The 72,089-nt window shown below is 32.5% G+C and overlaps 1 protein-coding gene across 1 annotated transcript; it reads left to right on the plus strand.

Moving 5' to 3' along the window:
* The first annotated feature begins 3,051 nt into the window (after positions 1-3,051).
* Positions 3,052-34,558, plus strand: LOC108907988 (phosphoribosylformylglycinamidine synthase). Its single transcript, XM_018711880.2, has 9 exons — positions 3,052-3,890; positions 7,138-7,391; positions 10,408-10,791; positions 13,267-13,665; positions 13,723-13,976; positions 18,196-18,473; positions 22,796-23,276; positions 29,625-30,069; positions 33,675-34,558. The coding sequence occupies exons 1-9, from the start codon at positions 3,052-3,054 to the stop codon at positions 34,313-34,315; spliced, it is 3,975 nt and encodes a 1,324-aa protein (XP_018567396.1). The 3' UTR covers positions 34,316-34,558.
* Positions 34,559-72,089: the final 37,531 nt, after the last annotated feature.

Below are 72,089 nucleotides of genomic sequence, written 5' to 3' on the forward strand. Positions count from 1 at the left end.
ATTTAGATTAAGAATGTTGTCCATAGATACCTAAATATTTATAAAAGCATTAAATTATTATAGATACACACCGTGTCCACCTAGTGCGCGTAAATCCAAAGATATAATTTAATTTTTTTTTCTACAGAGGTGCCTACTTTCCCGAGCTGCATAAAATGAAAATATATTTGCACATACAGGGTATTTAGTTTTTCCTGGACATGTACCAACTTAATTTTTTTAAATGGAAATCTATATATTTTTTATGGCATTATCGAATTCTACGTGGAAAATTAAGGAGACTTTTTGTTATGATCCGTATTAAAATATTGATAGTTTTCGAGATAATCGACTTTTAATTTTTTCTTATGTTTCGTCACTTCTAGTAGTTGACATAATTATGATTGTATGACAGCCAGAAATTATTTTTTTTTCAGGAACTGTAGAGTGAAGATGGCTATTTCAAAAAACGTATCAAAAGTTGATCTGCAATATACAGGGGGCAAAAAAAAATCGTGCCAAACCTGATAATTTAAAATTTGAAAAATCTCGACTTTTTCAAATAGAACATCCTATGTTTTATGATTTCATTAGATGCCTTTCTGTAGACCCTGCAATTTTTTAATAGATTTCCCTATACCTAAGTTGCGTAGTTTTTACAAAAAAAAAAAAACATTTTTATGTAAAATTCCGGATTTGCGTCCGTTTCTTTGTCGGGAAAAATATTGTAAAGGTATTTATTTTTATTAAATTTATTAGTTGTCTAGCTACACTATTTAAAATAAAAATTAATAACTGAAAACAAACTTGACAAATAAAATATTGAAGAAGTTTCATCCGTATCATATTGAAAATCAAGCACTGTTACCGTAGTTTGGAAAGTTATTAGTGAAATTGGAGATTAAAAAATTTTTATGAAGAGAATTTTGAAAAAAGGATACTCATAGTCGCAAGCTAACTTAAAATAAATACTCGTACAATATTTTTCCCGACAAAGGAACGGACGCAAATCCGGTATTTTACATAAAAATGTTTTTTTTTTGCAAAAACTACGCAACTTAGGCATACGGAAAGCTATTAAAAAATTGTACGGTCTACAGAAAGGCATCTAATGAAATCATAAAACACAGGGTGTTCTATTTGAAAAAGTCGAGATTTTTCAAATTTTAAATTATCAAATTTGGCACGATTTTTTTTTACCCCTGTATATCGTAGGTCAACTTTTGATACGTTTTTTGAAAGAGCCATCTTCACTCTACAGTTCCTGAAAAAAAATAATTTCTAGCTGTCATACAATCATAATTATGTCAATTAACTATCAATATTTTAATACGGATCGTAACACAAAGTCCCGTTAATTTTTCACGTAGAATTCGATAATGCCATAAAAAATATAGGTTTCCATTTAAAAAAATTAAGTTGGTACCTGCCCAGGAAAAACTGAACACCCTGTATATGCAAATATATTTCCATTTTGTGCAGCTCATGAAAGTGGACAACTCTGGTAAAAAAAAAATAAGTTATATCTTTTATTAACCTAGATATTGGACTTACGCGCACTAGGTGGACACGGTGTATAGTACACTTTTATGTGGATATACTGTTATTGTTAATAAATAAATTTATCGTCTTACTTAGAAGAAAATAAACCGATTTAGATCGTTATCTTATTTTTCTTCAATAAAAAGTTAAGATTAAAAAAAGTATATTTAATTTTTGTAAGATAACTTCATCACTTTTATACTTTTATTTATTGCGATGAAATTTGGTTTGGTTTTTCGGGTAGTCAAGAAGTTAGTTAGAAACATTACATGCCTCTTCGTCTTCAAACCTACCGCTGGTAAGGTTCCCGACAGGAAGATAAGCACTACTTCTGAGTAACCTGGTTCAAGTTTTATGTATTTAGGTAAAACTTTTGTAGGTACGTGAAATTATAAAACATGTTCCGACAGCGAAAATGAAAATGTTGGTCTCGAAACAGCAGATGCTAAGGTCGGTTATGTATACAAAATCAAAAAGGAAGGCTTAATCTTGAAGCTACATAAGTTTCTTTTGGAAACTGATGTAATCGTGGACCAGCAGTCCCGCCAATAACTCAAGTGGCACTACCTGGACCATCTGTAGCGATGTAGAAAGTTCAAATGTATTTTAAGAGAGCTGAAATTAGTAATATTGTACAACTTATCCTGTCCTGATGACATACTTTATGCATGATGTCATATTCGACTATTTATCTATTCGAATAGTTAAATTATTCGAATATTAAAATAGTTAAATTAAGCGAATAATTCGAATGTTCGAATAGTTAAATTATTCGAATAACTCGAATAGTCAAATTATTCGAATAGTTACATTTACACTTATTTGAATTTATAGACAGTAGTAATTCGAATATTCGAATTATTCGAATATGATTTCCTGCACTAGTATGAAGTAAGAAAGAGTAGCAACTCTTTCCTAATCTTCAGATTTTTAAAAATTTTTTTATGACTTTCAGTCCCCTTGGTGCTGGATTTTTAGCGTTACAATATACGTAGAACCAGTGACTATGAAAAGAATTCTTTTTATAGTCACTGGTAGTTCCTAACTACCTACATAAAAATCAAAGTTTACTCTGTCAGTATTAGCAGTATTAGCACACCTTAATATCGTGACGCTTGGTCGAATTCAAATGTGCATTTGCTTGCTTGGTGAATGTAACATGGAACGGGGCATGATCGCCGAACGGAGACTACCTACGATTGTGACAATACCATAAAACACTAGCTTAGAGCTTAGAAAAATATAGAATGGAATGTAAATATACCGGAAAGTTGAATATGAAATCAACCATGAAATGAAAAGAGAGAACGGAACGAACTGAGATTGAGTGGGAGAAGATCGACAAAAAATAGAAAGAAAGCAACAAATTTACAAATTAAAATTAAATGTGAAATGGTAACTCGATGAAGATAACCTTATTGCAAGCATGAACTTTACTATCTCGTTATAGTTAATCTCATACATTTTTGAGTTATAAATTTAAACATTTGTTTTAGTCCTAGCTATTAAGTTGTAGTGTATGTATAAACAATGAGCACGGACAGCAGTATTGTGAGGTTATATAGATCTCCAGGATGCACAACTGCAAAGAAATTTGAAATTCTTAGTAAACTACAACTAAATACTTCATATTTGATAGACGTGAAGACAGAAATATGCTTTCATATAGAAATCACGAAGCCTTTAATTCAAAAAGAAAAAGAAATTTTGAAATGGGTGCTACAAGATCCACTTCATCCTGAAAATCTGTCCGAGAAGGCAACTCTACAACAAGCAAAGGATAGTATATTAATTGAAGTGGGGCCACGATTTAATTTTTCCACTTCAAATTCTACCAATGCTGTGTCCATTTGCAAAAGTCTGGGTTTAACGCAAGTTGTAAGATTAGAAGTATCGAGAAGATATTTGCTAGTTTTTCAAGATGTTAGCAAAGTTACTAAACAAATAGAAGATAATCTAGTTTCTCTATTACATGATCGTATGACTGAATGTAGATACACGTCACAAAATATCCCCAAAAAAAGCTTTAATGAAAAACTGGTGAAAAAAGAAGACTTGCGTGATATTGACGTTTTAGGCAGAGGTGTCGATGCACTGAAAGAAATCGATGAGGAACTAGGATTAGCTTTTGATGAAGCCGATTTAGTATATTATACAAATCTATTTAAAACTGTCTTAAAGCGGAATCCTACAAACGTAGAGTGCTTTGATCTCGCACAGTCAAATAGTGAACATAGTAGGCATTGGTTTTTCAAGGGAAAAATGATTGTTGATGGAGTGGAATATGAAGAATCCTTGATCGATATAATTGTAAATACTCAGAAACACACAAACCCAAATAATGTTATTAAATTTAGTGATAATAGCAGGTAAGATGTTTTATTCCTACTTATTTTTAAGTCTTATGATTTTTAAGTTACCTAATTTAATAACCTCTTCACAGACGTGGAGATAATAATTAATAATTGAAATTAAAAAAATCGGACTTTATGTTTCAATCATTACTAGGTACCTACCTAATATTCTACTTAAATTGTTCTTAATCATAAAATAATTATATAAGAAGAAAGTTGTAGCCTTGTTGATATAAGGCTTAGGAAATTTTTATTTTACGATGTTTTAATCTTCACAAAATTGTCTTTGACATTCAACACATTCAAGATCATTCTATTTGTTCTATGTTATTGATAAACATACTATTTATACAGATAACAGTTTAATTTTTATCTGTTTGAAATAATATTATTTTCTTGTAGGTATAGAAAAACAAAGAATCTTACTGCTCGTTTCTCTCATTTTTACATTTATACTTATGTTATTTATTTTTAAAACTGTTTAAAATATGATAAGAAATCGATTTATCGTATTTAATTAATCGTCTGTCTGCTAGATTAAAATAATACATGTAATAAAATTTATTGCATTTTTGGAATATTCTTACATTTCATATTTTCAATTAATTATACAGGGTGTCCCAATATTCTACAGGCTCTGCGGTGAAAATAAAATGACCTAGCTAAATTTACCTCTAGCTTTACCTCTATCCAAAATTGCTCCATTTAGCCAGTAGAAGAAATTTTTACAGAAAGAAAAAATGTCCCTTATTTATCTCACTAATACAAGGGAATCTCGACAGGAACTGATGTTATTAGTGAAAAATGATATATTTGGTTAGGGGTTGGATAATTGTTTCTGTTTCGAAAAGTTAATTACCTCGGTTCCTATTCCAAAAGGGCAATCCAAAAAGTGACATTTAAACACAACTGCTAGCTTAAAATAATAAAATAAATCTATTATTTTTTGCCAATTTTGACTAGGTACTTCTAGCAGGTAAACATAGTAACTTTGGTGGAAATGAAGTTTAGCTATTTAAATTGACTTATTTTGACTTTAAGAAACCTTAGTAGATCTGTAATAATTTTTGATTTAAAACTTTTTTGTTTAATAAACCTCTACCAACCCCCAAATTCCTTTAGACTTTTCCTCTAAATTTTTTGAGATTGTCTAAAACAGATTTTACATTTAATAAATTGACCTAGAAATTAGAAATAGTGAAGAGTTCACAGTATTTGTTGCACTTCTTTTAATCGTTACTATAAAATAAATTAGCCAACTTATTAATCAATTTTAACTTTTAGAATAAAAATCAATAATCACAATAACAGCAAACCACCAACCATAATAGACTTATAATTTACGTCAGAATAACAACCGCAATAATCTATTTAATATGTAAAATAGAAATTGTGTATCAAAATTGGCTAATAAATTTTTTTGTAATGAAACTTGAAAATTTTCCTAATTTGTGTATCGTCAGTGTATGGAGATAAAAAACAAAAACAACTTCATCAATTTCTTGATCAACTTGATGTTAAATCGAGTATTATACTTAAAGGACCCCGCACAAATCTTATGGAAATTGGGTCCCGGTCAAATTCGCTGAATTTTTGATATGTGATAGAGTTCATCATACTGGTCAATTGTCTCAATGGCCACAAAGCTCAAAAATGGATAGATTGGCCGGTACAGAGTTTAAAGCTCCGAATATCCTCCACGGATTTATGTATATGTGCACTGTGTATAGACTTGAAATAGCCTATTTCATTTTTTTTATTATCTAGGTTTATATTTTTGAGGTTGCTGAATTCAGATCTGTTGTTAGATTTTCAAAATTGACAGTTGGCAGCTGTCAACTAGCTGTCAATTTGCTATAATAAAGCCAGAAACTTGTTTTTTTATGATTTATTTTTTTTTTTTTTTAGTTCGATAAGTTCAAAGACGATATCAAATCAATAACAATGACTATCGGCAGCTGTCATTTAGCTGTCAACAATTCTTCAAAGTCCGGTAATAAAGTCAAAAAATTATTTTTTGTTTATAACTTCAAGTTTTTTAGATAAGTGAATATAAATATGATATAAAATTATGTAGTCATCAGCTTACAGCTGTCAACAAGCTGTCAACTAACTGTCAAAATGCAATAATAGAGCAAGTAACTTATTTTTTGTGCTTAACTTTGTGGATAAGAAATCAAACATGATATAAGTTTATGACATCACTTTTGAACTCAGTGATCTAAGCAACTTAAAGCTTTTTAAAAAAAGTAACTTTTTGACTTTATTATTGCATTTTGACAGTTAGTTGACAGCTTGTTGACAGCTGTAAGCTGATGACTACATAATTTTATATCATATTTATATTCACTTATCTAAAAAACTTGAAGTTATAAACAAAAAATAATTTTTTGACTTTATTACCGGACTTTGAAGAATTGTTGACAGCTAAATGACAGCTGCCGATAGTCATTGTTATTGATTTGATATCGTCTTTGAACTTATCGAACTAAAAAAAAAGAAAGATAAAACATAAAAAAACAAGTTTTTGGCTTTATTATAGCACATTGACAGCTATTTGACAGCTGCCAACTGTCAATTTTGAAAATCTAACAACAGATCTGAATTCAGCAACCTCAAAAATATAAACCTAGATAATAAAAAAAATGAAATAGGCTATTTCAAAAGTCTATACACACTGCGCATATACATAAATCCGTGGAGGATATTCGGAGCTTTAAAGCTCTGTACCGGCCAAACTATCCATTTTTGAGCTTTGTGGCCATTGAGACAATTGACCAGTATGATGAACTCTATCACATATCAAAAATTCAGCGAATTTGACCGGGACCCAATTTCCATAAGATTTGTGCGGGGTCCTTTAGTACTTATAGGAAATATAAAATTAACTAAAATCATTTGCTCTTTATTAGTTTCCTCGTTTAAGCTATACATTGCTAGTTCTTTGGTAAATTGACTGATTTGGATTGCCCAGTAATAAAGTTAGAATAATTTTTTAAAAATATGTTTTATCAAAGTATACCTATTTAAAATAATTATTTTTGAATCTGCATATAAAAACTATTAACTATTAAAAGAATGTACTATGTTCCAAAATTTGCATTATACAAACCTCAATTCTAAGCCCCTAACAAACTTCCATTAAATTTCTTTTTCCAATATCTATGTTCTTTTAATGTTTGGTTGTCCATCTGCCTTGCCTAAATTACCTACACTGTTGACCTCATCATACAGTGAAAAAAATTATTCTTTTTTTTTGTAGTGCCATTAAAGGTTATATTCATCGCAGTCTACGTCCAATCACGTCAGGCTCTGTTAGTGAACTTAAACAGGTACCCACTGAATCTCATCTGATTTTTACAGCTGAGACCCATAACTTCCCCACCGGTGTAGCTCCATTTAGTGGGGCTACTACCGGGACCGGTGGACGCATAAGGGATGTACAGAGTGTTGGAAGGGGTGGATATTGTATTGCAGGTACTGCGGGATATTCTGTAGGAAATCTGCACATTCCAGGTATTTTTTTCAATAATGTAATAATAATCCACCTTGATTTTAGTAATGCTGTAAAATTCCTTAACAATATTTTATGAAAACTATTGAATTTGGAAAATATCTTCTTAGCATATATTAAAACCTTATACCTATGTATTAAAAATACTTTTTTGAAGTGAAATCAGTTATTAGAAATGTCAGATATTCAGAAATATTTCAAATATACATTTCCCAATTCCCAGTGATATAAAGACAGTTGATTAAAAATATGTATAAAATATATGATGTACTAATACTCCTAATTTTCTATATTTCGTAATATTAATTATCGTCATGATAAAGTCATTTTGCAATACTCTGTAAATTCTTCTTCGAAAATAGCAGTTTCATCACTTGCAAAGTGATAAGAGCAAATAACATCTATTAGAGTTTGCTGGGGGTATCTTTGTGTAGTAATTTTATAAAATCGATTGTGAAACCATTTATTTGTTAATATTTGCTAATTATTATAATATATGACGTTTGATGCTCTGTATGTTTGTTTCTTGTTAAAAAAATTAGTTCAGATTATCAATTAGTATAACTTTAAGATTAATTTGTAGAATATAAAAATAAAATACTGGGGTGATATACTTGGCGACCCAAATAATATTTTGTCACCCATATAGCTTGTTTGGGACACTTTCTTTGCTTATTTAAGTTTAAAATTATATTTTGAATACATTTGTACTATTTTAGCTTAAGTTTATCTTGCTAAGCTAAAATTTTTATTGTTTTTATTCGTATAAATTTTTCTGATTTTTTGTTTAAAGGGGAAACCACATTAGGCTGATTTCAGGCGCTTTTTATGAATTTTTTTGAGTGGGACAAATTGATTGATTGAAACTTTGATATTATTTTATCAATATTTTGAACCACATTTACAAATTCTTTCAAGTCACTTGTGATGAAAAGTTATGGGCTATTGTCCACCAAAGGTTGTCGTCCAAGTTGGTTTTTCACGGGAAATGTGGAGCTCGCAATTTTGATCTGAAAGTAAAATGATTGTTTTACTTTAATTTAACATGTTTTCTAAGAATATGAACCTCATTGCAGGTAAAAATTGTGAAAATTGAAGATATGACATGTGTTTGAAAAAAATGTATCGATTTTCACCATCTTTTTTCAATTATTTTCACTTCTTATAAAAAAAAAACACCCTTACGTTATGGTATCATTTCAATTGTGGATTTATATTCTTTTTAACTTCATAAAGAATCGCGCTTTCAATTTTCGTAAGGATCGGTTCATAACTTTTTGAGCTAGAACTGCCGTGAATAAAAAATGTCGTTTTCAAAAAAAGGTATCGATTTTCACCATCTTTTTTCACTTATTTTCACTTTATAAAAAAAACATCCTTAACATTATGGTATCCCAATTGTTGCTTCATGTTCTTTTTAATTTCATAAATAAACACACTTTCAATTTTCGTAACGGTTCATAACTTTTTGAGCTAGAATTCCCATAAATAAAATTGTCGTTTTGAGAAAAACGCGTTTTCCGCGAAGATTTCCGAAAACTAGAAATTTCAGAAAGTTGTCAATAATATAGAGTGCTTTCTGATCAATCAGCGATTCCAGCACCATATAACAGTCCTTTTTGTTCCTCATATGCATCATTCTGAGCTTGCATTTGTTCAATTCTTGCTTAATATGTGACTAGACTACCTGAACAAGCCCTCCGCCCTATCTGCTGAGCGCCGAGCCTCGACCCGATGGGCATTTAGTTTTAGGCTCATAAAATCGGAACGAGTAAGAATTTTGGTTTGAAATTTTGGCAGCGTATTCTTGGATAGTTATACTAACAATTTATGCAATGAAAAGAAACACAATTTTTTTGAGTCTCCTAATGTGGTTTCCCCCCTTAAGTATACAAAGATATAACATATGTCTTGGATTAAAAAAAAAACATATTTAAGTACATATTTAATAAATAAACGCATAATATAAACATGCAAATATATTAAAATTTTTTTTATTAAATATATAAATTAAGATATACTGACATAAAACGTAAAGTTTTTGTCATTTGCTTAAAATTTGATTTCTCTATTTTAATCAGTTTTATCAATAAAATGTCTTTTTTATTAAGTTTAGACCAGTGCTATTGTTATTCTGGTAAAACTGGTGTTATTAAACTGGTAAAGCTGGTATTATTAAACTGGTAAAACTCGAGTTTACTGTTTTGTCTGTTGTAAAACCACATTTTATTCATAAAGCTTTGAAAAAATGTTTTCTTTAATCAAGTTTATTTCAAAGGTAAAATAACGCTTTATTTCTTTATTTAATTGTTATACCCATTGCCGATGTGGTTATATTAAATAAAAAATATGCAAATTATTTTAGCATGAGAACAAAAAGTGGTGAATAATTTTATTGACAAAACCACAATCTGATATTCTACCTGATAGTCTAAATGGATAAATAAAAGTTTGAATTGTTTACTTTCGTGAAATAAATGAACTAAAATAGCATAAGGCTGTTTGAAATATAGGCAAAATAAGCAACAAATAAAAAAAATAATGGTAGAAAATGATTTGGTTTAAAATTATTTTTTTTTTTAACTATTCTATTCACATCAAACACAGTTCCAGCCATTTAATAATAATAATAATAATAATAATAATAATAATAATAATACATTTATTGCAAAAAAGAAGTATAAACAACATTTTTACAAAAGGAAGGTGTATCAACAAAGTTGATTTACAACACCTCCTGTGTCAAAGAGAACAGATTAAAAACAAACAAATACAATAAATAAGCAATAAAAAAAGGACAAGAGTGAATACAAAACACTATTGGATATAGTTAAAACCTACATACATCAAAATTCATATAAATTTTTTCATTCCTTTAAATTAAATAAATTTTTAATAACGAAATATTTTCCTGTCAGTGCATCTTTTTGGTAAATTAAATTACATGTCAAATTTTTTGTTACTTGTTACTATCCAATAGTAATTCTATTTTATTTGGATTAATTAAAATTTTTCCAGGATACGATTTACCGTGGGAAGATAAATCATTTGAATACCCGTTAAACTTTGCGCCCCCTTTAGAGATTCTCGTAGAGGCTAGTAACGGAGCCTCTGATTATGGGAACAAATTCGGCGAACCCCTTATCTCTGGTTTTGTGAGAACTTTTGGACTGATCGATGCGAGCCAAGGAAGACGAGAATGGATAAAACCAATCATGTTTAGCGGAGGCATCGGCAGTATGGAAGCCGAGATGACAGAAAAGCTTAAACCTCAAGTGGGCCATCAAATTATTAAGATCGGTGGTCCAGTGTACAGGATTGGTGTTGGGGGAGGATCTGCTAGTTCTGTAGAGGTTCAAGGTGATAATAAGGTGGAGCTGGACTTCAATGCTGTGCAGAGAGGTAGGTGTAGGTATATTATACATTAGAATCTTGGAGTGGGATAAAACGTTCGAACCTAGTCCAAAATTAGTGAGGAAGAAATAGACAAATCATTATATTGGTGTTTTTATATTGATTTTTTTTTTATTGTCATAGAAAGCAGCAAAGTTTCTTCAAAATCATCATCTTTTTATAATATCCATTTTATCTTTAATTTTAAGGATGTGTTAGCTGGATATATTGACCAATGAATTATAAAATAATACTAAGTTAATCGTAAAATAGTAAATGAAAAGATATTATACACATTTTTTGAAAGGTTTAACAGAAATATCTACAAATATTGAAACTCTTAATCCAAAATAAACTCCATATCTGAACTATAGTAGGATCATATTCGATGCAAAGTAATAAATCATTGCCTGTCAAGAGATCCAGTGCCATACGCTTTTAAGGGTTTTAGAAATTGAATAATTTCTTTATACATTATGAAGGGGCAAAGGGATCCATTCACGTCTGGCACCCTTGTTCCTACAAAAATTCCTTTATTCGCATAAACTATTTATTTTAAATGTAATTTATTATAAATCTAATTTGTTTTTTAAATTCCACATCTGTACTACATTTTAATTCTGTACGCGCCACTGTTTACTTGTTTTTTGGAGGCAGTCTCTGTTTTATGACCAAGCTCGCCATGTTAGTATTTGTTGTATAATCGACCACTTCGTACACTCGATGCACCTGGGCGACTACAGCTACTACCTGAACACAGTGCGCATGCAGCGGTATTTCAGATTTTACATTCAATTTCATTTTAAATTTGAAATAGTTCATCTTACGCCTCCTAAAAATGATGACACAATTTTCCTTTGATAAAAGACCGACAACTATTTACTTTGCATCGAATATGATCCTACTATATTTTAAAATACATTCCCTTGAAAAAGTATCTGGAATTTGTCAATAAAACACAATATATTCAATTAATCATCAAAATTTATTTTGTCTCCTCCAAAATAGCCTACATTTGGAGCAAAACACTTTTTTCAACAAACAGCTCAGTTGTCGAAACACTTTTTAAATGCATATTCTGATATGGGCTTCAACTCTTTCAGCAATTTTTGTTTTCTGGCTTCTGTCGACTCGAAACGTATTCCCGAAGTGGTAATTTGAGTTTGGGAAAAAGGAAAAGTCAGCCGAGGTCATATTTGGCGAATATGGTGGCTACTGGAGGCCATTCCTTGAGCTTTTGGTAAAAAATTAATTCACAATTATCGCTTTGATTGATGATGCAAAATCCAAGAATTATCCTTCCATAAATCTGGTCTTTTGTGGCCGATACTATCAAATGACTCATAACGCCCAGTCTTTGTTGATTGTTTCTCCATCCGGAAGAAATTCTGTGTGGATAACACCACAATAGTCAAAGAAAACGGTCACCATTACTTTGATTTTTGATCGACTTTGACGTGATTTTTTTGATTTTGGTCATTAGAATGGCCAATCCGAAGATTCAGAAACCTGCTTTCAATGCTCTTTCTGAAGAAAATTCAGCTCTTTTGGAACCAGCCGTGCTGCGACACTTTTCATATCCAAAACATCAGCTAAAATGGTGCGAACTAATTCCTGAGATATAGTTAGTTGATATGTCAGCTCTCTCAATTATAATGACGATTTGTAAGCACCATTTCCCTTCACCTTATCGATCTTTTCTTCATTTTAAGACGTTGAAGGACAATCGAAACATGGCAAATCTTCAACCATTTCTTGACCATGATTAAATGTTTTGTACCATTCGTATGCTTGAGTTTACGATAAAACTGAAATACCATATCTGTGTCATGTCTTTCCCAACATTTTTAATAACTCAGCACGAGAAATTCCATTGGTAGCACAAAATTTTAGGAAAACTCTGGTCAGTAACATTATCCATAAGAAAAGTCATGGAACATGCTTTAGGTGATCTAACAAAATTAACAGCTGTAAACAAACTACTTGACAGATCGCGCTCAAACTTCGCGTTAAAGTAGAGTACAGTGTTACCAACTTTCCGTCAAAAAAGAAATTTAAATCTACTTTACCCTAAATTTTTAACTAAATTCTGGATACTTTTTTGATAGAATGTATTATGGTTAATAGAATGTACCGCAGATTATTGGGTTAGCCACTTTCACTCCTTACTACTGTATCTATTTTCAAAATAATCCATTAATTTTGCCCAATTAAAAAAAAATACACTGAATCCTAAATGAACCGACACAGGACAAATGCTAATAAGGTACCTCAAAATAAAGTACAAAATCCATCAATTAAATTTTAATGGTCTCATATTTACATTTTATCAAAAATCAAAGTATCGGGCCTATAGAAATAAAATAAATTCATCTTAGTATTCAGGGAAACACGTACTATTCTAAAAAACTGCCCGGCCGCTTAATGTAACACCCTGTATAAAACGACCTCACCCTATTCGTATTGTGTGTGATTGTCTTTTAGGTGACGCTGAAATGGAGCAAAAACTAAATAGGGTTGTTAGAGCTTGCTTAGAAATGGGCAAGAAGAACCCGATTGTCAGCATTCATGATCAAGGAGCAGGAGGTAATGGCAACGTTTTAAAAGAACTGGTAGAACCTGCCGGGGGTATAATTTACACCAACAAATTTGAATTGGGTGATCCGACCATAAATATTCTTGAACTGTGGGGAGCGGAATATCAAGAGAATAATGCCTTGTTATGTAGAAAGGAAGATCTGGAAATACTGTCGGCTATTTGCAAAAGGGAGAGGTGTCCGATTAATGTTGTCGGTGAGGTGACTGGTACAGGGCGTGTTGTTCTAACGCTGGATGAAACGGCCAAGGTTACTCCTTTTAACTTGGAACTGGAATACGTCTTAGGTTAGTTTGATCGTACGTTTAAGTTATCCCAACAGTTGATATGTTGAGTATTTTTAGGGAAAATGCCACGTAAGATTTTCAAACTCGAAAGGAAGACGCAATTGTACAAAGAACTCAAGTTTCCCAAAGCACTATCTATTTTCCAGAGTCTTGAAAGAGTTCTGAGGTTACCTTCGGTAGGGAGTAAGAGGTATCTCACCAACAAGGTCGACAGGTGTGTTACTGGACTTGTTGCGCAGCAGCAGTGCGTAGGACCTCTGCATACTCCTCTGGCCGACGTGGCTGTTACAGCCATTTCACATTTTGGCTATGTAAGTATTATTAATCCTCAAAGATCATACTTGGGGTGGAACACCTTAAAGGTCACACTAGTGCGAATTGGGATTTTGTCTTTATGTCTTCTTTATTTGTTAACAAAAAAATAATGTAAAATTTTCCGAGAAATTGAATGATGTAATTAGTTTTGAAAAAAAAAATAATTTGTTAATAACGAATGCGATTGAAAAAAAAAACATTTTTCGAAAAATTATTTTTTTAAACATGGTATTTTTTTAATAAATAATGGCTAGAGAAAAGTAAAAACAAGGATTTTGGAGTTCAAAGTATATATTTAAGAAAAAAATACCCCATTGATAAAATGATTGATTTTACTCGTTTTCTGTAAATTGATGTTTATTTTGCAATCTTTTGCATAAAAATATTAATTTAAACAATATTATCCACAAATATTGACAAATACTTGTTACAATTAAATTATTACTGAAAAAAATGTTTGAAAAATTAGCAGTAACTAAATAACCTATTCTAATCTATTCGACACGTAAAATGAGGTGAAAAAAATCGGAAATGCGCATTTCAATTCACTTTATTTGTAGATTAAATGATATAAATTCAGTCACACTTTTGCTCACACTAAAGTCACAGTAGTGCGAATTTGCACCTATCTGACTTTTCAGACTCCAGTTTGGCTGACAATATCAGACTGAGGGAATTATTGTGGTGGGGAACCCTCGGCAGCTACTACCTGAGAAATGCCAGCTGTTCAAAGAAAATGGTGGTGCAAATTCGCACTAGTGTGACCTTTGTGGGTTATTGTAATGCGATGTTGAATAAGTTCTCACTGTTTTTTCGTCAAAGTTATTGATTTCTTTACAAAAATTAAAACCCGCGTCACTGGGATTATTGTCCATTTCTAGCTTCCATCCCACTTTTCCACTTCCACTTTTTTTCCATCTTTTTGGCAACATTTTAATTCCACGTCAGTAAAATGACACATCTCTTGAGGGTATCCAAGAATCGACTCATTTTTTGACATCTTCGTAAGGATGAAAGACCATGTACCATCGATCCGAATAAGTGATAATCGGAAGGGGCAATGTCTGGGTAATATGGTGGGTGGAATAAGCAGACTTCCAATTTAAGCAATTCTAAGTAGGTTTTTACTGGTATTGCAACATGTGGCCGAATGTTGTTATGCTGCAAAATCAGTTTGTCGTGTCTCCGCTCATATAGTGGCTGTTTTTCTTCAAACTCATCAATTGTAGTTGATAGCGATTTCCTGTGATGAACTTATTTTTTTGTGTTTCAAACATTAATCACCTTCAAAGTACTCTTCGTTAATACTAATAATTAATAATACTTAATTGGTTCAAACGTTTTTCCACTGCACGAAACACCTTTTGTTCTCGTTGTTTCCGATGCCTTCATGCCGCCTCCTTCAATTGTCTTTTCACCTCGAAAATGTCTGCAAAATGTTTTCCTCTCGGCTCCCTTATCATCCAGAGGAACAAAACTTCCACTTCCAAGTTGTCTGCAGCTAAAATGTGTTGCACTGAGTTCCACAAAAGAACAGATATTTCAGCAAGTACATCAATAGTACGCCTTCTATCCTTGTACACAAGCGCGCAAATATTTTCCTCTTTATAAGCATTGTAGACAACATATCAACTGCTTCGGATGCACTTTTACTGAGCAGAAAACAAAATTTCAATGTCGCACGCTGATTTCGAATATTTTATAAAAGAGGTCCCAAGAAAACTATTTTGGGGGCTCGCTACAGCCGTCTCAAGCTATGCTACTCAGCAGATTGACCCAGAAAGCACTCATCTAGCGGGAGAAACGCGAACTACAAGAGCGACGCGCGCAACTAATTTCGTCCGGTTATTTTTGGGTAATAAAATTAACACTGGTAATGAATTTAGTTCAAAACGTCATTAAAGAGTAATATGTGATACATCGTTAAACTTGAAAGAAAATAAGGAATCCAATTGTATAAAAATATGATTAGATTGGTGCTCGAATAAATTAAATTGATGGTTGCTAAAAAATTAAATGCTGCACTAAAAATATATCATATTCGAATAGTGGAACAAAAATAGCAAACAAAATGTATATATTTTAATTCCAAGTTAAACGGGCAAATTTGATGTGGATTGTATTTGCAGACTAGGCGGGATCTGTTTTGGTGTAGATGTTTTATATAGGGTGTTCCGAAATTCATGCAACAAAATTTGGTCACAGATTCTTAAGACAAATTTAGGGGACCCGTATTTTTTCTTTTTGCCCCTATTTCGGAGTTACAGCCCCCTGAAATCTGCCCCTAAGAAGTTTTTTTTTTATATCTCAAAACTATGTTGTACGAGAATCAATAAATTTGGTACACAGGTGTTTTATGACATGTGAAATCTCACAATGTAACACTTTTTGGCGAAAAAACCCCTTAAGACATTTTTTCGTGGGCCCCCTTGTCTTTGGAACCAGAAAAATTTGATCGCAAATTTTGATTTTTTTAAAAATTATTAGCTAGAAAGCCATTGAATTTAGAAACTTTTCTGTCTCTTTTGTTTTGTCTTTGTCTTTTTGAGGAAAATGGTGAATCACGATATGCATTCGATTACATTTTCACAGTTGTCTCCAAACATTGCGTTTTATGAAAAAAGTATAAAGAGATAAAAAGTTTCTAAATTTAATGGCTTTCTAGTAGACTAATAATTTTTAAGAAATTTAAATATGCGACCAAATTTTTTTTGGCTCCAAGACAAAGGGGCCCACGAAAAATTGTCTTAAGGGGACGTAGCACCATCAGATTCCACATGGCATAAAACCCCTGTGATTTAGTGATTTTTGTACAACAGGGTTCTGATTGTGAGATATAAAAAAAGATTATTCTTAGGGGTGGACTTCAGGGGACTGTAACTCCGAAAAAGGGGGCCACTTGGTAAAAATACAAAATACGGGTCCCCTAAATTTGTCTTAATAATCTGTGACTAAATTTTGTTGCATAAATTTCGGGACACCCTGTATAGTATCGCTAATTTTTGCTTTAATGGCTCCAAAATGATATAACAAAACATAATTTCACTATGTGCGCGCTTCTAAACTTGTGCTAAACTTATTATTAAACAAATAGTGAAAAAACTGGAAAAATTCCATTTTTTTTCTGTTTTTTCAAAACAGTTCAAAAACTTTTTAATTGTCAGTGTTGCGAAAAACAACTACTCCGAGGGCTATATGCCCCTACCGGCATTGAATTATACTCGCAACACCTAGTGCAACAGCTAGGGTCGTTCGTCAGTTTACCCACCAGGCACAGACCGGTTTCGGACTTATTAGTCCTCATCAGTGTGTCTTCCTCATCAGAGGTGAGACAACCGACGAACGAACCAGCTGTTTTGCGTCATATCATCACGACAAGAAAATACATTGTATGCAGGAGCGCAATTGGCTCTATCTGTCGTGCTGACTCCCAACTGTGCCATTCAAATGGAAATAGTAGGAAGCGACCTGCTATATTGCAAGTACTTGTTGCACGATTGCCACTCGTAGAGGGTGAAGACAATGTTTTAATTGTCAGTGTTGCGAGAAACAACTACTCTGAGGGCTATATGCCCCTACCGCCATTGAATTATACTCGCAACACCTAGTGCAACAGCTAGGGTCATTCGTCAGTTTACCCATCAGGCACAATGCCGGTAGGGGCATATAGCCTTCGGAGTAGTTGTTTCTCGCAACTCTGACAATTAATCCATACATGGGTGTTTTGAAACAGATTCCGCCTGGTCTATTAAGCGAATGTTGTAATGCAAACACTCAAACAAATTATAATAGAGCCACAATTTACCACTGTTATCTTCTATTCTGCTTCAATTGGCGATTAATAACGATTTTTCCATACAAAAGATAATAGGCCTGGTACACAGTGGCACATTTTTGGTCGACGACCGACTTTAAAAGTATTTCGTTGTTGTGCAGTTACAACAAATTTTGATTCAGTTATCTGCGTCAAATTATAAGTGACATGCTTATAAGTGAATTGAAATTATAAGTTATAAGAAAACAAAAATGAGTAAATAATAACGTTATAACAATTTGAGTAATGATTAAACTAATACTAATTGTTTAAGCTAACTATCCTAAACAAGGAATGTGTTTTCTATTTTCTTATTCAAACAAACCCGGGAAATGCCAAAATCGAAATCAGAATATCTCTTAAGAAATCTCTCAAACTAGCAAATATATTGATTTTTTTAGGAAGGTATTGCTTCCTCCATTGGAGAACAACCAATCAAGGGGTTGGTAAACACAGCAGCAGGTGCAAGAATGACAGTGGCTGAAGCTTTAAGCAACTTGGTATTCGCCGGTATATCGGACCTGAAGGATGTGAAGTGCAGTGGAAACTGGATGTGGGCTGCCAAGTTGCCAGGAGAAGGAGCGGCTCTATTTGATGCGTGCAAGGCAATGTGTGAGCTGATGTCTCAACTGGGGATAGCAATCGATGGGGGCAAGGACTCTCTGAGTATGGCAGCAAGGTGAGGTTTACGTACAGTATCAAACCAAATTAGAGTTCCATTAACTTGTCGGTGCATGGACTAAATACTTTATAAGCGGTATGATAATGAAATCAAACTATTCTATATACAAAACTGTTGCATTTATTATTATTAATTGAAATTTGAAGCCATGCTGTAAAATAAATAAAGAATGAACATTTTGCTGCGAAAAAATTTGGGTGACTTATACGGAGGTTGCTTTTTAAATCTTGTCGTTTGGCACAACATCAAAACCTAAACGGTTTATTTTTATATCTCTATATACAGGGTGTTCCTAAATAAGTGTCGCATTGGAAAACTGTAAATTCCTCTTGAAAAAAGAAACATTCTTTTCCTCTTCCATTTTTCTCTCCGGGCTTTCGTTTTCGAGATAAACGGTGTCAAAACTTCGCGGGTCGGCGGATTTATGCCCACTTGATTATTTCTTATTGGGTCACATGAAGAGCATTGTCTATGAAACCCCTGTCAATACGGTCTAAGAATTGACCGCTAGGGTTGAAACCACAGCGGAACAAATTAGAAATACCCATCAAATTATGAACAACATTCATAGAAATATGATCCGAAGTAATGCATGCATTCAAGCCAATGGACGTAATTTTGAACAGTTTTTTTTTTAGTCGCTAAAGTGATAAAAAATTATTTTTAAGAATTTAAGTTAAAATCCTATCTGTTGTTAAATTTATTAAATTAAATTATTACTACCTATTTTTTTAATTACAAAAGATTTTCGAAACGTTAGAAAAATGTTTGTTTTTGTTCATAAAAAGTCATTTTTCTTGAAAATGGTTGACTTTAGAGCAATGAACGAAGAGAACTCTTTTTGTGTAAAATTCATTGGCGCTACTAGTAGTGGTAATGTGTACAGAAGCTCAGTTCTGTAGTTCAAATGGTTCCTAAGATACTGGCAAAAAACTAAAAAAAAAAAAATTTAGATTTTGACACTGTGTGTCTCGAAAACGAAAGCCCGAAGAGAAAAATGGAAGAGGAAAAAAATGTTTCTTTTTTCAAAACGAACTTACAGTTTTCCATTGTGACACTTATTTAGGAACACCCTGTATAGTACGTACATATTCATGATTACGCGTCAGTAACTGCTTAGGCATTGACAAGTAAACAGGACGTAAATGTGCAAGTATGGCATCTCTCACAGTCCCAAATTCGCATGATAATTTATTATAATTTTTGTCGTGAGCTGTCTTGTCAACAGTGCCACGAAAAATGAAACGTTTATTGGGTGATATTGCGCCATCTCTCAGGACTGTTGAACGATGATACAAACAGTTTGAAAAAGACATTAGAATTAGAGTACGATCCGCATCCGAGGCGTTCGAGCGCAGTGACCACACCCGAAAGAATAGTCACTGTTCAAAAACTAGTTTGCGTAGACTGCTGAATCACATAAACAGATTCAGGAAACCCTTAACATTTCTGCATAGACCGTAATTAAAATTTTAAATGAACATCTAGAATAGTACACCACACAACTTCAATGACAAGGAAAGGGAGCGTCGTGTGAAATGCTGCAAAAAGATGCTCACAAAGTTTAAATCCGGACGATCTTCTGAGGTCTCTTCAATATGATGTACCAACAAAATCACAAAGTCACGTATGGGATGGGTGTTTGAAGGTGAAGACTATGTCATATTTGGTTGCAGAATTTTCTGCTCTCGATTTCCAAGGTCAAAAAGGAGGGTCCCTATTTTAAAAAACCAACTGATCTTGACCATGACCTCAAGGTCAAGTTTACCATTGACCGTTTATCCCAAAAATACTTTCCCGCTGAGATTTTTGGGGTTTTCCATAGTTTTGATTAACCCTGTAGATTAACAAACTTTTGGATTTCCTGAAGTAGTCGATTACATTTTTCACATGAACTTTATTTTTCCCTCTCCCAAAGGTTTTCGATGGGATTTAAGTCTAGACACTGACCTGTTCACATCAACATTTGTACATTATTCTTATGATACCATGCATTTATTTATGGTTTTGGCCCTGTATCAGGTGTCATTATCGTATTGATAAATAAATGTTAAGGGCATTTACAATAATTTGGCATTTGGTAACATTACGTTCTCTGGTATGTTTCGATACATAAAACGATCCGTAGTGCCTTTAATCAGGCGAATGTATGCCAAAAATCGACTCCAAGCCATAAGAATTTCTCTATCATATTTTACGATGCCAGAAACTTATTTTGAATAAAGTCTTTTATTTGTATAATAATAAATAAATTGTCAGCCATCAATACCAAAAGTGTTGAATTTAGATTAAATACTGTTAGAGCATAAGACGGTCCTGTTGTACTCATCTTGCACTTCATCAATTGTGACAGGCCTTTTTTAAGAGGCCTGCAACATAAAACAAATATCTACTTTCTATACCCTCTGCACGCTGCATGGTCAAGTAAAAAGCCAGATGTGTACGAAGGCCTGTTGAGGCAACATGTCTCAATATTTTGTTGAAAGTAACGTTTTTAATTAGTAAATATACAGTTCACTTCATCAAGTTTGTTTTAATAAAAGTGAATCAAGTTTTTATGCCATCATAGTGGCAGTATAGTAATGCGAAATTGTACAAACACTGTATAAAATTTTTTGTCATTCCCTAAACAATCCAGTGTATATATTTTTTGTCAGAAACGGGCTTTTAGTTACTCTTCCCTCAGGAAGTCTAGCCTCCATTGACTGTTCTTGGACACACTTAACTTGGCTGCAATATGATTAGCAGATATCTGTGGAGCCTTGGTTAAGTAATCACATGATTAGACAACGTATACCGATTTATTTTATAAATGTATATTCATAGTCTAATCGCCTGATTAGTTAATCAAGTCTTAATGGAGACTCAAAGTACCAGGCCTTAATATTTTGATTCTCCTATCCATGAAAACAGAAATTCTGAATTATTTTTAAAATTTCTGGTCTGTGGCTGCCCAGCTTAATAGGCTTCAACAATTTTTTGTTTAAGGTTGTGACGTCCCTTTATACGACTAGATCCTAAACGAATGTTAATTTTAATTTAAATTATAATTTTAAATATTTATTTGTGTGACTGGGATCTCTACACGAACGCTAATTCTAGTGACTCGTTTCACTAACATAATTTTATTGGCAGCTGTGGTCGACAGCCAGCAGTAATGGGTAATGTCCCAGGGACGAACTCCAGATTGCATTTTTTCTGTTCGGGTAGACTCGACGCCAGTGTACATATATTTTATGTGAAGGAAACTCCACGTAAACCTCACTCTCGGTTTAGAGTAATGTAATGTATGCAGTTACAGTGAAGAAAGTTTAATTCCGGTGGCCTGTTATAATTATTTTTGTTATAAATAGCAAAGAGTAGTTTTTTCAGTGTAGTTTAATTTTAATTCTAAAATTTCATGAAAAAAATTTTGATTTTATTTGAAAAAGTTAATAAAAAAATAGAAGATCGTTTTGAATAATTTTTTTGAATTTTTTTCGAAAAAGACATCCAGAAACAAAGGAAATGAAAAATTGTTATTTGGTTAAAAGAGACGCATTTGAACTCAAATAAATCATTTTGAAACCATCCTCTTTTGACTTTTTGAAATTCTCATCAATCTATGCATAGAATAAGTTTTTTCAACTTTGGGATTCTATATACATTTTCAAAAATTTTCAAACTGGTATGTGAAATAAGCCAAATTTTATTTTTTTTCTATCACTAAAAAAAATAGAAAATTGTCAGTTTTTTTATAAGAAATAAAAAAAAATAAAAAAATTATAATCGAGAAATTTTCGTTTTTTTTTTTTCAAAAATTCCAGGTCCAGATAATTTTGATCTATTTTTTTTCAAAAAGTACATTTAAAAACAAAAATTTTGAAAAAGAAATCCGATATCAATTTTTGAAAAGGTTATGGTTATTTAAAAACAAATTCAGAACTTTTTTTGAGTTGGGTGAAAAAGTTTTTAAAAATTCTCAGAGGTTTTCAATGGAGTAGAAAACAATAAAAAGTTTCAGCCAAATCGAAAGGGGTCAGGGTTAAAAGTGGTCAATTTGGCGTGGAATGCCCTATATATAAAATAACAAACATTATTTTTTTATAGAAATATAATGAAAAGCCCAAAAAAGAAACAGTATAGAATTTTTTAGAATAGTTAAATGGACACTAAAAAATTTATAATTTTTTTACGCCAATGCTTTGTTTGGACTCTTGATTACGGTGTATTTAAAATTGTATTTTGGACAAAAACTTATTTATCAAACTATCTTTTGACAAAAGACCACTTCTCTGCTGTCTTTATCTTTATAATTTCGTAAACGTTATCATTTGTAGAGTTGGAAAAGACACCGTTAAAGCTCCTGGCACCCTAGTAGTGTCTACTTATGCGCCCTGCCCCGACGTCCGGAAAGTGGTCACGCCGGACTTCAAAGCGCCTTCAATGGGCAAGACCGGGGTCCTTCTGTTTGTAGATCTATCCCATGGGGACAATAGGCTTGGCGGATCCGCACTGGCCCAAGTCTACAACCAACTCGGACATGAAACTCCAGACTTACACTGTGCGAATGACCTGAAAAATGCATTTTTGGCTACTCAGGAGTTGGTCAAAGATGGGTCTGTTCTAGCAGGGCACGATGTGAGTGACGGAGGACTTGTCGTATGTTTACTGGAGATGTGTTTTGCTGGGATATCCGGAATGGATATTAATATAAAACACAGGCAAGGAAAGTCACTCCCAATTTTGTTTTCGGAAGAGGTCGGATGGGTCTTGGAAGTTCTAGATAGTGATGTCGCACATTGCTTTAATGTGCTTAAGGTATGTTCATTTACGTAGTGTCTAACTGTGACCATCTATTGGAATATTTGACAGACTAATCTGTATACAGTATACAGGGTGATTCAGTCATAATGCCATTAATTTTAACCACATATGACAGAAAATCGGGAAAAAAGTTTTATTCGACCTTTTAAAAAAATAAGCAAGCAAAGCATTAATTAATTCGACGCTTTACTTCGCGACACGGATCACTCCAGTGGACTTTGAGCATTGGAAGGTCGAAGCAAAACAGCTTTTTTTTTACCCAGTCTAAAATTTTGCAATTGGTTTCAAAATCATAGTGCAGCGGATCCTAAAACTTTAATAACAAAGTAATGGACAAATGAGTGATTGTTTTTTTTTAGCTGTAGTCATTTTAAATAGGTAGGTACCATACTCAATGAAAGGCAATAAGTCACAAAGAAATATACGTACTACAAACTGAATAATTAGTTAAACATGTAATACTAAAAATATTTAAAATGTAAAAAAATATCTTATTCATATGTTCGACTAAAAAGCTTTATTTATTCATTGTAGCTAACTATAGATTAAAACCGTATTAAAAGCTAGGTTAATGACGGAATGTTATGGTAGGTCAAAATTCACTCTCGATAAAGCCTGTAAGTCAGCGGTCAGGAGCGGAACGAAAAGGGGTTTTAATAATGATTTGAATATATTTTTTTCAGTGTAAATATGCATTTCAATTTTTTTTTAATCGCGTATTCATATTCTACTAATTTTTCCCCGTCTTCCTGCAAAATTAATGACATTATGACTGAGCCACCCTGTATACAAGGTGATTCAGTCATAATGTCAATAATTTTAATCACGTATTCGGAAGGTTTAATAAAGACAGAAAATCGGAAAAAAAAAATTTTTTACTCGACTTTTAAAAATGAAGGAAATCAACCCATAACTCCCGCTAAGAAGGCGGCTCTGCCAGATGCCCGGATGCTCGGAAAATTTTGTAACGTAATGTCACGAACAAACCGTCAGCTGAGGCGAACAGCGTTGCCAAGTTCACATCATAATTACATTTAGTTTTGCCGCTTTAGTATACGGATACATATGTACGAAACCAATAAAATGCAAGTAAATAAAGAATCATGCTGCATTTTATTATAACTGATTTTAATAATTGTATTGACTTAGTGCAAAATGTTTTAACAAGCCTTACTTCTCGAAGTCAACTTTCGTTAAAAGAAAATAAATAAAGCAGAGGTTTGTAGGCACACTGAAATATATCAAATAAAAAAAATCGGCACATTAAATACCCGAATATACAAAATACACTACACACGGTTACAAAACCATTACCTAACAATTTAAAGCGTTTATTTAAATCTACCACCCTCCATATCTCCCGCATTTTTCCCGCAAAGGAGTTAACATAACACATTTTCAAAAAGTTCAAGCTTTAGAAGCAGCTGATTTCCCCAATCGTCTTGAATTTTGCAATTGGTTCCTAAGTGCAGCAGAACTTTATTAACAAAGTGCTCTGGACGGATGAATGCTGTTTTACTCGTGCTGGCATTTTAAACAGGTAAAAAACATAAGTATTGCCTTCTCAAAAACAATACCTAGGTTACACCAAAGTTTAGATTTACACTAAAGTTTACATTGATTATGTAAACTTTGGTTATATGCAACTGCATATTGAATAATAAACTGAAATACTAAAACTGTGTATTATTTAACATAATAAATTATAAAACGTTAAAACGTTAATAATATTAAAAATGATAAATTGTAATAACTGTACATTCGAAAACAATCATCCCTATTCATTGATGACACGATTTTCCTTTGATAAAACACCGATAACTTTTTGTGATGACACTAAAGTGCACACGTGCAAATTAGAAGGTTATTGAACTCGACAAAGGTTGACCTAGGTCGGAAATACGGACCGAGTTGTTTATTTGTCTCTGTCCGATTGTATTTTTATCTTCTATTACTTACAGTCAATATTTAAATACTACATACATTTCACCCTCTCTGTATAATTTATCTAGTGAGTGTTGGTTTTTTATTTCATTATTTCTGTAATGAAATTGAAATGGTTATGAAATGTAATTTAAATTATTTGAACTCTTGGGGTTTTGTAACTTCAATATTAAATTTTATTTAAAGTGAAATGGAGCTAATTTCTTTGCAGCCATAATAGTCACATTTGGTCACCCGTACACTACTCGTCGGTTTAGCTTTCAGAGGAGGTTGGGTGTCAATGTATGGACAGGCCTATATGGCCTATATGGCGATTTAATTGGGCCGCATTTTCTACCTGTACATCTGAATGGGCCGCGTTACTTTCAATTTTTAGTAGAAGGCTTACAGCAAATTAAAAAATTATCACTATGATGTTAATAAAAAATGATTTTTGGCAAGTCATGCTCAGACCTCCTCGAGGTTCTTGCTGGGTAACAATAACAATTTAATATGTTGATTGCATAATTATAAAAAAATAATTTATAGCATTTTAAATTATTATTGGCTGACGTGAGCAAACCGTTTATTTATTGTCTTTATATGTGCGAAAATATATAAATATGGCAACATTGCATCTAGGTCGCTTTGTTCATATCGTAGCCGGCTGACGTCAACCGATCAGTAACAGCCTGAAAAGGGGGTTAAATAATGATTTGAAAATATTTTTTTTGTGTTTAATTTTGCTTTTATTTTTTTTTTAATCACGCCATCGTATTATACTAATTTTTCTCTATCTGCTCTTAAAATTAATGGCATTATGACTGAATCACCCTGTATACAGGGTGTAACTTTAAGTGGGGGTCATATCTACACAGAGGCTACCTTTGATCTTTAGAAGCACATATCAATAGTTTATTTTTTCAAATTCCGTTGTGAAAACTAATTATTTTTTTAAACTTTTTTTTAATAATTTTCCTACCCCGTCTCTGGACAAGCTAGTGTGATCTCAAACAACGGCACGTGTTAGTCGCAGCACATCCACAATTAACAATTGGGCTATGCATCGTTGCCAAATCTCATAATTTAAAGAAAAGATTATTAAAAAGCAAATTTCACATCACCTGCCATGAGGTACTGCCCTTTGGGATAATCCGTCTGATATCGTCTTCTTACAGTAGAATCGTTTTCTTCGGACAGAAAGTAGGCTCTAATCATATCAACTCTTTCTTAATGCTTTTTCATAATATCACTTAAAACTTGAAAAAGAAAAAACAATACGCTATACCATCACTAAACACTGAAATAAATAACTTTATATGGTTATACACTTACACCACACAACGGTACTATACGAATAGCTTTTCACAAAATGATATAGTCGAATACTGAATAAGAATGTAAGAGACGATATATTCGACCAATCCCGTTCCGTCAAATTAACCTGGTAGTTTGTATTTAATGCATTTACTCGTCATATTGGAACATCTGCAAAATGTGAACAGAACAGCGGAGGCTTGTAAGCATATTTCTTACATACGCGTCACTTGTACTGTACGTAACAGTAAAGCTAGGTCACTATTACAGGTCATTGACACTGAAAAGTAAGATATACACTGCTTAAAAAACAGTAACACATAAATGTTTGTAAAAACTTGAAACGATTAAAAAAATGGTTTCATATTAATCAGCTTAGTATTTTCATTTGTTTTTTTATTGTTAGTTTTTTAAAACATCAAAAATTATTATTTTAAAACACAAATAAGTATTATTTACAATTAGTAACGTATCTACATACCAATATTTGTTAATACGTAATAAATCATGTAAAAATTAAAAATTGTTTAAAAACAATTGTTTTGATGTTTGGCGCTTGGTCCACATTGATATAAAAAAATATGGTGACTAAAATAACACATCGTCATAGAAAATCAATCTGTTTTCATTAAATAATTTTTTATTAGTTTCATTATTAAAAAATATATATTTGCAGTTAATACCAATATTAGTTAAATAATATTTAATAAATCATGTAAATCTTTATTTTTTTTTAGAAAAATTTTTTTACTAATTCGGCTTTTCTATCACAATGATATCGAAAAAATGCGATGGCTTTAAAATAACAAGTAAATAAATCATACAAAAACAATCTGATTTGCTAAATTATTTTTTAACTTCACACAATGTAGTTGGTATGAAAGCAACTGGCAACACTGGCAGTGGAGAATACAACTTCATACGTAAATTCGGGGAGCTCTGGTTTACTCTGTTCAATAGTTGCGTACGCAGTTTATAAACTAATTATAATTGAGTTCAGTTTATAAGCTCGTGACTGCGAAGCCGAAGGTCTGTGGTTCGAATTACAGAAAACATTAGTATCAAACTTTTACATACAGGGTATTTAAAAAACTATGGTACATTGTGTTCCAAAAAATTTTATATTTACCGGCTGGTGGGGAGTGTACCGCCACAGGCACAAGCGAAATTCGGCGAATCCTGACTTGCACCTTTCTAGTGGGATTTAAGTCATTAAAATTTGTATACAGGGATTTTCGATGTGCTCTATAAAAAAATAATGCCATTGTAACAGTTCTGGTTATACCAAAAGTCAACACCAACCTTTGTTACTTTGAATATATTTTTGTTGCATTTTTTAATGATTCTCATTCTCTTTTCTAAGGCAAAAATTTAATACATACCTATCAAAAGTGAACAGTTTACAACAATTTTGGAGCACTAGCTTTAAAAGTACATATTTGGAATAATTCAATAGAATTTCTGTTTTTGGGATTGTAAGACTGGGACACAAAGTTGTGAATTTTCATCATACAGAGAAGTGTAAAAAAGATTTTTTATTCAAAAAGCATGCTGAAAATTCCTGGAAAAGGACCTCGCGCAATCTTTATGGAAAGTGCCTTTGGACTAAATTTCTTAAAATCGCTATGTGATAGTTTTGTTCATGTGAATCAAAAGTCTCGATAGGCACGGAGTCTGAAAGTTATTTGTTTTGGATCTACGACCCCTGAAAGTTGAAATTTTTCCCCTTACTCTAACCGGGTGGCTCATTTTAATCGATGCACCCGAATATCTGTTGCTAAGCCGAATAAAAAAAATGTTCAGACAAAAGTTATTCAGGACAAAGGGGGTCACCTAACTGTAATAATAACTTTGACCTTGGTGTCAATTATCAAGGTCATTTAAAGATCAAAGGTATTTTTTTAAATAGGAAACCCTATTTTTAACGCCGGATTCGGAAAGAGCGGAAAATTTTGACAATTTTTAGAGTGACCTTGAAAATCAAAATCAAATTAAGGTCAAATATTGAAAATTCGCCCAAAAGCTGTTTTTTCAAATTCTTGGTGGTTTAGTAAGCTTATAACTGACCATTTTGACCTTAATGTAAAATATGAAAATCATTTAGAAGCAGTTTTATTAAATAAAAAAATTAACTTCTGTTCTTAATCTTACCTTTAGCTTTACCCAGAAACAAGGACGTGGACGTAGCAAGTTCTGTTTCCTTTGAAGTGCTCTTGTCCAAGAATTCAAAAAAACAGCTTTTGGACGAATTTTCAATATTTGACCTTGATTTGACCTCTTCAAGGTCACTCTAAAAATTGTTAAACTACCATTCTGGACGTAAAATTTCCCGCTCTTTCTGAATCTGACGTCAAAAATAGGGTTTTCCATTTAAAAAAATACCTTTGACCTTCAAATGATCTTGAAAATTGGCACCAAGGTCAAAGTTATTATTAAAGTTAGGTGACCCCCTTTGTCCTGAATAACTTCTGTCTGAACATTTTTTTTTATTCGGCTTAACAACAGAGATATTCGGGTGTGTCGATTAAAATGAGCCACCCGGTATAGTAAGAATACAGAATTCTTTGCCCGATCGATTAGAGATGTTTTCAACTTCCGGTTCCCAGTGGAAGTAGTCTATTCGGACCGGAAGTCAGTTTTTTCAAATAAAATAGTATATTTTTTTATTGCGGATTTCGATTCAACACAAAAAAATGTGAAACTTTTATTAAAAATAATAAAAATGACCTCTTGCCGATTCCCTTAAGTTAACTGAAAGTTAAAAACATCTCGAATCAATCTGGCTAGGACTATTTACTATGAATGTAATGTAATTTAATTTTACAAAAAAAATCACTGCTGTTTATGTAGTATAAGTGGTCCAAAACAAAGGACTTTCAGACTTTCTGCCCATTGGGACTTTTGACCCACACGATCAGAACTATTACAAAGCAAACCATCAAAAAAAGTTGCGAAAGTCATTTTCCTAAAAGGATTGTGCCCTTTCATGACAAATCAATCAAATCATCATACACTCCGAAACATTATACTGGTTGCTTAACATGAGATAGACTGTATAATGTAGTCTATTAATGAGTTGCCTTAACCAACTTCTTTTTCCAGAAATATAACGTTCCGGTATTCAAGATTGGCCGAAGCATGGGTTACGGTATAAAATCAAAAATAAGCATAACAGTCAACAACGCCTGTCTGGAAAGTACCGTATTGCCACTCATGAGAATGTGGGAGGAAACAAGCTACAAACTCGAATTGCAGCAAACCATAAAAGTATGCGCCGATTCTGAATTTGCCAGTTTACCCATCAGGACGGGTCCAAAATACTTGTTGACTTTTGATCCTGATAGAGAAGAGAAACTGGCCAAACAAGAAATTATTCCCGTAGCTGTTATCAGGGAAGAAGGGACGAACGGAGACCGGGAAATGGCAGCTGCTTTGGTCAGAGTCGGGTTCAAAGTGTGGGATGTTACCATGCAGGACTTGCTTACAGGCGCCGCTAATCTGGATCGGTTCCGAGGCGTTATCTTCCCAGGAGGATTTAGTTATGCAGGTATGTGAAGAAAATTATACAGTGTGCAGCAAAAGTGTAGAATAAATTATAAAGATGTTGAATAAGTTCTCGCTGTTTTTTTTTTGTGGAAATTAATCTTTTATTTCAAAAAAATTGTAAAAAACATGTCACTGAAAGTCTTCTCCATCAATAGCTGCTTACTTTTTACTCATTTTTCGGGCAGCATTTTAATTCCATGTTTGAAAAATGACACGCCCTTTGAGGTTATCCAAGAGTCAACCCATTTTTTTTCATCTTCATAAAAATGGAAGTGCTGCTGTGCTAGGCCATGTGCCATCGATCGGAACAAGTGATAATCGGAAGGGGCAATATCTGATGAATGTGGCGGATGGGGTAGAACTTCCAATTTAAGAGTTTTCAAGTAGGCTTTCACTGGTACACAGTGGGGAAAACGGACAAAAGTGTCTGTAAGACATAAATTTCGATAAATCTTAATAATTTTTTTTTAAATTATTCGCAGACACTTATTTTACATGTGACCCTCCGACCACACCCTAAACAAAAAAAATTTTCATGTGGTACCTATTATACGAATCATCAAAATATTATGCAAGTTCACTTCGGAAAACAATAAAACATGTACCCACAAAAAACACGATACAAAGTCTTTAGTCCACTCACAAATCTTAAACCCACAAACCCCAAACCCACAAACCCAAAACCACAAATCTTTAACCTACAAAACTCAAACCCATATATCCCTAACCCTTAAAACCTAAATCCACAAACCTTAAAATCATAGCCAAAATCATGAACTTCCTAACCTATATACTCCAAACTCATATAGCCCAAACCAAGAAATCCCAAACTGACAAAATCCAAATCTATAAACCCCACTCCTAAATCCACAAATCTTAAATTTACAAAACCCAAACTCATACACCCCAAACCGACAAACCCGAAATTCACAAATTCTAATCCCACAAATCCCAAACCCACAAATCCCAAACCCCCAAAAACAAACCAAATCCACAAACCTTAAAATCATAAAAACCAAAATCATGAACTTCTTAACTTATATACTTCAAATTCATATAGCCCAAACAAAGAAAACCCAAACTCACAATACCCAAACCTATAAACATAAACCTCAATCCTAAATCCACAGACCTTAAATTTGTTAAACCCAAAACCATTAACTCTGAACCCATATACCCTAAACTCATACAACCCAAACCAACAAATCTGAAATTCACAAATTCTAAACCCACAAACCCCAAAAACACAAACCCAAACCCACAAATCCCAAACCCCCAAAACTTAAATCCACAAACCAACAAATCATAAAAACCAAAATCATGAACTTCCTAACTTATATACTCCAAATTCATGTAGGCCAAACCAAGAAATCCCAAACTCACAAAACCCAAACCCTTAAACCCCAATCCTAAATCCACAAACCTTAAATTTATAAAAACTCAAAACCATTAACTCCGAACCCATATACCCCAAACCAACAAACCCGAAATTCACAAATTCTAAACCCATAAACCCAAACCCACAAATCCCAAACTCCCAAAATCTAATTCAATAAACCTTAAAAATCATAAAATCCAAAATCATAAATTCCTGACCTATATATTCAAAACTCATGTAGCCCATACCAAGAAACCCCAAATGATTCGTATAATACCACATGAAAATTTCTTTAGTTTAAAAGAAAAATTATCAAAATCTATCAAAATTTGTCTTATGGACACTTGTCCGTTTTTCCCCACTGTGCGGTATTGCAACATGTAACCGAGTGTTGTCATGTTGCAAAATCACTTTGTCGTGTCTGCTCATATATCGGCCATTCTTCCTTTAACGTATGGTTGATAGCGATCTCCCGTGATGGTTTTACTCAGTTTGAGCAGCTCATAATAAACTAAACCCAACTGATGCCACCAAATGCAGAGCAGAAGCATTGCTAACGATGTTATAGTCTTTCCGAAGTCAGTTGAACATGCAAAAAAACGCCTAGCAATAAAATTGAATGACTTTCATAGGCGTCCCTAAAAGAGTTTTCTGCTAAAGGTAAAAAATTATAATAATTTGTATATAATGTGTAGAAACTTTCTTTATGTTCATTGGCCAACAACGTATTTTAATTATTTGTCCTCAAACAATTTTATTATGTTGATAGTAAATTTCTCTCTTTCGCAATTGTAATGTGAATGATTAATAGAAGGTACTTATAATAAATTAAAATTACTTGAATTTGTTGACCACTTTTCAACAGCTGAGGTTTATTGCCCAGTGGCCCAATGCAGCTGTGTTTGTATTTCGTTCGCCTGCACTCTCGTTATTCAACTGGGCATATTCATTTCTACCACCTCCACGTTTAGTTCGATCAGACCTGTATATGGGTATGGCTAAATAAATATGGGGACAAGTTTTTCAAATATTTCAATGCTGAGTTGCTGCGTCAGCGACCGAACCTGGTACATACTGTCAACCTCTTGATTCTTCAATTGATATCGGAAAGACTATACATGGCTGCTTACCCCACGATTTTCTGCGCTTAGGATTATTGTACTATATCTATTTTTCATCAGCTGTTCACATGTACAAAGGTGGCGTTCTACATCTCTTGGCTTCAACTCGTGCGGCGCCCAACGTTCTTGCTTTTGCATCATCCTTAATGTTTTCAAATTTTACGAAACGGTTGTGTGATCGACTCCTAACGATTCTGCAAGTTCAGCTAACGTCAGACATGAGTCTTCATCAATGCCTCCAATTTCAAATTGTTTGCATCAGAGAACTCTTTATTTTCAGCATCAAAATCATTTTTGAAGCAACTAAACCAATCTGTTTGCAACAGAGCATTGTTACAACAACAATTCTGTGTGCTTCGGGCACAGTAAAATTCCCTGCAAATACTGTTTTCGGCACGAAATTCGACTGAGATGAAAGATCTGAAGCGCTTCGACTATTTCCAAAGTGGCACCATCTGTAATTTCAGATGTATTCGGTCATTTTACCAATACTGTCAGTTGTCAAATTTCCAACCGTTAGTTTCTATGGTTCTTTCTATTATTTCCAGTATTCTATAATATATATACAATTTTATTTTCCATTATTTGGCAAAGTGAAATTATGTATTACGATTCGTATTGAAAGTAAAACATGTTTTAAGCAAGTATATGCATACACGAGGCATATTCACAAAGCGGGAGTACTGAGACTCTAATGCTCTGTGGTTTTTCTTTTCCACAAAGTTGGCAACATTGCATTTAGTGCCAAGGTGTTGGGAACAGAACGCACCCTCATTTGTCTCAGTCAGTTGAGGACTGTTGTTGTAGTGGCGTGTTGAAATGAGTTCCATCATTCTGAATACCGCCAGCTGCGAGGCAAGGAGCGTAATCCGGTTTTTGATTGCACAGGGAAAGGCACTATTCCATATTTTTAACGAAATCAAAACTGTTTATGGGAATAATATGACGAATCTTAAAAATGTGATTCATTAGTTCAAAAATTTATTTCGGCCAATGCTATACCAGTTCCGCTTTTGTAGTACCTACAGATTAGTAGGTCACTTTCTATCAGTAGGCATTGAATAGGCATTTTATATTTCAATTCTTATTGTTTTTCTTCTGTTATAGATGTTTTGGGTTCAGCTAAAGGCTGGGCGGCCAGCATCCTATTCAATGACAAAATCCGCGAACAGTTCACTAAATTCCTTCTCCGACCCGACACGTTCAGTTTGGGCGTATGCAACGGATGCCAACTACTAGCTCTGATCGGCTGGGTAGGAACTCCGGTAACTGGTAACACGAAGCCAGACATAATGCTGGAACACAACCTCTCGGAACGTTTCGAGTGCCGATGGAGCACTGTAAAAATAGAGAAATCGAAAGCGATAATGCTGAAAGACATGGAAGGATCCTCCTTCGGAGTGTGGGTAGCCCACGGCGAGGGTAGATTCACTTTCAAGAACGATTCCATTTACAAGCAGCTCGTGAAAGACAACTTGATCGCCCTTCGGTACGTCGACGATGACAGTAACCCCACAGAGGTCTATCCGATGAACCCCAACGGCAGCATCGAGGGTTTGGCAGGAGTCTGTTCGCCGGACGGACGGCATTTGGCTATGATGCCGCATCCGGAGAGGTGCGTTCAGCCGTTCCAGTGGCCCTATATGCCTAGGGACTGGGTGCACTATCAGAACAGCCCCTGGGAGAAGATGTTCAGGAACGCCTACGAATGGTGTAACAAAATCAAGTTCCACGCGGTGTATTATTAAGAATCCTGCGGCTTGGGCGGATTGGGACTGACGCAATAGCGTTAAGCATTTCTTTGACTGACTGCAGAGACAACTGAGTTCCTTATCTGGTAAGGTTATTGTTGAAACTATATACAGAGTGTTCGGAAACTGTAAGTAAAAAATACAGAATACTTTTGAACGTAATGGTATTTGTTATGAAATTTTTTCAAAAATTCAATATTAATTTCTTAACATTACTTTTTTTTTGTCGATATTTTGTAATATTTTTTTAGTGATGGCTGAAGTGATGGTTATTTAAAAGGACTCTGTAGCAAATAAGCAACCAGCAATACATTTTCATAGATTTTATTGCATGGTTTGTCTAAATATTAATTAATGCACAAATAACAGACTTTCCCCCATTTTAACGCAGATTTTCTATAAAATGGACTTGGTTCGAAACTCAAATTACGTTTTGGTGTAAAGAAATTTATAATTTCCTTGTTCAAAATCGGCAAATTACAAATTTCTTTACAACAAATAGTAATTTGAATTTGAAACTAAGTTCGTTTTAAAGAAAATCTGCACTAGAATGTAGGAAAGTCTGTTATTTGTGCATTTTTTCATATTTAGACAAACTGTATAATAAAATCTATAAAAATGTATTGCTGGTTGCCTATTTGCTATAGAGTCTTCTTAAAAATCAGTAACGGCAAAATGCATTATTACAATTTCAGAGCCGATAAACGGTTGTTGGGCAATTTACCAGACTTATTTTTTACTGACAGAATATATTAAAACACAGACAGCCCTTGAAAAATACTTGTGCAATTAATAAATTAATATTAAAAGGATTTACTTCTTCTCTTTTGAAAATTTAGTAGTTTCAACTTAGTAGTTGATATCCAACTATTTTTCAAAAATGTTATAAATTTTGGAAAATAAACTGTCAAGGCTCTTTATTCGCGGGGGATACGTTCAGAAAAACTACCGTGAATACGACATCCACGAATACAGAGTGGCATTTTGTATGGAAATATTAGACCAGGAAAGGAAACATTTTGAAATTTATTAATTTTTTTAATTTTATTTTATTTTAACATATTTAATTTATTTTTTATTTAAAAATTCATTATTCGTTATTGAAAAAAAAACTATTAATCTTGGCAAAAAATGTTCAACAGACGATTTGATCTAGAGAAACTCATCTTTAAAATGAGACTATAAGTTAAAATCGCTTTATAAACAAAAAATTTATTGCAAAATTAAACGGAAAAAGTGCTTTTTCTTTAATTGTTAATAACGTTTTAAATAATTAATAAAATCTTACCAACCTTTCCCAAAATGTGAGTTTTTATATCCTTAAGAGATATGCAAAAGATGAGCTCGATCGGTCAAATAGTTTTTGCAAAATTCCATTTATTTATCCCGTTTTTGAATGACTATTTCGGGGGCAGGGTTATGACTAAAACATTTTTTTTGGGCTCATTTTCTTCGAGAAAAAATACATTTTTTTTCAAATGTAGTCGTAAAAAAATCGCTAACTCCGGACCTATTGATCATAGAAACTTTTTTTTTTCAATTTGTAGGTTTTTTTACGAGTTTTCGAATGGAGTATATAACTTCTTTCAAAAGTTAAAAACCGCGGAGTTATTTTATTTGTTTATTAGGGAAAAAAAGTGCCTTTTATTTGTTAACAAATATATACAACTAATTTTGGAAAAAAATTAATTTTGTTTAATTAGAGGATACTTGGTGTCCATTCGAAGAAAATGAGCCCAAAAAGAATGTTTTAGTCATAACCCTGCCTCCCGAATAGTCATTTTTGCAAAAATGGGATAAATAAATGGAATTTTCTAAAAAACAATTTAACCGATCGAGCCCATCTTTTACACATCTCTTAAGGATATAAAAAATTACATTTTGGAAAAGTTTGGTAAGATTTTATTAATTATTTAGAAAGTTATTAACAATGAAAGAAAAAGCACTTTTTCTGTTTAATTTTGCAATCAATTTTTTGTTTATAGAGCAATTTTAACTTATAAAGTCTCATTTTAAAGATGAGTTTATCTAGATCAAATCGTCTGTTGAACATTTTTTGCCAAGATTAATAGTTTTTTTACAATAATGCGTAGAACAAAAAATGACGAATTTTTGAGCTGATAAAAAACAATGACGCTATACTTTTTTCATGACCCGCGAGATGAGACACCTCTTGTATTATCATTCCCAACACTTTCCAACAACAAAATCACGCCCAGTAATTTTCACGATTTCTCGATAATTTTTCACATTTATTTCTTGGTCTGTATAGGGGATACGTTTCAATGTTGCAAAATAATAAAAGAATATCTTCATAAATGTAATTTTTGAGATAAATTTTAACAATATTAATTATTATCAGGTTTAAGCAATGGTTTAAAGAACTTGGTGATTTTTTTCTTGTTTTGCAGCTAATAAAAGACATTTTAATTTTTCAGATTGATATTCAACTGTGGCATTATCATTTTCCTCTGAAAAACAAGACTTCTTTCATAGCTCATTCAGCATCCGTAAACCATCAGGCTTTTTTTAGTGTCACAATTTCAGCGCTCGTTGAAGCTTCCTCTTCAAACGGAATGGGGATTTAACATTTCCTCCAAGTCGGTTTCAGTCATATCTTCATCGTGCAATTCAAGCAACTCCTGAATATCACTTGATTCTCTCTGTTCAATGCCATCCCGTCCTATTTCATTCGTAATTTGCACAATGTTTGCAGTTAACGTTTGAATTTGCACACGGGTTTTTTCCTCGCAGGAACTAATTTTCTTTTTAAATTAACCTTTATTCGACATTATAAATTCCAAACAAAGCTGAAGAGACAAGTATTATTCCAATAAAGTTATTGCGACGATGAAAAATTGAAGCAACGAAACAAAAGATTCGGCACCAATCGTGGGGCAGGCGGCCATAATCGCACGTGTAAGCGAGCAGAATCAGTGGCAGCTTTTGTCAATGGACTTTCGGCTGTATGACACTAAGATCTGTTTGTTTATAAATATTTTGATACCTACTTGTTTATTTTGACAAACAAATACGCATTGTTCTAAAAATACAATATGTATCGTTAGTTTTGGATTCGCGAATACGGGAACCGCGAATAAGGAGCTTCGACTGTATTTATATTTTTGTCAAGAAGCAACATCGATTTAGCCATGGAATATTTTGACCGCAATGATACAATTAGTATTTTTTTCTTAAAACCTTAAATTTCATAAAACATGAAATTGAAATATTTCATTGAAATTTTTCAGATCTTGATAAATTTCTGAAATGAAATTTTTTATGCATTTCTAGAAATTCCTTGAACTTCCATAAAAGTCATATATAATTGAACTATAAATTAAATTTAAATATTTTAATTACTATTTGTACCACAAAGGCAAAGTTTTTTATCCAAATTTTATTTATAACTTTGACAACCAAAATAAAATATTTGATAAAAGCAGAAAAACAAATCTCTCAAAGAACGTCTACTGTTTTACTTCCATCTGATCCAGTGTTGCTACTTCTATTCTGGATATGAAAATATTTCTTCCCTTTTTCCATTTTAAAACTTGACTCCTTTAAGACTATTGAGCGTAATTCTCTCATTACTTCTGTCATCTGTTCAAATCAACTTTTGAGGTCAGGTTTGCTCGTATCCTCATCAGTGTTTCAGTCTGGGTTTTTTTTTGGTAGTAAGGGAAACCGCATGGCACCGGAACCTTATGTTCTAACTCGGTAGTGTGGGGCGCTACACCCACAAAAACCCCTCCTTCATTTCCCCGCTCTGTCTCCCGGAATCCGTCATGGTCGTTCCATCGGGAGCAAAGCTGTCTTTGTCTACACTCCTGGTTGTATGATCCTACCTTTACAGTCATAATATCTCTTAATGTACCCATCACAACCTTCTACGTATCTTCATCCCGCAGGATGCACGCATTCTTCTTTATCTCCCGGGCAAGCTGTGTGTTCTTCCTTCGACGCTGGTCTTCCAATCTGGGGCATAAAAATGCCACATGTTCTGGAGTATTGGTGTCTTAACAATATTGACAGACATCACTATTTCTCTTTTTTTTTATGCAAATAACTGCCCAAACTGACATGTACTGCCAGGAACTGGGTGATGCTAGGAATAATTCATCACCCCATGCTTCCTCTTATACCACTCTCCAATGCCTCTTACAATTCTGTGCGTCCAACTTCCCATCCTTTCCGTATTCCATCTTTCCTGAGGGTTATTCGCCTTGCTTCTTCCAGGACCATATTGTTATCTTCCCCCGCCATGGAGAAAATATATCTCCTCTTCTCTATCAGTAGCTCAATGGGACTCATCCCTGCTATTACAAGGGCTGCCTTAGTAGAGATAGTTCTATATGCACATGTCGCCCTTAGAGCCAACTTTCATTGTGTTCTCTTCATAGGTTCAGTCTGGGTAGTCCCCTCCTTACTAGAATTGCAGTAGTTACATCTGATGAATGACATTCTGGGTGAAAGTTAACAACTTCAAATACTTGAGATTTTGACACTGAATCACTTAGTAAGTCATTATCCATATCAATGGTTACCACTAAGCTACTTTCGGCAGTAATAGGTAGGTCCTATTATTGCTATTATTTGCTTCAAACTCATCAGCACTACTTGTGATATCATTGCTACCCAATTCTAACAGCTCCGAAGAGAGTTTTCAATACTTTCAGAGTCTGAGTATGACTTTAAAAATTTTTGTCAGTTTTCTTTCTCTTGTTTGTATTTGTTCTTTTTTGTTTCTTTTAGTTGATTTGAGGGCGGATGTACCATAGTATTATCCAATTTATTTGTGTCTTTTTGTAGTAACATCTACATCTAATGTAATTCAGCTTCAGAAATCTTTCTGTGTTAAAATGAGTTTACTTTACAAAAGCTTTCCAAAAAGTTAGAGGCTTAGCTGATTTAGCAGCTCTAACAATAAAATATCCCTTCAAGTCATAAAATCTCCTGATTCTGTAGCAATCAATTCACCGTGTGCAGCTCCTTGAGTTTCAATAGATAAATTGTGAATATAATCCATAGCTATAAATATCTGCTGTTCAGATATCGTGGTTTCTCTTGACAATGGATTCAACAAGTTTGCTGCAAAGTGAATTGGTTTCAGACTGAGATTCTCTTTACTCTTGTTGTGGATTCGAATTGACCTGACACCAATTCTAATTCAATTTGTGATTGGTAACAGAAACTTATGTCCAGTAATACTCATCTAAAATTTTTGTTCTAACATGTTCAATTTTTCAATGTATTTGTCAGCAAGAGGTAACAGTACAAGGGACTTGTTTATTAAGTTCGTATTTGCTTGAATGCATCTACTAAAATTTCCTCTAAGGGGCCAGCTAGGCACTCTAATGTATGTTTTCTGTTTTGGAAAAAAAAGTTTATGAATTTGTACCATTATTTTTAATACTCATAGTTTCTGAACGTTCTGTATAATCAAATAAAAAATTTGAAGACACTGCTATTAAATTGGTCCTCCAATCTGAAATATTTGTGCAATTACAGTGCCTTATATTAATATAACATTCCTTATAATTTTATATAAGTGAATTATAATGCATTTATTTTCAAATATTGTAATCGCATATATTTTATACAATTTTTTTCTTAAGCTCATCAATATATTATAATTATTAAAACAGCTTTTCTTTTAATGCAACTATCCTTGTCCTATTTTCTCCCATTTGTGGTAAGACTGGTAGTGGGGCACACTGTGACCCTCTAGATGTACCTGTTGAATCAATTATACAGGGTAGGCCAAAAGTACCGGAATGGCAGGAAATATTCAAAGAGTATGCAGGGTTCGTAGCGGCTGGGAAAACCGGGAAAAGTCAGGGAATTTGTTATTCTTCATAAAAAAAAACAGGGAATAGTCAGGGAATTTTAAAAATATTCATGAAAGTCAGGGAATTTGATGTTTTCAACTGGAAATTTTGTGAAAGTCAGCCCTGGATTCTTGAAAGAGAAAACTATTTGTGGCTTTGAAACCTTTATAAGAGGTTGTTAGGGTATAAAAAAGATTATGGTGTTCTGTCGAGAAAAAATTTAATGCATAAACACCAATTAGTATGTAAAAATGAACTACAAGTGACCTTCAAGGTCATGCGCATTTTTTTAAATGGGACCATAAAATTTTGACCCCGGAAATGGAGAGCGGAAAATTTTACGTTCAGATATGACCTTGAAATGACCATGAACGTCAAGATCAAGGTCAAATCTCAAAATGTTCTCCACACAATTCTTCATGAGGACTAAACCGGTGACCTTTTATTTGACCTCCTTCCTAACCTCAAATTCTTTATCCTCCGGTCATTTCAAGGTCACGAGAATGTTTTTAAATAGGACCACATAATTTTGACCCCGGAAATGGAGAAAGCGGAAAATTTTACGTTCCAACATGACTTTGAAATGACCATGAACGTCAAGATCAAGGTCAAATATCAAAATGTCCTCCACACAATTCTTGATGGGCACTAAATCGGTGACCTTGGATTTGACCTCCTCCCTAACCTCAAATTCCTTATCCTCCGGTCATTTCAAGGTCATTAGAATTTTTTTAAATGGGACCACATAATTTTGACTCCGGAAATGGAGAGAGCGGAATATTTTACGTTCGGACATGACCTTGAAGTGACCATGAACGTCAAGATCAAGGTCAAATATCGAAATGTCCTCCACACAATTCTTAATGAGCACTAAACTGGTGACCTTAAATTTGACCTCTGCCCTGACCTCAAATTCCTTATCCTCCAGTCATTTCAAGGTCATATACGGCCACAGTCGGTTATTAGACGTTACTAAAGGCAATAGTTGGTCAGTGTTGGTCATTAGTGGTCACCAAAGGAATATTCCCAGATATCCTGCCATTCCGGTACTTTTGGTCCACCTTGTATAGATCTAGTGAGTGATTTCTGAACTACGTCACATTTCATATACATATTTCAATTTATAATGTAAAATATTTCTTTAGTATAGGCTTAAAATTTTAAATTTACCATTTTTGTCTTTGTTTAAAAATCTAGGAGTGATTAGAAATGCCTGAAGATTAATAAAACTATCTGATTATGATCGATAAATAATAGTTCCGTCTATGGGCAACAAAGGTAGTGTTTAAAATAGTATTTTAAAAAGTATATTCTGACGAAACAACTTGCCAGTTATCCAATATCCCAATTTTCATAAATACGTCCTAGATCTTTTTCTACATGTGCAGGCATTTCTAACCTGGATTTTTAAACTGAAACAATATAGGGATTTAAAAATTTAGGCCTGTATAAAAAAATAATCTTCATCAAATTTAAGGTACTGGGGTTTTAAATCTCATAAAGAGCATTTCTGAAACATGGCTTAAACAAAATCACAGCAAGCCATGGATACCAACTGGATTATCATTAATTATTGGTTCATATCATTTTATATGTAAACAAGCAATTCTACAGATGAAAAATAAGAAAAAAAGTAAGGGTCACTGTGTGGGTTATCTGACCAATGCCAGTACTCAACTAATTTGGAAGACTTGAGCAGAAATAAGAAATCAAATATATATTCTGATTTCTTTCTTGGTTTCTCTGTTTTCGAGCAATCTCTTTAAATACAGCAATTAATGACTGGAATTGAAGACAAGGTATGCAAAAATGTATGAAATAGCAGTTGTAGGAATAAATACAGAAAATCTTGAGGATTCGAAAGATATAATACCTATTTGAAGAATTCTATTCTAGGGAAATCTAGGTTTAAAACTGCTCAAACATTGAAATATCGAATAAAAAGGTAATGGTCAACAGTGATAGGTACGCGAAAAAAAATTCGTGAAAAAATATTAAAAATTTTTTGGAAAATTGATAATTATAAAAAATTAATACTAATTTTGCAAATTTTTTACTATAATTACAAATTAGCCAAAAAAAATTGTTAATTTTTTCTGAAAGTTAGTAATAACAAAATAAAATTGCAAATTTTTTACTATAATTAGTACTTAGCCAAAAATATTTTTTTTTTGCGGAAATTAGTAATTGGGCAGAAATTATTAAATTTGTATGAAAATTATTAATTAGAGAAAATATTACCAATTTTTATAAAAAAGAATACATTACTAATTTTTATTAAAAATTAACAATTAATCAGAAAATGTTGCTAATAATTTTTCTCAGAAATTAGTAATTTCCAAAAAAAATACTAATTATTTTTAAAAAAGTAGTAATTAGTGGGAAAAAATACTGGTTTATTTTGATAAAGAAGTATTAATTGATTTTTCGTATTCATAACTTCTATTGCATTATGCGTTTTATAATTTATAATATGATGAGTAAAATACAAATAACTTTCCATTTTCATAAATTCAAATTGACTAAGAAACATTTTTTTCTTTTAACCACGACATTAATCCTCAATGTGTTCTCTTTCCGTAGTTTGCCGCGCTAAATATTTTTTCGGTTTTTTTATTACTTTTATTGACTTCCAGTTTCTCTATTAATAAAACTTCCGACAGTAGAAATTTGGTAAAAAAATTTTTTTTACATAATTCTTCATTCATCTTCAAAAGATTATTATCTCATTTCTTTGAAAAATTAATAAACGGCAAAATATAACTAATATTTTAAAAGAATTCGTAATTAGTGCAAAAAATATATACATAATTAAAAAAAATAGTAATTTAGCAAAAAAATTTTTTTGGAAATAATAATTAGTAAAAAATTATCCAATTTTTTTAGAAAAATTAGTATTTGGCAAAAAAATTACCTAATTTTTGAAGAAAAATGAACAATTAGCAAATAAAATAACCTATTTTTTTGTAGAAAAATTAATAATTAGCAAAAAAAAGTTACCTACATTTTTTTGAAAAATTAATAGCAAAAAATATAATTATTTAAAAATTTTGTAATTGACAAAATAAATTAATTTTGTTGAAAAATTAAATAATTAGCGAAAATAATATATTAAATAATTTATTTAAAAAATTAGTAACACAAAGGAAATGTTTAATTTTTTTAAAATTTATAATTAGCCCGTATACCTAATACCTAATTTTTGAAAAAAAAATTGTAATTCCGATATTGTTGATAAAAATACAATTTTGCCGAACACTGATGGTCAGCTTCTTTCTCTTATTCAACACTGCTTTTAACATATCCATATGATCCATTGAAATAAAACACTAATGAATATGTATTTCAAATAGGATACGTTTTGGAGTTCAAAAGCGATTAAATAAAAATCGAAACATTATCAACAACAAATTGAGTTCAAAATTTATGGTCCACTATTAATAAAAATGTTGTCAAAGGCAAATCTAAGATTCTGTCATTTTGTTTTCAGGTTCTTAGCAGTTCCTCTGTATCATTATCTTTTTCTCCGTGGAAACATATTCCCCTTTACTTCGCCCTTCTTTTTATTTTTAATGAAAATATTGTTTTTGTTTTCAATTAAAAATAAAATTAGAAAAATTTGCTATTCAACCGAAGATTTTGACATTCCAGACAAACTATATTCTAACAAAATTTATCCTTTTAGCACATTTCAACACTATTATTAAAATGGAGCATTTGTAAAAATTATATGTACCTACTTCACATCAGGTCTAAACGACACTTTAAATGAAAAATTGCAATGATTTTTGACCATTTATTATACGACCGTCGTTAATAATAATGACAAAAAATTAATTAACTAAATAATACCTTTACAATTTCATTTTCTTTCTGTAAAGTAAGAAGTTATTATATAAATTACTGGTACATCTCTTTTGAAATATGAGCTATCGTTATGTTAAAAGAAACAAAATAGAGTACTTTCTGTTATTATTATTGAAATGTCCGTCAGTATGAAACAGATACCATTACTGTTGTGATGGATTAATTGGTACAAAGCAACAACAATGGAGTTGCTCTATTCAATTTCTATTATTAAAAATATGTGCCTTAAGCTTAGAACCTGTTAAAAATAAATTATTTTAATAACTGTGCAGCAGGTGCTTTTCTTCTGATTATATTCTTATATTACGTTAGTGTTTTGACTGATATTGAAAGGTATTTTTTCCAATTTGCTGTACCGTGAATGAATATGAAATTAAATAATTCAATAAGTACTCATTTTTCACAATTAAAGTATCATCGTCAACTATGAAATAAATTGGTGCTAAAAACACAGCCACACAAAAAAAATTGTCTGTACTTTTCATGCGACATTTGTTATCCGTAGTATTTTTGCCTCCTGATCACGAATCTGGTGTCAGGATTGAGCTATCACATCACAGAAATTTCCTAAACTCAAAAAAATTCGCAACAAATTTGGAATGCGGGGGTTTTCGGGGAAACATTTTTAATATTAAAATAACTAGGGACTGGGTTTAGCTTATTGTTAAAGTCCCTAGAATATTGGTGCAGTGATAATTTTCACAAAAATTGTGACTTAAAGTGAAACTAAGATCTGAGGAATGTGTTTTCATCGGTTTACTAACACTATCGCAACGACGATTGTAAAATCGGATTTCAGTATTCGGAGTCGCTGAGGCCACGTGGCCCTCCGGGCGTATTGCGAATAATGCTAGAGACTGCTAGAGACTACAGTTGTCCAGCTGTGTAATAGTTGGATGTACTACAACTTCAATAATTTTTTTCTCGCAAGCTATAAGGATTTTACAAAATTTTTTTTAAAGATATGGATTCCATTTCTCATGCGCATTTATTCCCAAATTTTTTGAATAAGTTGTGAATCACCATGTATACAGGGTGTCCCAAAAGTGACGTCCATCCTTCTGGGATTTGATTAAGGAGACAAAAACGAATTGAAAATCGAGAGTGGAAAATTTTCCGATTGTTTTCCGTTGTTGAGTTATTCAAAAAAATATTCAAAAAATTAAAAAAGTGAAAATCCATTTCTTTTTCTCAAGACTGAGGTCCGTGCTTATGGAAACCAAGACATAGAATTTATAACCAATAGTAAGGTAAGTAGTAGTAGGTAAGTACAGTTTTCGATTGTCGGTTGTACCTGGATGTAAGGAATTATTTTAACCTGAAAAGGATAGAGAAAAACATTTTAATAATAAAACATAAACTAAAAACACAATGTGCTTAAATAATAGAAATTGTTTTTATAAAAGGTGTTCAAATAAGTTGCCTTTTACTTCAAGACAAATATTATCACGATTCAACATTGAAACATGAACACTTTGTAGCATCTCTTGGTCTATTAACGCGACAGCAGCATATATACGGACTATAAATCTTTTCTTTTAAATAACCCCACAAGAAAAATCTAGGGGATTCAGATCTGGTGATCTAGGAGGCCATGGTTCACCTCTTCCAATCCATCTGTCTCGGAAGTTTTGATTCAGATAACTAAATTTTATATTCGTAAACCATAACGTGATGGAGCTCCATCATGTTGAAACCAATAATTTAGTCTAACTGCTAACGGAACGTCATCCAGCAATAGCAATTGTAAGTTTTCATTTAAAAACATACGGTTGCAGCAAATACAGCTTTGAACTACATAAATATTTAATAACCCAACCCAAATGTTTATTTTTAGTTTTTTTTTTAATAACTCAACAAAGAAAAACAATCGGAAAATTTTCCACTCTTGATTTTCGGTTTGTTTTTGTCCCCTTAATCAAAACCCATAAAGACGGGCGTCACTTTTGGGACACCCTGTATAACCATATCAATACAAACAGAAGCAGTCAAAATATCTCATTAGTACCTACTACCTATTAATTAAAATTTAACAATAGAGTAAACAACAAAATGTATGTCATATCAAGTAATTAAAAAAATTAATGGGCAAATTCTTAAGACTTCCATTTTGTCCTAACTGCCTAATCTTTGTTTGTAGTAAATTAGCATTAGTGTAGTTTTCTGTGTTTGGTTTTTTATTGGATGTACAAACTTCCTATAGACTTGATAACCACAAGCGGATGTAAAATGGACATACGTTGGACAATGATTACTAGACATAAGCATTGTAGAACAAAAGTAGACATAATAATGCATGTTGTGTGTTACCTGGGATCTTGAGAAAAATTGATTTTAATTTTATATTGCAGTTATCAGTTTTACAGACAGTAATACAGTACAGACAGAATTTGAGGGTATTCTAATTAATTAAGTTTCACCTATGATTTAGGCCAACTTCTTCGTCTTCTGATTCCTGTGGTTAGGTTCCATATAAGTCCCATAGCACTGCGGTCTTATCAGGCCTATTGTGCGTCCCACTGTTCAAACTTATATAGCAAGTTGCTTTGTTATGTTTTACAAAGTCCAAAAGCTTCCTTGCGGGCACTTCTCTCAGCTTCTTGGGCGCCAGAAAGGGTTTCCTAGGAGCGTCATTCTACTACGTGCAAATCCTGGACTTGTTCTGACTCTGACTCACAATCAGTTAATTGATCAGAGTCCTCCGGACGACACTGCCACAGAAGAGATCCCTGCCTAGCACTTGTATCAATGCCTTTGTGTCCTGGCATTTAACACAACCTAACTCCTGTTCCGTCAGCATTCGTAAACATTCCCACCCAAGTCTTGAACTTACCTTGTATGTGACATTTTTACCTACCCTCGCACTATTCAGCTTTCGGGACGATGCATTTCCACCTTAGCTTGGGTAGTTGAACTGTTTCTTAGTTTTCACTACTTTCCTTCGACTTTTCTGACTTAGGTGACCCTACCAGGAGTGCTAGAACTCCCGCCGGTTTAGCTCTTGAGTTCACTGTAGCTACTTAAGCCCCTACAAGCTCTTACAGCTCACAGGAGCGGTAGGCCAACTTACTGCTATTTAGAAGTCAGCACCTAAGTTATAGCCTTCTAAAGCTATATCGCAAAGTTAAATTCACAGGTTTACATCTCAGAAACTGTTATTGTTTCAATGGGGTTAAGTCGGTCTAAAATAAATAGTAAACAATTTTAATGTAATAGTGTAACCAAAGTATCTTTCTCAGGAAACACTGGTACTAAGGAATACCTATTCAATTATTTGATTTGTTTTGGTCCGAAGAAGCTCTGTTTAAATTATTTGCATCTAATTGTGAAACACCTTGTGTACTACTATTACTATTATATTATATTATTATTATATTTAAATTAAATTCTAATAAAAGGAAGCAAGTAAAAGTTAAAACACAGACAATATAGCGTATCGCTACAGACTGCTACTTAAATGCTGGAAATTGGCAACCCGAAATGGAAGCAGGGTCTCCTTAGCCGGCTTCCAGCTATAAAATTTAGCATGGTAACTCTTCTACTTGGTAATAGGCGGCAGTTCCAGCGGTGGCTTTGTTGCCAAATAATAACTGCTAACTAAATTTAATGCTTTTAATTATGTAATTATAGAGATAAGGAACTTATATTGTGTTTGGAAATCACATTGGCCTTAAATGTTAAGTAAAATAAATCAAGTTAGAATTAAAACTATGAATTTACCTAATTAATTATTTATTTTATATCAACTTGGAATGGGAAAATTCAAAAACTCGAAATTAATGTTTTTAGATTTGTGCGTCGACTTCCAATATGGTACGATGTTAACACCTATGTTTAAGAAAATTGCATTATACAGGTTGTGTATCCTTAGATGGGTACTGTCTCTTATTGTTGATTTCTTTAGATAGGTAAAATAATTATTGACACAAGTGTTGCATATCATGGATGTCATTGGTAGTACTCATATTTGTGACACAAGGTGTTCAAAAAAATTAACACAATGTAAAATTGCTGGAACCTCAAGGAGTAGTTGAATACGAAATTTATTTAAATAAAAACAACAAATCATCAATCAATACAGAGATAAGATAATGCGTTCGCTACTGTTGTTGCAAGTTGACATACTGACTTCGGACCGTTTCCATTCAACGCAGAACGGACAATCAGAACCAGAGTAGTAGGGAGATTTTTTGAAATTATTTTTCAATTCAACGCACCGTTTCCGAATTATAAGACCTTTTTTACCGTATCACCTCACACACCTCTTGTTTCCAAAATTTATTTTCGACATACGGACTTCGGACCTTTTGCATTCAACGCAGAAGGAACATACAGAACCCGGGAGGAAAGGGTTGACATTTTTCAATTATTTTTTCGATTCAACGCACCGTTTCCGAGTTATAAACACTCTTTTATCCTATGATGTCACACACCATTGCTCCCAATTCTTTTTTGACATGCAGGTTTTGACGCTTTTCACTGGTTCACCATGGAAGATTTATTTGTTCACCTTGGTAGATCTTTTGATACTTAGAGTCTAAGCAAATACTGTTTTTTTTTTCTTTCATATATTGTCACACCCCGCTCTGCGTCACCCACCGAGTGCTCTACTCAGAACCAAAGGGAAATTTGTTTATATTTCCAGCCATTTCCGAGTTACGAGCAAAAAGCGTTTCTTTTCTTATACTGTGTGACATCATAGATCGATAACGAAGGCTAAAAAGGCCACGCGCTCTACCCCACGCTCCCTCCCTAGGTGTCCTGAAATTGCTGGGGAGACTCCTGAAGCAGCAGAGAAAGAGAGAGAGAGAGAGAGATAAGCTCTCTATGAGGACAGAGTCACTCTATCTCTATCGCACACTATAACTCTATCTCTCTCGCACACAATCAGACAAAAACGACAGAAACGAACCTTCTTTTAAAAATACATGGGATTTATCATTATTAGAATAACCCATTTTAATTTAAAAAATTACAATGGGTTATTCTGATGACGAAACATAAAACATAATTAACTGTATTATTCAAATAACAATAATGTGCAAAAGTTCTTCAGGACTATTGGCAAATTTACTTTGGAGGAAGAATCCCGTCAACGAACACTAAAAATATTATTAGAAACCTTAGGTGGCTAGAAAACAGCCCCGATCTCATTGTCAGTCCTTTAGACATATTTTTTTTTACCTGAAAATTCACAAGTATTGAAAGAAAAATACAGGACGAAATGCTTGATAATTTTGAATTTGTTTTCGAAGCAATTAATAGTAAATTAAAACATATTTTCAACTGTATCATCACAATCACTTGCATGTTGAATTGTAAAAATTGTAAGTATATTAATGTTATTTCGTTATTAGGTATTCTCCTTATGTTGTTGTAAAGGTTAGTTATAAAAATCGTTGTTTGTTATTTTCATAAGGATGAATTTTAATTTTTTTTTAATGATTTTTTTAATTTTAAACATATATATTTTATGCCAGCAAATTTTGATGTCAAATGAAATAAAGGAAAAGTCGTACATTTGTATTTAAAGTTTCTTTATATCTTTAATTATTAAACCTGTAAGTGGATGTCAAAATACAAAAAAAAAAACCTGTACCTACATTCTGCGACGTACTAATAACCCACCTTGTATATTAAATAAATTTATCGTCATCATCAAATATTAAAAAAATTATATTACAAGCTGTTTAAAATATTATTACGAATTTTGTTTGTTTGGAAATATATTTTCTGCAGTATTTCAATACCAAAAAATGAAAATAGTAGGTAGCTAATTAACGAAATTATGATTAAATAACTTAATTGTAACACCGCTGCAGAATATCATATGAAACTACATAGATATTCGTTGATTCTTTAAAAACATTTCTATCAATACCTACATCATACATTTAAGTAAATACAGTAACGGAAAAAACAGATATTGATAAGAAAGTGTACAAAAGAAATCCGTAAGTACGCCTGGCAACATTACCAAAGTCTTGTTTATATGTTGCTAGGATACGGGTAGGTATGCGGGCCGCTGCATTTGATTCTTCCTAAATTTCTGCTGGTGGTGTACTCTACCGGCAATTCGGAAATTTAAAACTGCCGGCATATTCCAGTAGCGGTCTGTGGTGATAGCTATTTTGTCTGTGGTTAAAATCAAACACGTAAAAAATTGTTCAAAATAGAGAATGGTAAATATAAGACCTTCATACTTTTTTTCGGACTGCCTTGTATTTCAGGCAGTACTAAATCTCTCCCCACGAGTAAAGCATATAATAGCTGCGACTTATCTAGAAATGTATTGAAACTACTAATGGACAATACACAACTTTTATAGGAAACTATTTTCCTAAAATCAAAAAATAAAAAAAAGACGAGGGGATTATTTTCTGTGAGAAACTCTGCACATAAAGAAGGAAGGTAGAAGGTGTGATAAATAAATACCGCGTGGTAAAACATTAGCTTGTTAACGATCCAAAACAAAACAGAAACAATTTAAAAAAATAAACACCTTGTACCACACGCGTCGTTTCAATTTCAGTTTCAGTCCGTTCCTTCCCAGGAAGGCGATAATGTTACAGCGTGCCGGATTAATACAATAATCATTGTTCCGAGTATATGCTAATTTCCGTTAATAATTGCCGTATAAGCCTAATTGTGTACAGGAACATTAGTTACCGACCCGCGGTGAGGTAAATTACACATCTCATTGTCGGACGTAATCTTACCGGAGCGTTCTTCATGACTGGGTCAGCAACATCATTTATTTCGCGTATTTTATTGTCTTATCTACCGAAACGCATCTGAAGTAGCGTCAATGCTACAATGCAACATTAATTACAGTCTCCTCTTAGGCGCTTCGGTTGCGACTGGTGTGATCGAATAATATCGTACATCATACCAGATCAGCGATAAAATGGGGATTTGGCGGATATTAAGACTAAATACAGCCTAAAAGCCAAAGAAAGTTGTTGTGGGACAACCATAAATTGATATGGATTGAAAAGAGTTGCTTTACTTCTTCCATTCTTTGAAATTTACATACAGAGTGGATACATACAATTATTTTGTTCACAATTAAACAAAATATGAAAATTTAAAAAATAAGACCATTAATATGATAGTGCAGAAAGGTTTCAAAGCCAATTATTCTATCACCTAACCCAAATAAATCGTAAATAACATAACATTTAATAAAATAATACACTTCTATTATTATTATATTAATTAATTGAAATAATATTGTGAATAATGCGACAGAAGATAATATAGGTTGATCTTCAATAACATATTTTACGAAGTCTGTTCAGAAAATAACAGAACTTAATTTTTTTAAACGTTATTATTAATTTTATACATTATTGGCCCTTGTCTTCTTCAAAGTACCTCCCTCCCCTAATCACATACTTTTCGCAACGGTGTTTCCATTTCGAGAAGCAGTCCTGGATAGCTTCATTTGAAATGACTTTAAAGTCTGTGACGAATTTACTTTGATGTCATCAATAGTTTGAAAACGACAGCATTTCAACACTGATTTTAATTTGGGAAATAAGAAAAATCGCAAGTAACAAGGTCCTGTGAGTAAGGAGGGTAAGCGAGGACAGTAATCTGATTTTTGGCACAAAACTGACAAATGAACAAAACTAAATGTGCGTACGCATTGTCATGGTGCAAAAACCATGAGTTGTCTCTCCACGATTATGGTCTCTTTTTGCGGATTTTTCACGGAACCGTTTGAAAACGTCTTGATGGTACACACGGTTCACTGTTTCACCTGGAGGCAAGAATTCAAAATCCACAATTCCATTAAAATCGAAAAAAAAAACAGTGAGCTTCACTTTAACATTGGATCAAGACTGACATGCTTTCTTGGGATGTGGAGATCCTTTTGCAATCCATTTTGATGATTGAACGTTTGTTTCAAAGTCGTAACCGAACGCCCAGCTTTTATTTCCCGTTATGATCCTTTGAATGAATGTTTCATCGTCATTGAATTGTTTAAGGAATTGCTGACAAACGTCCACACGATTTTCTTTCTGTTGTTGCGTCATCAAACGAAGAACAAATTTTGCTGCAACTGGATGTATGTTAAATTTTTCGGTAAAAAAATTCATGGCATGACCTCAATGAGATGTTAACCTCTTCCGCAATTTCTGTGACAGTAAATCGACGATTTGTACGCACCAGATATTTGACTTTCTGAACGTGAGAGTCATCAGTTGCAGTTAAAGTCCACGACCACTTTTAAATTGTGAAAACCATTCGTATCATTTCCGTAAACTTGTTTCAAAAGTTGGAACGTTTTTGTGAAGGTTTTTGCCAGTTTCACGCAAAATTTTTCGTTGCATCATTGTTCCAGAAATTTCTGTACTATGATTATTGAATTTTATATTATATTATATATTATAGTCTTATAGTTGTTCAGGTACCATCAGATTTACATTGTATATCCATTATGCATGTCCTGTTAATTCCAAATATATGAAGGAGAAGGATATAAACTTTGGATACGCATGAATTTCAATGAATTTAAAAACTCACCCCTTGTGTTTAACACACCATACCTAAAAAAGATGTGATTGTTTCAGTAAGAACACCAATTACAATTTCAGAGAGGCTTAGATATTCTGTTCATAAATTACACCTTTTAATTAATCAAGCTACAAATAATAAAAAAGGAACTGTAATTGGTACGCTAAAGACATGAAGTAAATGAATCTATGTTTTTGATTGATTTTTGATATTCATGAATTTCACCAAATAACTAGATTATGAAGACGTTTATTTGAACAGAAAATATAGGAGAAGAAAATGAAACCTATGACAATGACTATAGGCAGACAAGGGAGAAGTTATTGAGAGTTTTGAACTTGGACTCATCAGTCATATTGAAGCAAATTAATAATTAAGTTGTACTCGATGATTTTTTTCCATTTTACGGAATCTAAGTGATGCAATTTTGGGAGAAAATGAATTAGGTAATGATTTTTTTCGAGGCGGTTTACTGTTTCAAGACCTTCATACAACACGAGTCAGATTATATATAGGGTGTCCCATATAAAACTTTCCACCTGAACATTTCCTTTAATATGAAGTTTTGAAAAAATTTCAAAAACACGTCGATTTTTAATTTGAGAGGGACATCGACTTACATATACTTACTTATTTTGTAGTTGCCACCCCTTCGTAGATCGAGGTATCAACTTTGAAACTTCAAGTGACACTATAGGGCGTGTGATATATCTTTTAAAAGCTCTTTTGATACTGACTTTAAATCCGTAAAAAAATAAAAAAAAATCATTATACGTTTTCAAGAAAAAAACATTGAAACTAAATTTTTAGAATTTTGTGTTTTTAAATTTAAAATTGTTTATAATAGATTCTCAAATTGTGCAACCAGTTGTTATTGGCAAATATGGAGCCTGTTTAGGAAACATTTCCTTACATTTGCAAAAACCTCTGGAGTTAAATTCCGACATTCGTTTACAATACGATGTCTTAAAGCTTCAAGATTTTCGGGTTAATTTGCAAAAACCACTGATTTGAGATGTCCCCAGAGAAAAAAGTCGTTTGGACTCAAATCGGGAGACCGAGCTGGCCATTCTATAGTCCCACGCTTACCTACAATGTCCTGGAAAATTCTGATCCAAATAAGCCCGAACTTGTCGCTCAAAATGAGGCGGAGCTCCGTCTTGCTGGAACCAACTAAGTGATTACCCAATATTCCTGCCCTGACTTTCAGCTTTTCTGGATACTAAGTGTGCGAATCCCTAACACAATGAGAGTTTTCACCCGACCAAAAACGAATATTATGCCTATTCACTGAACCATTGAGAAAAAACGTACACTCATCACTGAAGCAGATATTGTAAAGTAGGTATATTTTGAGATTCTGTAATTCTGTTAGGCATGATATCACAAAATTCTATTCTTCGATCCGGATAATCCTTGTTCAAACAATGCAGAAGATATATTTTGTAGGGATGTCATTTATGTTTTTGCAAAATCCGGTGAACGTTCGACTTAGGGATCCAACGAACGCACGGATTGGTGTGATTTCATTGTCAGTTCGCTCAAAATTCCTACTTCTATTAATTCGTTAGGAGGATTGGTTTTCTTAAGATTTGCTACGGACTCAGTTTCTCGACATTTCTTAACGATCTGGATCATGTAGATATGACTTGTTTGGTGATCAGGATGCACCTCATTGAAAATTCGAGAAGTTTCTCTAGCACATTAATTTTGTTTTCCATAAAGATTTTCAGCTAACGAATAAACCATAATGAAAAATTGATAATTGTAAAAGTTACACTTTGATTGTGAGTCGAATATGCGATTTGGTACAATTGAAAATGGTTTCAACAATAACACATTTCCGATAAAATGGTATCAAACAAAAAGGTAAAATGGAATGGAATTCAAAAAAAAAATATGAAAAGAACTTTCTTTACGTTTCGTTTATTATTATTTTTATCATTTGAAGTCAAAACCTTTTTGCAGTTTAATAATTAATGTTTTGATGTACGAAAATCTTTTCAGTGGTTAACTCATGCCATAAATTAAAATAAAACAATTTTAAATGTAAAAATACAAAATTCCAAAAATTTAATTTCGATGCTCTTTTCTTGAATATCGATTTTTTCTATTTTTTTACGGATTCAAAGTCATGCCATTTGAGTTGATAACCTCGATCTCCGAAGGGGTGGCAACTACAAAATAAGTAATGATGCAAGTCGATGTCCCCCTCAAATTAAAAATCGACGTTTTTTTGGAATTTTTCAAAACTTCATATTAAATGAAATGTTCAGGTGGAAAGTTTTATATGGAACACCCTGTATAATCAAACAACTAATAATAAAAGCTCTTAATTGTCAACGAGTTCATGATAGAGGATTCTATTCTATTTACCAAGATACTCCCAATACGAGCATAGATTAATGAACACTGAATGAAGCATAGAATCAAAACTGAAAATCGAATTCGTCATTAATTTTAAAAATTTCCAAGGTTTTTAATAAGTAATCTTTTATTATACAGGGTGCCGAAAATTAGTAGGTCAATCCGTTAACCATAGATAGCTGATATGAAAATAATGGCACTTTCATTATGCCACTTTTCATTTAGGAGCCCCATTTTTGAAATACATGGTGTCAAAATGTAAATTTCAAAAACGAAATTTGTCGATAACTCCGGTGGAATTAGAGATATTTGTTTGAAATTTCGCTAATATTTTTTTCTTGAAGAGACACACTTTCAGTATACTTTTGGCAAATAAAATCAAAGCACGAGCGGAGGTGACGGGGTTAAAGTGCATTATGACCCCCCAACTTTTTCATACGCCTATGGTAAAAACATATATTTTCTTAGGTAAAGCGGCTTTTATTCTGACTTTTCTTATTCTTGCAAGATTTTAATTTATAGTCTGGGTTACCAGATATTGTAACTTATTTGGACGGATAGCATGGATTTGGTAACTAGTGTATCCAAAATTAATTTTAATTCGATGTTATTGGGCTATATTCCGAGAGGAAAACACATTACTTTTTTATTTTATAAAAATTAATGATTGTTCTTGTGCTGTTACAAGAGAAATAAGACGAAAAAATCAATGTTTTGGTAACGGTATTGATAATGAGTGTGGTATAATTTCTTCTTTTTTTCTTTCTTTTGTATACATAAAAAAGTATTTTTTATATCCTATACGGTCCTGTTTTTATTTTTTTTATAGTACATCAAATAAAAAAGTTAAAGGGGTGGGACTTTATAAATGATCGCCTGATACAATTCGTTTAAACAATGAAGCATGCCACAAGAAAAATATTCTTAAATATTTCCAACTAATTTTTTAAGGTAAATTTGCAATAGACTTTCAGTACTTTAAAAATGTTTTAATTGTCTAATTTTACGTTTCAAGTAATAAGTTCTATGTAGGCTTTGAAAACAAAGTCAGATAGTTAGGTACATTTGGTTGTCAAAATAATTTAAAAGTTAAATAGAAAAAACGTTGTTTAGACATTTTTTAATTGAAGTGTTCAATAAGAAATGGCGAACAGAGAAGGTTTGCTATCATTTTCTGAAATGACCGATATGATTTTAATAATGGGTAAGTAAGTACTTATTAAAAGGAATAGGATTTTTTCTTAATAAGTGTTAATTGTAATCTCGAACCTAAACAATTTAATTTCTCTTGCTTTTAGGAAAATGTAACTCTAATGCTAGTTTAGCTGCTAGGCGTTATGCGGACAAATTTCCAACCAGGCACCATCCAAAAAGGAGATTTTTCTTAAGCTTAGTCAACCGTCTGAGAGAATCTGGCAACTTTAAGCATAGGAGGATGGGCCATTGTGGACGGCAACTCAAATTACGTCCAAACGAAGAGGAGCAAATCTTGCAAATTGTCGAAGAAACTCCGAGTATAAGTACGAGGATACTAGCTAATGAAATTAATAATGGTGGCAACAATAATATTAAGTCAGATGATGTGCGACGTGTCTTCAAACAGCAATTACTGCACCCATATCATGTACAAAAAGTGCAGGCACTTCTACCTTTATATTCAGAAGCAAGAGTCACTTTCTGTTATTGGATATGCCAAGAAAATAATGATAATATTAATTTTAGTAAATTTATTTTATTTTCCGATGAGGCCACGTTTACTCGTAACGGAGTAACGAATATTCATAATACTCATACATGGGCTGCTGAAAATCCGAAATTCATTGTAGAGGCACATCATCAAGTAAGTTGTAAAGTAAACGTATGGGCAGGAATAATTGATAATATTCTTTTGGGACCGTTTTTTACCCCCCCCCCCTCGTTTGAATGCCGACGAATTTTTGCATTTTCTGCAAACCTCTTTTGCAGACTTACTTGATGATTTGCCTTTAGCTGTTCGGCAAAATATGTGGTTTCAACTAGATGGGGCTCCGCCACATTATGGCCGAATTGTTCAGAACCATTTAAACCAAATCTCTCCTAACCGCTGGATCGGCCGGGGACGTCTTGCGCCAGTCAAATGGCCACCTCGATCCCCAGACCTTAATCCCTTAGACTTCTGTTTCTGGGGGTTTATGAAAGATTTTGTTTACATAGTTCCAATTGTGGATGAACAACATTTAAGATTAAGAATTTTAGAAGGGGCCGAGCAATTTAGGGTGAAACCACATATTTTTCATAATATTCGTTTCTCCTTTATAAAGAGATGTCTCATGTTGAACATTTAATATAATTTTTCGAATTTAATTTCTGTTTGTAATATAAAATATATGCAGTTTGTTTCATGTTGTTAAATGTTAAATAAAATTTATAGTACAACACGGATTTTAAAGTTTATTAAAATAAGTTACAATATCTGGTAACCCAGGCTCCAAATCAAAATCTTGCAAGAATAAGAAAAGTTAGAATAAAAGCCGCTTTATCTAAGAAAATATAATGTTTTTACCATAGGCGTGCGTATGAAAAAACCCCCTCACCTCCGCTCGTGCTTTGATTTTTTTTACCAAAAGTATACTGAAAGTGTGTCTCTACAAGAAAAAAATATTAGCGAAATTTCAAACTAATATCTCTAATTCCACCGGAGTTATCGACAAATTTCGTTTTTGAAATTTACATTTTGACACCCTGTATTTCAAAAATGGGTCTCCTAAATGAAAAGTGGCATAATGAAATTCCGATTATTTTCATATCAGCTATCTATGGTTAACGGATTGACCTACTAATTTTCGGCACCCTGTATATTATTATAAGCTGTCTTATAGAACCGTTGGAAATTTAATTTTTACATTTTGCTTAGTTCAGAGATAGGTTGTTCCATGTGGAAATCTTCGGCAACATATTATTTAAGCCCGAAATATAATCAGGGCAATCGCATGCAGAACTTACTTTCCTAAATTAACATGGCTAATTAAGAAATTTTACTGTTCGCCATGTATAGACCGACGTTGATTGACTAATAAAATGTTATTACGTTTAATAATGCCGGCATTCGTTAACAATAAAGATATATGAATATCCATATTTATAAAGTGCGCCAGTGGCGTTCTTCAGTTTGATTTATTAGGTCAGTCATGACTTTGCTTTCGGCAACTGGTACAAAAAAACTATTTTTTAATAAAATAATACGGAAATGCCTAGCCCTCTGTGCCTAAAGAACAATGAAAATTAACATAGTGATGTTACAATTATGATTTCATCATTCACATCTAAATGTTAATGATCTGTTAGGGAAGCATAACCACAATATCAGAGGATTTTTTACCTATTCAAAGGTACAGTGAAATTAACGGTCATGGATAACAGGCGGAAAAATATCGATCAAATATTATGGAAACCTGTCTACTTATTGTAAAATATATTGGTCTGTAACCATATACATATTTTAGTTAAAAAAAAAGGAAGTTATACAATAGGTAAACGCAGTCTTACAACTTTTAATGAGAAGTCTCCAAGCGCGAAGAAAGCTAATAAAGAAAATGAAGGTTATGATTTTGATGCTTAATAAAATCCGAGGGATAAACACATGTCCCCAGGAAGTCGGGAAGAAGTTGGAGGAAGTTATAAGGAAGTTGAGGAAGTTGAAAGGAATTCCGAATGAAAGGAATTCCGAAGGAAGTCGGGGAAGTCTGGAGGAAGTTTGGAGGAAGTCGGGAAGATGGAACCAAACTGCGCACACGTGAACGGTAAACGCATACGCAGTATTATCTTTTACGAAGCAGTCTATAGAAGGTCCGAGGAAGTTGACGAAGTATAGAGAAGTTTTTGTATAGAATTCAAAGAGCGGTTTACCCCTCGATAAAATCAAAGTTTTAGTGATTTACAATCAGTTTTTTGCTCATTATGCTCGTTATGTGACAAATACAACTCCATCAGTGATAAGTGCATAAGATATATTAATTATAAATTTAAATACAGTTTTGTGTTAGGGAGTATTTTTTTTATATCAGAAATGTTGTTAACGGACATCGGCAAGGTATTTTTATAGATTTCAAAATACAGTTTGTTTAAATACAGATTAATGCAAAAATGCCAGTATTATTTCAGTGAGGCTTTCAAACCCTGTATCAGATAACAAACTACCCATTTCATCCACAGCAATGTACGTTCACACTTCTCACCATGCATGCACAGTAATGACTGATGCTGTTCTACTCTACATTTTAGGACTACATTTACTTCCTAGTGATAAGTATTTGTGTTTCTTATTTTATACAAATTTTTGAATACCTACGTGTTATTCTCCAAAAAATGATTGTATGTAAATATTTTTGCTTCGAAATGTTCGTTCGGAAGTGCAGCAAAGATTTTATTATTGTATGGAAACGGAGGGAAATCAATTTGAACATTTAATAAAATAACATTCTTTCATTCATTAATATTTTGTGTTATTCTTTAAGTGATGATTTTGTTATCATATCCAAACTAAAACTTAAAAAGTCGTATGTCGTCGTGAGCAGAATTGAAAAAGCTTTAAAATGAAGTGTCACTCAGCACAGGGTGCCGTTTAAAGTTTAAAGGTATTATACGCCACTGTCTAAGGTAGGTTCCAATATACTAAAAAACTTACGCCATCATGTGTCTCCTTTGAAAAGAAAATCGACATATCAGGTTTGTTTTGTTTTTTTTTTCATTCTGATATTTTTCAGGTGAGAAGTTTTAATTGGAACACCCTGTATATTAAATTTAATATATAACAGTACATATTTAATATTTTCAAAAAACTGAACTTTGTAAATATTAATTTTAGGCGACATTTTTTCCTCAGAGTTGGGAAATTGCTAACAGAAAGTTTTTCTCAAATTGATTTGACGAATATAAAAAAAACGAAAGATTTATGTTCCACGTTAATACAAACGTTTGTTAAAACGACTTAAAACGGCTTTTCGTTACTAGTCTCAACAAGGAAAGGTGATCTGCAATAAATGTTTTGATGGTATTTTTTTGAGAAATAAAGACAATTAAATACGACATGGATATATTTGACGTATCGATGAAAAAAATTTACGATATACCTACTGAGTTGTATAAAAAAAATAAGCGCTGAAAGTTATAGAAAAATATTACGTATCTCGCTGGATTCTATGCAAAAAACGTCATACAAAAATTTCTTTATAAAAATCAAATATTTCCACAAACAAAAAAATTGTAATCATAAAAAATGGCCAAAATTGAAATACGTTCTCTGTCTCTTAAACAAATCAACATATCGAAATGCGGTTTTCTCCATTCAATTTTTTTTTCTGAAAATTGTGCAAGCATAGTCTTTCAGCATCCACTTGTCATCCATAATCCAGTCAACGAACCCCTTCGCTCTGTAGGTTAGGTTAGGTTAGGTTCTTGAATCAATTGAACTTTGTAAACATGAAGATGTAAATATTTCGTGAGAATACGCTGTAGAGAGCTTCTTGAAACGTCCAATTCTTCTTGACCACGGCATCGAATAAGCCCCTGGACTCTCTGCAATACTCTCACGAACTTCTTCGATATTTTGTGTTGAACGACTTGTTGAAGGTCACTAATTGAGTGTCCCTGATTTTTTCAATTAATCTCTTCACAGTTGGTGAAGCTAAATCACTATTCCGACCACATTTTGTATGCAAATTGAGAACTGTAGCCTCCAAAACTTCATTGTTTCTTGCGTGAATTTTGAAACTATTACTACTTAAAACTATTTGTTAATACTACTTTATATTTGTGTATATTTTAGAACTTTCCAATTCAGTAGCGTTAGAACTTTTTTTTAACTGTTTAGATTGTCTTAAAAATACCATCTGAAATTGCAACATCCTGTATACTTTGACATATTTAGTTAGAATGAAATGATAGTTCGATTTGAATTCTAACATATTCATTGAGATACGAGCCTTATTTGCTTAAAATATTCATATTTCAAATAAACACGGTTGTATTTGATACCTATGCTAAAAATATACAAATAACTTTCGTTGTTAGAAACACTTAGGGCAGTTATTAACATAAATTATAATAACAAAAACCGATTACTAAATTATAATAACAAAAACTGATCACATACTGTTCACACCTCTCGTGGGTTGATTTATGGACTGGTATCTTATCGGCGTTATCTCCATGGTAGTCCGATCTTTTCCAGCGATATTTTAAGATATCGTACCTTGCAGCAACTTACCAACACTTTAGCCTTCAATAAATAATCATTTTTCCCTACACCGTCTTTAATTTGGCTTGCCTGGGCCCGTTTCAGATTTTTAATGCCCGTACAAATTTTATACATACTAGCTTGGTATGTAAATATGATGAAAAGGGTTCGACAGGCTGTAAATTATAGTATTGTGTATAGCTTAAGGTTTAAATGGTTACGAAGTAGACAAACTAAATTACAATCAACGAATGTGAAACGCTAACTTAATATTGCTACTCGTTAAAGATCTTAAAGAAATTATACAATATAATTTTATTGATCGTATAGGTTAACTAATGTTTGTTGGTTGCAAGTCTTTAACTAAGCCATTCTAAAAATTATAACACCACGATTTTTGGTTACAAAAAGAACATCAAGAAAACCAAATTGGAAAACGAGAATTAAATACATATTTGATAATTTTTTTATATCTTTGTTGATACCCTTGATATAAGAAAAGGATTCACAAAATTTTCTTTCTTTAGAATTTCATTTTTTTAGTGGTATTTTTACTTTTCGAATTAAAAAATTGCATTTCTGTTTACTACAATTAATTGCTAATCTTGATTATTCTTTATGATATGGAGAAACATTCAATGTCAGGATAAAGAATCTTGAAGGAAAATTAAGCTCTGATTAATTCTCAAAATATTAGGTGATAAAGACTATACAGGGTGTCCCAGAATAACGAGGACCACAGATTCGTGGAATCAAAATAGGTAGATTTAGGCTAATTCACAATCCGAAATCGCTTCGTTTGGCTGCTAGATGGTCTCAAAGTTCGTGAAAATTTTTTGAATTTTGTAAATAACTCGAATGCCTATTAATCGATTTTGATTATTTTTGGAGTGTGGACTTTTGCTTTCAATTTACATATTTTGATGTTATACAGAGTGTTTTTTAAAACCTGCAACTCCTAAAATTAATGTATGGTGGTAATATCCGATCATAACCTTTTTCCTCTTTCGGGCAATAACGACAACTATTTTTTTTCTGATAGGTGATACGATTTGGAAGTTTTTGGGCCTCTTGTAGAATTTTGATTAAAAGAACGGTTTGGGTACAAAAAATATTTTTTGAGTATCTACATTATCATGCCACCCATATTAGTTAACAAAGTGTTAGTAGGCACAGAATTTTGTAGGTTGTCTGTAATTTCAGTCTGATTTTTAATTCATTGTACCTGACAATTCTTAGTGAGTGTTTACGACGATAAGATATACCACCTGTTACTTCATTTTTCGATATGGATGCACACACATACGACGGATTAGAATTATTTACAACGTGCCTAATTTTATTCAAAAATTAGAAAAAACAATCAAATACAACGCATTGATAGTATAATTATTGACCCTGTTATTCTAGCCAATAGACTGAATGGCGAATTTTGTTTAGATTTTTTGCAAAACACTACCCGAGTTATTGGAAGGTGTGTCGTTATTGCTCACACCTAACATGTGATTTATGCATGATAGAGCTCCACCACATTTCACTGTCAATATACGGCAATATTTGAACCAAAGATTCCCTCGTCGATGGATCGGTAGAGGGGTAGAGGGTTCCTGTTAACTGACCTGTTCGTTCACCAGACTTAACACCTTGCGACTATTATCTTTGGGGTACTTTGAAAACAACGGTGTATGCTTCCACACCTAACACTGAAGAAGAGTTGCGGGAGACATATCTAAATTGCCATAAATGCTTTAAAAAATTGCCCTAAAAAGCTGCAAAAGGTGTCCTTTAACTTTTTTCGCTGAATTGACCTTTGTTGTAGAAACAACAGTGGTCATTTTGTCAGCATTTTTTATTGTATTTGTTTGTTTTTACTAATTATCTCAATAAAATTAGGCATGTTGTAAATAATTCGTTGTATGTGTGTGTATTCATATCGAAGTAACATGTGGTATATCTTATCGTAATAAACACTCATTAAGAATTGGCAGGTACAATGACTTAAAGATCAAACTACAAAATCAGTGTTTACTAACACTGTTGAGTATTGTAATATGGGTGGCAAGATAATGTAGACATTTGAAAAATATTTTTTTGTACCCAAACCGTTCATCTAATCAAAATTCTACAAGAGGCCCAAAAACTTCCAAATGGTATCACCTATCAAATAAAAAATAATTGTTATTATTGCTCGAAAGTGGAAAAAGTTATGAATGGATATTATCACCAAATATCAATTTTGTAGGAGTTGTAAGTTCTAAAAAACACTGTATAACACCATAATGTGTAGATTGAAAGCAAAAGTCCACACCCCAAAAATAATCGAAATCGAATAATACTTATTCGAGTTATTTACAAAATTCAAAAAAATTTCACGAACTTTAAGGCCATTTACGGCCAAACGAAGCGATTTCGAATACATGTGTATTTGCCTCAATTTGCCTATTTTGAGTCCACGAATCTATGGTCTTCCGTTGTACACGTTATTCTGGGACACCTGTATATATTAAAATATTATAAATCAAGATCGACTGCAAAAAATGAGAGAAGTTGATTCTCGTTTTCAACGAGTAGACATAAAATCGAGAACTTAACGTACATCATTAAACAGACCGTGGTACAGAAATTCATAAAATGAGTTCCTTTTTGGTGAAAATACATTTCACCACATCTGGAATTGAGACTTTTAATTTCAACTAATTCTTAAGAAATAATAACCCCAAAAGTCAAATTTTAATATTTATTTTGCCTATATCAGACAACAGATTAGTTTAGCATAATTTAACCAAAAAATACTGAATTTCGAATTTTATATTAATCATTTCGCGGTTTGAGGTTGATAAAATTGTACACTTAGAGTTTTATTTGCAACCTTGTATTAATTACAAACGAAGATGGTGTATTGTATGATCTCATGTAAAATATTAAATGTTCATTTACATACGAAAGTGTTATACAAATTATTTCAAATCAATGAAATGATAATTGTCAGGATTTTGTGAAAATATCATTTTCGAAAGGATAGAATTTAACTCTAAATATACTATGCGAATGAAATATTTCCGGGGCTATTGCCATAGACTCCAGAGATATACCGGGTGTTCCAAAATTCACGCAAGATTTAAACTTTAATTTATTTATTTATTTAATTTTAATTCTCCCAACTTGAGAAACCCAATAACAGGATGAATATTACGGCTACAATAAATACACATAAACACAAGAAGCACTAAAGTTTAAAATAAATGAAACAAATAAAAAGTACAAACGTTAATCAGAAACAATGTCAGTCAATCAATAAATAGCAAATTAGTAAAGTCACATAAGAATTAGTAAATATATCTAAAAATCATCATAAAAAATTCAATCAATATCGTGGTTAACAATTTTGTACAAGTATCGAGTAGATAACCCTCCTCCCAATTAAACTATGCAATCTCAAACCTATCCAATAAAAAATCTTGAGGAAATCCCAGAGCTGGATAGACCCCATCTAAGATGAAACTAGCCGGTTTAAGAAACCGCCTCTGCACATTTTCTAATGATGTTATGTAAAAATTATAATAGGGAGACCAAACCACAGAGGCCAAACCACATTTTGCGCCATTTGGCCATTTGTGTGGTAAAGCGTTGTCAACAAGTCGTTCAATACAAAACATCGAAGCAGTTCGTGAGAGTGTTGCTGAGAGTCTAGGAATATCAATTCGGCACTGTGGCGAGGAATTGGATCTTTAGGGCAGTTCTTTACAGCGTATTCTCACGAAAGATTTGCGTCTTCATGCTTACAAAGTTCAATTAACTCAAGAACTAAAACCTAATGACCATGCAAAACGAAGAGAGTTCGTTGAATGGATTATGGAATAAGTAGATGCTGATTTTTCGACAAAATCATTTTCAGCGATAAGAAAGCTTCGTTAATCGACAAAATTGGCGCATTTGGGGTTCAGAAAATCCACGAGTGATTGTTGAGAAACAAATTCAGCCGCATTTATGTAAAACGGTCATGGAAAATTTAACAAACGTGTGCATATGTGCCAGTAAAGTCGTGAGGGCTATTTACCCGATATACTATTCCTATACTATATACTTCAAGGATCTACATATAAAATATTGCAATTTTTAATTAAAAACCTGTGTTTTATATCAAAATTACTTCTTGCGTGAATTTTGGAACACCCTTTAGTTGCTTTTTCTCATTCTCTTTTCTGATTTATATTTGCACTCAAAATTATCCAATTTTTTTTTAACTTATATTGTTTCTCTGTAAAATATTAGTCTAAAATCCTTTCCCTTTGGCGATATATCTCTAGAAATGTCAAAAGATTTAAATCGAAACATAGCAACCGTCTCAGAAATGCTTCAACGTTGCTTTCGCGGAAATCCGCAAAGTTTGCATGTTTCTTTTATTTAAATTTTGTGCGTATATGAAATCTGCAAATATATAGGGCGTTTAATTTTAAAACAAAGAAATTGACGACTAGTTTCAGCATTTCGGCAATATTTTCATTGAATATCAAGAAACTTCTAGATACAAGTTTTCAGATTTCAATTTCTTTCCAATACACCTACCTTTAATCAAATGTTGTTGTGACACACCCTGTATTAGAGGTTTTAAAGTTCCAATGAAAAAGATAAAAAAAGTAAAATTTGATTAATTAGATCTACCTTTGCCCAGTGTTTTATATAATATGTTCCAGCGATGATTTTGGCTCCCAAGTAATTAATTAAACTTCCACTTTATATTTTGTTCGTCTGCGCATTTAAAGAACGATTTGATATCACAAGAAAAATGAAGTATTTCAATTACTACGGAATTATAGTGTAAATTATAAAGCTTTAATTAAATATCATCTTTCTGGTCTATCATTAAAGCGAACACCTAAATGTTTAAAGTACGGGTAGCATTTTTTACAGAGTCGCCCAAAAATTCATTAAGAATTAATATACCTAGTAGAAAGTCTTTAATACATTAAAAGCTTTTGTGAATTTTTCATTAATTTTTATTAAGGATGTTTATTAAATAATAAAATAATTATATTCATAAATTTTTTTGTCTAACATTTATTTTAATGTACATTATGTGTGGTCATCTTTAATAACATGTCAAAATTAAAAAAACATAAAAAAATTTTTTTATATCGCACAATGACTTTTTAACGGCATATTGTTAACAAATTGTAGTTCAGTAATCGATTCAAGTCCAGACTTGTCATGAAACAAATCGTATAAAGCATTTTTATAGAAATACAATATAGACCAGTGCTTAAGCCTTCAAAAATGGTAAAAAGTGAAAATAAATTATAGTAGGATGAAACCAATTGGAAAAGAAAGAGAATATAACAGAAATGAAAAGAAAAATAATTTACGGGCGATCTGAGGTCGGGAAGGGGAAGGGGGTGAGTTTTTAAGGGTAAAAAACGGTTTATCTTGATTTTCGGAAAAACTACAAGTCTTATGGAAAAAAGTTAAATGGCAAAGTTGTAGGTAATAAAAAGATCTACAACTTTTGTATTAACGTTTTTTTCACATAACCTCAAAATTTTTGTGAAAAATTCAAATAACCAAGTTTTTGGTTTTTTATTTTTATCTTTTACAAACAAATTTTTTTTTCACGAAATTTGGTGAAAACTTACCTATTTATGTCCCAAACACGCTGTAATTTTTTTGATTTGAAATATTTATTTTTTCACCTTATTTTTACTTAATATCGAAAAAGCACCCTAATTTTCAATCGAAAATTCTCACGTCAAAATATCTGCTTTTTTAAAAACGTCGGTGGGCTTTTTCTTCGTTGAAATCTCTACTTTCTGATGGTGTAAAAAAATATATACATTACTATGGTAAGTTTTCTCAGGAAATGCAAAGAAACGAACTAGAATCCGAAAATTTTTTTCTAATCATTATGTACAATTTTGAGCTATTTATTAAAATTTACACTTTAATTACTCGAAAAACGTAAGATTCCATGTTACATTGATAAACAAAAAAATTACAAGTCGAAATATACTATTATAATTCACAACCAAATAAGTTAATAAAGTTAATATTTAATAAGACATCTACAATATTTTGAGAAAGTTGTAGAATCTTCTTTCGTTTCTTTGCATTTCCTGACAAAACTTACCATAGTAATGTATATTTTTTTACACCATCAGAAACTAGAGATTTCAACGACGAAAAAGTCCACCGACGTTTTTAAAAAAGCAGATATTTTGACGTGACAATTTTCGATTGAAAATTAGGGTGCTTTTTCGATATAAAGTAAAAATAAGGTGAAAAAATAAATATTTCAAATCAAAAAAATTACAGCATGTTTGTGACATAAATAGGTAAGTTTTCACCAAATTTCGGACAACAAATTTTTTTTTGTAAAAGATAAAAATAAAAAACCAAAAACTTGGTTATTTGAAGTTTTCACATAAATTTTGGGGTTATGTGAAAAAAGTGTAAATGCAAAAGTTGTAGATCTTTTTATTACCTACAACTTTGTCAGTTAACTTTTTTCCATAAAACTTTCTGGAACTAGTTTTTCTGGAAATCAAGGGAAACCGTTTTTTACCCTTAAAAACTCACCCCCTACCCCTTCCCAACCTCAGATCGCCAGTAAATTATTTTTCCTTTCATTTCTGTTATATTTTGTTTCTTTTCCAATGGGTTTCATCCTACTATAATTTTTTTTGGTTTCAAAAATTATCGACCCTGGTCTAATAGTCTAAAAAATGAGAGAAAAGTTATCCTTAGTAAATGATCAACCAAAGCTGAAGAGTATTGCTGAAATGCTAACGAATTCAAGATCAAGGACTGTGGACGATGCTGAATACAAAATAATCACCAGAATATCTTGTGTAACAATCATTTTTGTAAATTTTGGGGATTCTCTGCGGAGATTATTACATTGAATTATAAAAATGATGTCTCACTACAATAACTCTGACATGATGCACTAAACCAGGGGTTGCAGATTCAGTTCTTCAGTCTGTATCTAGGAAAGGTAATGTATAATGATATGAAGGATCCTTCATATTTTGAACTATGGAATGTTAAAGATTTAAAAAAATAAAGTGAATACAAAACTATTTAGTACTACAACAAAGATATAATAATTCCTTCAGTTGTCATTTAGATATCAGTTATTTAATTCTTATTTGTATTATAGGGAGTAGTAATTTCCTAAATCTAAAAATATACAACTAATAGCTAAAAATGCAGTTATTCTTATTAACAATTGGCATATCTGCTGATTTTTCTTCGAGCCACGGTATACCTATACTGTGTACGATGATGCCTACAAAATAATCACCACATATCTTATGTAATCAATCATTTTTGTAAATATTATGTTTCGTAACACGAGCTGGCTCTAAGAGCCGTTTGTGATATACTAATAGCGCTGGATCTCTAATTAATTTTTTACCCGTTCTTGAGTAGTAGGTGAGTGACTGGTTAATAGCACAATACCTATTTTGTTTCCATTTTCTGTCCATCATTAGGCCTTGCAGAAGTAGAGTTCGTATGTAGACTCAAAGCATAATTCTCTTTCCTTCGCTTCTTATTTACCAATTAGCTAAAACTGATAAAATTATAATAGTGGTTGGTGTTTTCTTTAATTATTTTGGTTATTAAGTTAATAATCTTCTGGAATACCCTACTTATGTATCAAATTTGGATTTCCTTATTCTACAAATTGAAAATGTCATGTATTGCAAATAAAACAAATAGATACTTTCAGCATATTTATTTTTTATATGCCTAATTTACACGTACATTTTTTAAATAAGTAAAAGAAGTATTAGTTGTAAAAAACAATAAAAATTCAATAAAAAAAATACATAATACGTATTAACTTAAAACAAATCTTATGGATGGAAAAAATTAAAATATTCCGTAGCAATCTCTATAAAAACAGCGAAAATATCAAAATTTTACACCGATCTGATGTTCCACTTGCTAATTCTAGATTTTTTAATCCCTCTAGACTTTAAACAGAATATATTAAAACTAATTTCATACAATATATTAGGTGATATATATATATATATATATATATAGACTACAGAGTATGGCTCAAAACATTGCTTTATAGACACTATCAATGAGCTATCTACTAAAGTGTAGGCATTATGAAAGTCAGACTAACCTTAAATAAATATGTTTAAATAATTATTCCGCGGGCTGAAGTTCTGTTCGTAAACTGAATTACAGCCGCAAAATCTAAGCAGATCATACATTAGTGAGATGTAAGTTAATTTTATAACACACTTTCAAAAGCACTGTTGTGTAAGTATTTGAATTAGTAGAACCACAGACAAAATAGCTATCGCCCCCAGACCGCTCCTGGAATAGGCCAGCAGTTTTAAATTCCCGAATTGTCGATAGAGTACACCACCAGCTGAATTTTAGGAAGAATCAAATGCAGCGGCTCGCATTCCTACGCGTATCCTAGCAACATATAAACAACACTTTGGCAATGCTGCCAGGCGTAGGTACTTACGGACTTATTTTGTAGGTACACTTTTTTTATCAATATCTGTTTTTTGCGTTTCTGTATTTATGTATGATATACGTATTCATAAAAATGTTTTAAAGAATCAACGAATATCTATGTAGTTTTATATGATATTCTGCAGTGATGTCACAGATTGTTTAATAATAATTTCGTTACTATTTTCATTTTTTGGTACAGAAAATATATTTCCAAATAAACAAAATTCGTAATGATATTTTAAACAGCATGTAATATAATTTTCTTAATATTTTATGATGATGATTTTATTTAATATACAAGGTGGGTTATTAGTACGTCGCGGAATGTAGGCACAGGGTTTTTTTTTGTATTTTGACACCCACTTATAGGTTTAATAATTATTAAAGATACAGATACAGATACAGATGTACGACTTTTCCTTTATTTTTTTTGACATCAAAATTTGCTGGCATAAAATATATGTTTAAAGTAAGTAAAAGTTAAAAAATCATTAAAAAAATTAAAATTCATCCTTATTGAAATAACAAACAACGATTTTTATAACTAACCTTTACAACAACATAAGGAGAAAATCTAAAATGAAATAACATTAAGATACCCACAATTTTTACAAATTTTCAACATGCAAGTAATTGTGATGATACAGTTGAAAATATGCTTTAAATTACTATTTATTGCTTTAAAAACATATTCAGAATTATCAAACATTTCTTTCTGTATTTTTTTTCAATACTTGTAAATTTTAAGGTCTTTATTTCGTTGAAGTGTCCCACAAAAATATGTCTAAAGGATTGAGATCGGGGCTATTTTCTGGACACCTAAGGTTTCTAATAATATTTTTTACAGTATTCGTTGACGGGATTCGTCCTCCAAAATAAATTTGTGGATATTCTTGAAGAACTTTTGCACATTATATTGTTATTTGGATAATACAGTTAAATTATGTTTTATTTTTCGTCATCAGAATAACCATTTTAATTTTTTAAAATTTTTTTAATTAAATAATTAATTCTGATAATGATAAATCCCATGTATTTTTAAAGGAAGTTTCGTGTCTGCCATTTTTGTCTTATTGTGAGCGAGAGAGATAGAGTTATAATGTGCGATAGAGTGACTTTGTCCTTATATAGGGCTTTTCTCTCTCTCGGTCTCTCTCTGCTGTCTTCAGGTGTGTCTGGAGCTTCCCCAGCGCGTGGCACAACATATGACAAAAAAAAAACGGTTTTTGCTCGTAACTCGGAAATGGCTGGAAAAATAAACAATTCTCCCATTGGTTCTGAGTAGAGCACACGGTGAGTGAGGGCAGAGTGGGATGTCACAATATATGAAAAAAAAAACAGTATTTGCTTGTACTTCGGAAATACTCGAAATATCAAAAAAATCTCCTATTGTTCTGATTGGTGATCGAGTGAAAAACGTCCGAAGTCCGCATATCTAAAAAAAAAAAAAAATCGGGACAAACGGTGTGTGACATCATAGAATAAAAAAGTGTTTATAACTCGGAAACGGTGCGTTGAATCTAAAAAATAATTTAAAAAATCTCCCAACACCCCTGGTCATGATTGTCCCTTCAACGTTGAATGGAAAAGGTCCGAAGTCGTATGTCGAAAAACAAAAACGTTAGTCAAACATTGCAACAGTAGTAGCGAACGCTTTATCTTATCTTTATTAAGGGATCATTGATTGATGATTTGTTGTTTTTTTTTTTTAATAAATTTCGTATTCAACCGGATGGAACCTTGAGGTTTCAGTAATTTTACATTTTCAACGGACGATTTCCGGGTTAAAAATTGTTATTTTTGATGTTGCCAGATACCTAAATTAAAGTTTAAACATTCCCCTACAAGATGCTGAAGAGTTTTTGGAACTCTCATTATTTTAAAGCCTTGTTTTTTAATTCTAATACGTAAATTAATTACCAAAGATCCATTACCCAAAGACTTAGTTAAACAATGTAAATGTACAAAAAACTGTAATACTAAAACTTGTTCTTGTAAGAAAAACTATGTCACTTGTGTACCTTTATGTGGTTGTAACATAGAACAGTGTGAGAATTCTTATGATTGAAAAAATGTGTGATAATAATAATATGCTGTTATAGCGTTCTTTCTCGTTCAAACTATAAAGGGGCGAACGGCAGCTCTTGTAGCGGCGGCAATGGGCAATGGGTCGGTTCTAAGGTATTTGATTCACAACATATATACTAGCAGTTCGAGGAGAACGTTAAGGGTAAAAAAAAAGATATTAAGCAGGGCGCCAACCTACACAAAAAAAAAGAATGAACAACCCCTTAACGCTTTCCTCTCCCTGTAGGTCGGGATGGAGACAACAAAATAAAATACACATATAAAATCTCACAGGTTTATTTCCCACTCTCTGCAGGTGTTCGGCAGGACTCTGGTTTATGCTGTCCTGGCGTTCGGGACGGCGTACTCGAATCCGGGATCTGGGTGTCTCCTATTCCCTTCCAGGATTACCAAGAAATTT

The sequence above is a fragment of the Anoplophora glabripennis genome, unplaced genomic scaffold, assembly GCF_000390285.2.
Source record: "Anoplophora glabripennis isolate ALB-LARVAE unplaced genomic scaffold, Agla_2.0 scaffold11, whole genome shotgun sequence".
Lineage (NCBI taxonomy): Eukaryota > Metazoa > Arthropoda > Insecta > Coleoptera > Cerambycidae > Anoplophora > Anoplophora glabripennis.

Bases quoted from the DNA above. Each gene is read 5' to 3' on its own strand.
- LOC108907988 (XM_018711880.2), top strand. From the start codon at position 3,052: ATGAGCACGGACAGCAGTATTGTGAGGTTATATAGATCTCCAGGATGC. The intron at 23,277-29,624 runs GTATGTTCATTT...TTCTTTTTCCAG, and splicing joins ATTGCTTTAATGTGCTTAAG to AAATATAACGTTCCGGTATT. The intron at 30,070-33,674 runs GTATGTGAAGAA...CTTCTGTTATAG, and splicing joins AGGAGGATTTAGTTATGCAG to ATGTTTTGGGTTCAGCTAAA.